This window comes from Lynx canadensis, chromosome A2 (assembly GCF_007474595.2).
Source record: "Lynx canadensis isolate LIC74 chromosome A2, mLynCan4.pri.v2, whole genome shotgun sequence".
Lineage (NCBI taxonomy): Eukaryota > Metazoa > Chordata > Mammalia > Carnivora > Felidae > Lynx > Lynx canadensis.
In genome coordinates, this window is record NC_044304.2 from 99,164,615 (window position 1) to 99,236,703 (window position 72,089).

A 72,089-nucleotide genomic window follows, 5' to 3' on the forward strand; every position below is an offset into this window, starting at 1 on the left:
TATAGTTGTTCCAGAGAAAAGACTTTGTATAAGAAAGAAATGCTTTAAATGTTAAGCCACTATGATTTGGGGGCTGCTTGTTACCACAGCTTAAACCTTGCCCATCCTGAGTAATATACACCATTTACACCCAACCCCACCCTAAATCTACTTCCTACATCCTTGACCTCCACCTCCCCACCCATCTGTCTGACAGGTTTCTTGTCAATCTTCAGATCATGACTCATCTGTTCCTCAGAGTAGCCTAATAGTCATCCCTTCTTAAGTAGGTGTCACCCTTGCTACCCTCTGTTATTGAGCCCTGTTTTTTCTTTAAAATGATTCCCTCTCATAATTTATAATTACATATTTACAAATATGTCCATTTGGTTTTTTCCTTGTCTCCACCACTTGTCTGTAACACACAAGGAATCTATAAGATCATCTAAGTTTCACTTACCAAAAAAAAAAAAAAAAAAAAAAAAAAAGATAAACCAGGGCTTAGAACATCACTAGGTCTTAAAATAGCGTATTATTTCTTTAATGAACGAACATTGATCCATCAAAAGAACTACATATAAGTAGAAGGAAGTTTATTGTTCCATAATATAGACAATAGCATTAGGAGAAAGACAAATTCCACTGGACTAATTGCTAGGCTAGAAATCTGCACAGACTTGACTACAAAAGTTTTGTACACAGAAGAAACTCAAGGGCATAAAAAATTCACATCTAAGGAAAATCAGCAAAGTCTTGGACAAGAACTGAAAACCAGAATTACTATTATACTCTGCCATTCTGGTAATCCTGTCCAGAAGCACCAGTGGTCCTTCACAGCAGGAAGGAGTGGGGACAGGGTCATGTAGAAGGCTCTTGATCTGATAGGAGCTAGGACTAGACAATACATTAAGTAAAAACAGCAAATATAAATACCTAAGTCCTATACCAGACATTTAACATTTTCTATTTATCCTGCACCCAACTGTCTACACACACACCTTCCTCATAGCATCTCCCCTTGGAGATTCAAGTGGTGTGTAGTCTTAGTGGGAGGGTATCAAGTGCCACCTCTCACTACCATTTCCAACTTCAGAAGGGGGAGCATTTTCCTTCCTTTATTCCTTCCTTCACTAGCTCCCTGGTATACCCTAACACCAGGCAAGCAAACAGCACCCCTAGGACTGCAAATCCCAGTGGGTGAGGAATACAAAGGAAGAGGGCACAAGCAGAGGCCAAACTCACTGCAGCAGCACTCAAGGCCCAAGAACCAGGCAGCTCCTGAGTTGAAACCTTGGTTAACTAAGGTCCTGATGCCGGAGATGCCCCACATCTTGTCATTTTCTCATATTCTTACAGCCCCAGATATCCTGCCAGTGAATTCTTCTTTGGCTTAAGATATTTAGGGTTGGTCTTTGTTGCAGACAACCAAGAACTCAGACCAAGGCAGCTATATGCAGTTGAGTTGTACATTGTAAAAGAGAACCCAGCAAAAGAAACTATGGTGGCTGAAATCTAGCCTGTGCTTCACTTGTCAAACTTGTGGGGCTACACTCTGCTGAAGAAAGGGGTGGCATTTTCCAATTTCCATAGTGACATTTATAGGTGGGCAGTGGCCCTGCCCCTGACTAATAAACCCCCATTTTTCAGTTGTAAAACAGAGGCCTAGAGATTAAGTCATTGACATATACACTATGATTACAATAATGCACTGATACTACATTGGGCTATTCTGCCTTTCTCTCTACCTATAGATTGTATCACGTATTTATTCCTTCAGGAAAAAATGTGAAAGAACAAGGAATGTTAGTGTACAGTCCATCCTTCTATAATTGCACCAACCTATTTGCATTCAAATATTAAAAGGTTGGAATTTTAACTTAAAATATATTTAGGGGTGCCTGGGTTACTCATTTGGTTGAATGTCCAACTCTTGATTTCAGCTCAGGTCATAATTGCAGGGTCATGAAAGAGTGGAGCCTGCTTAAGATTCTCTCTCTCCCTCTTCCTCTGCCCCTCCCTCCCACATGTGCGCTCTCTCTAATATGTAAATTAATTAATTTACAAATATCTAACATTCTGTGCAATAATTTTTAAATTAACCCTTCATATTCACCACTGGCAGAAGATCTCAAAGAAGTCAAGAACTTTCCAAGTATCTTTAATTTCCTATAAACTAAATATTCCCAACTTGATAGACAGATATTATGGAAAGGGAAAAATCTCAAATTGCACTGTCCAAAGCTCTAATTCTAATCTCTTCAATTTTCCCATGATAGTTTTTACATTTCCCACATGTCTTTTTCCCCCAACTTAGATTACAAATCTATCTGGAGGGTATGTGGGCTAGTATGTATACTGGGCCTGGTATGTAAATGGAATTTATTGTTAACAAGGAAATCAGAGCATCACCAGTTCTTCCATTAGGAACCTAACAGTTATGTGTCCTTTCCTTTTACCATCTTAAATCCTGCAGTCTTCTTTTCATGTTACTTTAAGATGCTGATCAAACCTTTTGGTCTTACTTCTCCTCCCCATAAAAGAAAATTAGATTTGTTTTCAGTTTTAATCCTGATAAGAGAAAGTGAATGAGCTCTGTTTTCATTACTGTATAGTCATTTCATCAACCACTGAAAGGAATCACTAAAAGTAATCAGCGAGTAAAGTCACTAGCACTCCACAGAGGGCCAGTGCAATGGTACTTCAGCAGATCAAAATGAAGACTGGGAAAAAGATGGCAGTGCTTCACAGTTCTAAGAGGTCCAGCGTGGCTTCTTAGGAAGTTGCCTCTAAGCAAGAAGGGAGAAGATGATCGAAGGAAGGAAATTATCTTTATTATGTAACAGGTCTCCTGACACCAAGCTTGTTAAAAGAGCTAAAAGTTTTGTTTGGGCGTTAGGGTCACATTCTCTCAGTGAAGTGACTCATGTTTTGGACTTTGAGACAAAGAGACTAAACTTTCATGGGTCCTGTTCTTCTCTAGCAATTTGTGTTGTCATATCCAATAAAGAATTGCAGAATCTTTCAAAGACATAGATACCAGTTGGGATTAACTGGTTGTAAATGACAGAAACCAACTTTGCTTAAGTGAAAAGGGACTTTAATGGAAGTAAGTTAAGAGAATCCAAGATGATGCTTAAGAGCCAAGCTTGAAAAAGAATCCAAGATGCTCTGGGAGGGGAGATGGTCTCAGAAGCAGAAATGAATTCTGACAGTTTTCCCCATCTTTTTATCTTTCTGCTTGAGACAGCAAGTCCCAGAGAAAACAGTTTAATTGACTTAAAATTGGCCATATGCCTTCATCCTTTTGGTTAGGGCTGAACAGGGAACCTTAACTTTTGGCCTCATGAAGACTGCAGAAAAATGAAAGTGGATGGGGGTGGTGCAGAGGTGGTGGTGTTCATTACCCATAAGGATATCTGGATATTGTTATCAACATAAGGGGCAATGTATTGTGGGTGGCTGAGTTGCAACCAATGTCCACTATGGCGATAAAACAGAAATTGTTTTAATCCTAAAGGCCAGGAACCATCTATTCAACTTACATTAACACTGTATAGGGCACATATAGATTTTGTATGTAAGCTAACAGCTTACTTTCAATAAATATACAGTACCTGATATATGGTGGCTGCTCAATGTTTTTTAGAATAAATGAATTTCTTCTTCAATGTTATTTGTTCTTATCCTTTCCTTTATGCCATTTATATTTCCTACTATTTAACAAATATTCCTTGTTCTAGATTGATGAAGTAGAACCCCCAAAAGAGAAAGTTAAAAGCAGCAGAAAGAGTACTGGAGTAGAATCTTCTTGCTTTTGCCCTATGTGACCTTGGGGACAGGTCATAACTGCTTTGGGTTTATTTTTTCAACTGCAAAATGAGGTGGTAGAGGTAGATGCTCTTTAAGAATATATCCACTTCTATAAATCTAACATCATGATCACAAATATATAGATGACAAAGACTCAGCAAATTTAGAAAAAAAAAATGTTTATAATTTTCACAGTATGTAGTGGTTTTACCCTGAATCTGGACAAAAAGCAAAACCTAACTTACCTGGTAGTACTTAGGAGAAATTGCCAATATCATAGAAAATCTAGATCACTGTTATCAAACTTTAAAGAAAGGCAGCCACATCGATTTTTTCAAATGAAATCTTACATTGAATCCCAATTTCTAACACAAATAAAGGTCAAAAAGCTTCAAATAAGGCAAAGAGGGATGTGTGGACCCCATCTTTGCACATTCATCCACAAGCTCCCTAGGAATACTATTAGACATTACTCATCAAATTCCCAAATATTTTGACTTTTCTGTACCTTGAGATTACCAATTTCATTCAGACAAGAAAAATTAAGGAATAAACTTTACATAGAAAAGTACATAAGCTCTCTTTCGATGGCTTTAAAAAAAGAGACAATTTTTAGTCTATCAACAATTTTAACTTGAAAAACAAAATAAAATCTAACAGCAGTCAATCCCCTATGCTACCATCAATTAGTAATATATAGACTGAGACTATTGTATCAGTGAAAACTTAGCCACCAAAAGTTTTACTAAGCTTATTTAACAAACTAAACTGAAAGTATGAAGAAACCTCTCATATATAAATCAATAGCACTTAAAACTTAGCTTATAATTTTTACACATTTTAGCAAGACACCTTTGTAAGATTTTTTTTCCTGCAGTCCTGCTTCAGAGGAAAGATACATGTCTCCAAAGCCAAATTAATGTATCTATATGCTCTGTTCTTAATCACCAAAGGGGAAATTACTGAAAAATATTAAATGACATAAACACAAATTGTCAACTTTGTGGTTATTGATAGTGACCTTCTTAGCCCTAGCAAAAAGAAGCTATTGCTCTTCTCATAAAATCTGTCCATTCCTCTACTTGGAGATATCACCGTCAAAATCATGAAGACCTATCCTATTAACTTGGACCACACGTTTCTATACATACAATACCATGAGTCTTTGAGTGTGAGATGTGCAAAGTTCAAACATCCTAATTTATCTTTACTTATTTATACTAATGTATACAAAAGCAAATCATTTTACCTTAAGGATTACTCTTGAAAATACAAACAAGATTCATGTGATTGGTTTATTGAATAGCTATTAAACAATGGTGTCATATTTTGGTCAAATCAAGAGTTATGAAGATTTTTTTTGCAAGACATTCACTGCAGGCAACAACAAAAAAAAGTGTATTTCACAATCACTGGTGACCCTACTGACCTCTTCTGGCAGGATACAAGGTTTGAATTGTCCAGGTACAACCAATGAGATGACATGACTTATTACATGGATTTGTGCCTTATCACCAAGAAGGCAGAAGTCCTCATTGGTTTTTGTTTTTTTGTTTGCTTTAAAAAAACAAACAAACAAAAACAGTCTCTACTCTATTTCCTGGTCTATACTGGCTCTGCCAATCCTTCTGAAGTCCAGACCTGTGAGATGAGGGCAAGCATTCCAGGGACCAACCTGTGGAAAGACCACTGGTGTCTTCAAGCATTTGAGTATAATGCTTTCTGCTTAGTGATTTAGCTTTAATTTACTCTTCAGAAGTCACCAAAATAAGACATTACTGAAAACCAAGTGATGTACCTGAAATAGGCAGAAGCCAATCATACTGGGCTTTATAAGCAGTTTTAGGCTGCCTTAAGGAGCACCCGAGAGCAGCATTTCAAGAAAGGGGTGACGTGACCTAAACTTTAACAAGATCCCTGTTTTTTACAGAAAAAAAACTGTAGGGTAGAAGAAAATAAAAGTAGGAAACTAGTTAGGTGACCACTGCAGTAAATCCTAGTGCATGATGGCGATGGTTTAGATTAAGATGCTAGTAAGTAGTAGTAGATAGATTCTGAATTTATCAGTTGTTTCTGGATACAAGTAACCAAATACCCAACCTAAGATTTCTGACATACGGACAATTGTACGCTTATTTTACAGGAAGCTTAGGGCCAGAGCAGCCTCAATGATATTATCAAAGAAGTGTATTCTTCCAGACTTTCCAATCATCTTAAGCCTTAGAGTGGAATAGTTGTTAGATGACTGCTACTAACAATTAAGACTATATGCTCCTTATTTATACCTAGAGGGAGACGCTTACTTTATGTGGCTATTTGAAAAGCCAGGATTCGTCCTTGCCAGATGCCCCTAGCCCTGTTCAATGACCCATATTTCTTTAAGCCTACCCATCCCTCATCCACTCATTTGTATGAGAGATGGAGTTAAAACTGACTAAAGATCAAGCAGAGCCCTCCCTAACTGGGAATGGGGTTGACTTGCCTTGAGTCACATGGCTTATGTGAAAAGAGGATGGATACTTAAGGGAAAAAATGATTATTTGTTAGAAAAGAGGAAGGGGGGAACAGATGCTGGGTAAACAACAAGCAGTGATATCAACGACATGGGATATGCTTTGAAGGTGGAGTTGACAAGGCTTGCCAATAAATTAAATACTAAGAAGATCCAAGAGCAGTTCTTATAGTGTTGGATTCAGCAACTGGGAAGGAGGTGGGGTATTTACTGAGATGGGAGAGACTGGAGGAAAGATCACGTTTGAGAATAAGTCTTCTGTTTTCACTCACTGAACTTTAAGATATCCATTGGATACTGGGGAGGTGATCAAGTTGTTAGTGGATATAAAAGTTTGCAATTTCAAGGAGAGGGGAAGACTGAAAATAGAGAATGAAATCACACATATAGAGCTTTTTTTTTTTTTATGCAACTGAGACTGAATGAAATTACTAAAGAGATTGTAGTACGGATAGAGCAAGAAGTAGATGCAGGACAGAATCTAGATGCATGCCAAGATTTAGAGGTGGAATACAACCAGAGTCACTAAGGCAGCTAGACAACTCAAGTCTAACTCCCCAGCACAATATGTGTGGGTAGCCAGAGAATAGTGCAAATTTTGGCTCTCTGCCAAAAGGTACAGGGCAGATCACAGTATTTCATAAAAAGGCATTATTAACACCTTACAGTCTTTCAAAAGACTGTTGTTGGCTCACTATCATCGTTCTCTTAAACATTTAGTGGAAAATAGGCTAAAGAGACATGGCATCCAATGGCAACAATTCTGATCCAAGGCCTGATGAAAAATGCTGACCATTATTATTACATCTACAGTTTGAATTCAAAACTATCTCAAATGGAATTAAGTGATTATGGAACATGAGGAAGGAAAAATGAAAACACTGGATTCTCGTATTTATCTGACACCTATTCACTTCCTTATTTTCTCTGAGGCTGTTTTCTATTTGACAAAATGTTTACAATAGGCTCTTCCTGCCTGCTTTGGCAGGGCTATTGTGACTACTGTGAAGACCAAAAGTTCAAGAAGTCTATTAACTGTAAAATCCCATAAAAACAATTTTATTCAGCTGCTTGACTAGTCTCACTTTTTGCATTGATGGCTTCATCATCCTGATGCCAAACACCAATTTCCAGGCACTCAATCCTTAACAGAAGAAAACGCCTGAATTTTGAAATTTCATTAAGGACAAAATACTACATAACTAGTGATAACCCATTAAAGCCTCTCCCCAATTCCTGTAAGTTTTCAAAATCGTACCCTGCACCAATTTAAAGTCATGAGGTGGTCATCCCTCGGGGTAATTATCTGACACTGTCAAGGTGACCACTGATACGGGGGTCTAAAGATAGTCACCTACTAGAGTACTGAGAATATACACATTGAAGTATTCATGCACATGCCTCAATAATAGCATGATTTCCTGTGCTACACTACAGGATTACAAAAATATAAGATGCCTTTACACTTTCCAAAGTTCTTTTTACTCTTTATCTGACCACCTGTAAGGTAGGCAACGCAGAATTATGCCTGTCTTAGGAGAAGAAAACTTACTTAGGTTCAAAATCATCTTGAGGCATATTTCAGGCACCCAACTCTATTTTGGTGTCAATACTACATCAGGTTACAGAAATTTTACACTTTAAATTACTCAACAGTTCTGAAAATTCTTCTAAATAAGTAACACATACGGGTTTGAAAATATTACTAATAAAAATTGTACATTAGCTTCATTCTAAGTCTTAACAGAATCTTTTACCAACTAAATTGTATCTCCCACTCACAAAAGTAGATGTGGCAACAACAATCATCTTGTAGAAACTTAATTATATTCAATGGATCTACTATGTAGTACCTGAGAATATGCTTGTTAACAAAGTATCTTGATCCTACTTCCCCAATTTTTAAAAAAAATTGTTTTAATGTTTTATTTATTTTTAAGACAGAGAGACAGAGCATGAGTGGGGATGGGGCAGAGAGAGAGGGAGACACAGAATCTGAAGCACGCACCAGGCTCTGAGCTGTCAGCACAGAGCCCAACGTGGGGCTCAAACTCACGAACTGTGAGATCATGACCTGAGCCGAAGTCAGATGCTCAAGTGACCGAGCCACCCAGGTGCCCCTATACTTCCCCAATTTTGACACAGGACACTGTTCTTAGAACTGTGATCAAGCCGCTTGATTTTAAGTACTAATAATACTCTATCAACTTTTAATACTATTATTAATGGCTCAGGAGCTAATTACAGCAATTGAAAATGATTAATATTTTTAAAACATAGGTTTTGAAGGGTCACCTTAGAGATGTCAGCAAATGTTTCCTAAGCTTTCAAAATACAGATGAGATTAAGGTTAAATGTAACTTAAAAGAAGTAACCTTATAAATAAGATCGACATTAAATTGATGTGGTTAAATAAAAGTACTCAATTGGGGATCAGATGAATTTACTGTCTCTCTATAATAAAGTCTTAGAAAATCATAAAGAGGATGAGAAAATTAATGACTAGAAGCAAAAGATCAAGACTTCTGAACCAAATCAAGATTAGATCAAAACATTTATTTTGTGTGTTACAAAAACAAAAATAAATCCAAGCTGCTAATGAAATAAACATATTTCTTTTTTAAGTGTCCCATCCTGGGTTCTCCATCCTAGAATTTAATAAACAGTTCAAGTTTAGGTTGCTTCAATACTTCTGGATGCTATGAAGTCTCCATCTTATAACCATGTTTCTCTAGTTCAGCTCTATAAGAAAACACAAAACAACAAAATCACTAGATATTCTTTATGATAAAGAAACAAAGCTTTTACAAATAATACAATTAATAAAAACAATGAGCTAAGCCTAGGTACCAATTTAAAATACTACCAAATAGCTTTACTTTACTCCCTTAAAAGCAATCTGTATTAAGAAAATTGAATGTGAATCAACATAATGCTAATAAAATTCTGCTTTCCCATTAGTAAACTTATATTTTAAATTCCTTAGTTTTCTGATAAGTCTATTGATAGAAAAATATGAGAGATTTGCTACTATTTTCCAAATTATCTTCAAAATACCATACAGATATCCTATCCGTAATAAATCTTTAAACAAATTTTAAGAATAATCAACCATATGGCTAACATAAGACATTTGGTACCAAACTTTTAGGAATTTTATAATCATAATAGGTATCACTGTTATTTACACCTAAAGAATAAACAGACTGCTTCCCATATTGACATGTATCCATTGTGCTAACCAAGACAAATATTATCAATCAAATTTAAAGGTACATGGGAATTTTATGCATTAACTATATGTAGGCAAAATATATATAACAAATAAGTTATAAAATATTAAGTAACACTTTACTTTTTAAATTTTAAATGTGGATAAAAACCTCAAAAATTTATATTATAAATATACATACTTCAAAAAGATACTTTTTATAATTTTAAGTAATTTATTCAATCACAAGTTTCAGTCATACTTCGAAAATATCAACTGCAAAAAAGTTCAGCCCTGTAATCAATTTCAGCTACTTAAACTACCACTCCTGGGGCGCCTGGGTGGCGCAGTCGGTTAAGCGTCCGACTTCAGCCAGGTCACGATCTCGCGGTCCGTGAGTTCGAGCCCCGCGTCAGGCTCTGGGCTGATGGCTCGGAGCCTGGAGCCTGTTTCCGATTCTGTGTCTCCCTCTCTCTCTGCCCCTCCCCCGTTCATGCTCTGTCTCTCTCTGTCCCAAAAAAAATAAATAAATGTTGAAAAAAAAAAAATTAAAAAAAAAAAACAAAAAAAAAACTACCACTCCAAATATCACCAATAATGTCTCTGCCACAATTCAATTTTATAGAAGTTCACAACAAAATTATTTCAGGGCCAAAATATGACCAAACATTGTATAAATGTACAGTTATTAACGATACAAATACTGATCTAAAGTCTATGAATAATATTAAAGCCAGAGATTACTAATATAAGACATTTTTGTCTTCTGCTCAGGTATAGAGGCTGGTGGTAAAATACCTGTTGAGGAGTCAAAAGATTAGCACAAAATGTTTCCCTTGCCCTCTGCCCCTTTTCAGGAAATTGAAGATTATGTGTTTTCTACTGAAAATGGAAATAACTTTAAAAGTTTCTTAAACAATAGTTTTCTACTGCCTTTAACAGAGTCGATGTAGATTATTCACTTTCTCTTAATTAACAACAAAACATCCCTGAAATTCAGCTTACAATTTAGTTAACAAGTATACCAAGTCTGTCCAGGTTTGTGCCTGCCTTCCTGTCAGGAGATAGTGACTAACTACACATTTATAAACTGTTTACAAACACAAAGGAGATTATGATACGTTTCTCTATTAGCTGAATTTTTAGAGAAGATGAAAAGTTTTTGCGAGAACTTAGGACATAAAAAAATGAAATGAAAGTAAGTTGAGGCCACCAAGTACAAAACACAAAATAACACAAACACACTAGCATCATCAGCCTGTTGAGTAAAAAAATCCAACAAGGAGATGAAAGAGGAAAGAAGTCCAGCACAACTGGAACATCATCACAGAACCCACATAGCGAATGTACACTATTTGATTTTTTTTTTTTTTTTTTTTTTTGAGAGAGACAGAGAGTGAACACAGCTGAGGAGGGGCAGAGAAAGGGGGAGACACAGAATCTAAAGCAGGCTCCAGGTTCTGAGCTGTCAGCACAGAGCCTGATGCGGGGCTCGAAATCGTGAACCGCAAGATCATGAGCTGAGTCGAAGTTGGACACTCAACCAACTGAGTCACCCAGGCACTCCTATGAATGTACACTATTTGAAACAAAAACGGCAGCATACCTTTTTCAACAAAACAAGAACAAGACAAGTAGCCACTGGTAGGTTTGAGAACTCCTCTTATTATCCAAGAAACGACTCTGCTATAGGAGGGTAGCTATATGTGACACAGCAAATCAAGAACGATATTGGCTTCTTGGATTTCTCATGTAACATGTGATGCAAGATTAGGAAAATCTCATAATCCTGCCTATGTCTACTAAATATGTCTCCAAGTAACTCCAAGAGGTAATTCTGTTTTGTGTTTCTGATACCTTTGTTTCTCTATAATGACTTTTGGTTACTTGGAGACACAGGTAACCTTTTTCTCTCTACTTCTACTTGTTAATTGTAATTAGACTGAAGAGAAAAACATGGAAAGTGGAAAGCTAAATCCTTGCTAAGGCATGCAGCTAACAAAAGGCAGATCTGGAGTTGAAACCCAGGGAACCAGAAGGACTCTAGAAAATGTACTGCCTCTCCAAAGTTAAAGGGATTAAGACCTATATACAATATCAGAACACAGTAAAATATTTTCTTTACCATCGTTTATAATATCACATTAAACATCTATATGTTTAACAAAGACTTGAAGACCATCTCTGCAGGAAACTTGTTAACCATGACAATTTTTTTAAAGCAAAGATAAAAATATTATCTGAGGCTCCAATGTCCAATACAGTAGTCTCATGTGGCTATGTATAAAATTAAAAACTCAGTTCACCAGCTGTGCTACATTTCATGTGCTCAATAGCCATATGTGGCTAGTGGCTTTTATATTGGATAGGGCAGCTTATAGAACATTATTACCAGTACGTAAAGTTTTATTGATACACTGGTGATGTATCAATACCCATGCAGAAAAAACTCATGACTCAAACAGAAAAATAAAAAGAAAAATCTTATTCACTAATAAAAGTATCAGGATTTATACTCTTAAGGAAATCCACAAACCTAAAGGCAGAACACAAGAGAACATAAGAGCACTGTGAAGGTGTATTATACTAACAACAAGCCACAAATAATATAGGAATAATGTTCTATTTCCAAACCAGTAAAAAGGCAAGAAGGAGTAAAGACAAAAATTCCAATTACCAATATATTTACTACTAAAAGTCTCCTGATGATTGTATTTAATAATATCTTGATTTAATTTTTAAGAGAAAAGTGCTATGGTCTGACTTTGAAAGACAAAAAAGAAAAAAAATTTGGAGAAATTTGACTTTTTTGTGAATAACAAAGGAATAAAACTCATTTAGCTTCAAACTGAAAAATTTCTAGGTAACAGAAAAGAAAAAAACTGATATATGACTAAGAACTCAGAACGGGGATCAACAGAGGTGGGAAGCCTGAAAATATTCTAACAGCATAATATGATTCTAATGAGGGAAGAAAGGAGGGAATGTGCTTTTTTTTTTTTTAAAGGTAGCAGAGTGTTCTCTGATATTGCTTAGTTTTAAAACAATATAAACCAAAAATAAATGCAAATAGAAAAGTGGCAAGAATTTGTACACACAGAATTTAATCGCAGAATGGATCAAGAGCTATACAAAGAACAAAAAGTGCCTTGAAATCCATACATGAATAAACAAGAATGAGGACAGATCCATCCAATGCTTGGAATAGATGCAATATTAACAGATTTAGAGAAAAAGCAGAATTATTGTTCAACAGCTATTGTTCCTACCTTGCTCATAAAACTGCAACAGGAAAAACATCATTAACACAAAATTGAAAACTAAGACAGGTGAGATAACTCTAAACTGCATTAAAGTAGTTTAAAATTTCTAGGCTCTGCATAATTACATCTCAGGGTACTGAAAAAACAAAAAGATATAGTCAAAAAAACAGTCAGCCATTTTGAGAAATCATGGGGAACTGTAAAAGTATCAGAATAACAGTGAAAGGTAAATTGCGCTATTTCCAAAAAGAGGAGAAAGGTGATAGATACAATTGTTATTTAGTCTCCAGCAAAATACTAAAACATCTTCAGAATGTAGGGTTTTTGAGGCCATAAAAAAGGCAGTATAGAACAAAAGGTACTGCATCATTACTAAAATTTTTAATTTATTATAAATCATCTTTCTTTTTGAACAAATATAGTAGACTAGAAAATTAGAAGACTGCAGAACTGCAAGACCTTGATTTGAGCAAAGTATGTGACAGTTCACTTAGATAACTTTGTGGCCAAGACAGATACATATGGGTTGAATCAGAATAAAATTAGGGAGGAAAGAATGGTCTCTACAACAAATGGTACTGGTATTTATTACTGGATATTCACACGCAAAAGAATTAAGTTGGACCCTTATTTCAAGCCATCTACAAAAATTAATTCAAAATGGATCTTAAACCTAAATGTAAGATCTAAAATTCTAAAACTGTTAGAAGAAAACATAGGGATAAATTTTCCTTGAATTTGGCAATAAATTCATAAAAAGTAGATAAACTGGACTTCATTAGAATTAAAAACTTTTTGGGGCACCTGGGTGGCTCAGTAGGTTAAGCACCCAACTTCGGCTCAGGTCATGATCTCATGGTTTGTGAGTTCGAGCCCTGGAGCCTGCTTCAGATTCTCTCTCTCTCTCTCTCTCTCTCTCTCTCTCTCTCTGCCCCTTCCCTGCTCATTTTTTGTCTCTGTCTCTCAATAATAAATAAATGCTAAAAAAACAAACAAACAAATTAAAAACTTTTGTGCAAAGAACATGATGAGGAAACTCAAAAGACAAATAGAATAGGAGAAAGTATCTGTAAATAATATGTCTGATAAGGGCTTAGTCCTCAGAATATATAAAGAACTCTGACAACTCAACAACAAAAAGACAACCCAACTTAAAAACGGGCAAAGGACTTGAACAGATTATTTCTCCAAAGAAGATATACAAATCGTCAACAAATATATGGAAAAAGGCTCATCATTAGTCATTAGGGAAATGCAAATCAAAACTACAAGAAAAAGCCAGTCCACACCCACTAGGATAGCTATAATAAAAAAGATAAAAAAGTCTCAATGAGGACATGGACAATTTAGAACCTTTCTGCACTGCTGGTAATAATGTAAAATTGTGCAGCTGCAGTGGAAAACAGTTTGGCAGGTCCTCAAAAAGTTAAACAGAATTATATGACCCAGAGATTCCACTTCTAGGATTACATCCCAAAAACTGAAAATAGGTATTCAAACAAAAACCTGTACATGAATGCTCGCAGTAGCAATTTACAGTAGTCAAAAGCTGGAAACCCAAATGTCCATCAACTGATGAATGGATAAACAAACTATGGCATATCCATACAATGGAACATTATTTAGCCATTAAAAGGAATAAGTACTGATACATGCTACAGCATGGATGAAATGTGAGAATATTATGCTAATTCTAAGAAGTTAGACACACAAGATCACATATTATATGATTCCATTTTTATGACGTATCTAAAATAGACACATCTGTAGGCAGAAAACAAATCAGCAGTCACCAGGAGCTGGGGGAAGAGAGGAACACAAAGTGATTGTTTAATAAGTATGGTGTTTCAGGGCACCTGAGTGGCTTAGTCGGTTGAGCATGACTCTTGATTTCATCTCAGGTCATGATCTCACGGTTCACGGGACTGACCCTCATGTTGAGCCTGCTTGGGATTCTCTCTCTCTCTCTCTCTCTCTGTCCCTCCCCTGTTCATGTGCATGCCTGCTCTCTCTCTCTCTGTCTCAAAATAAATCAACAAACTTAAAATACGTATGATGTTTTCTTTTGGGGTGATGGGAATGCTTCAGAATTACACACAGACGATGGCTGTACACACTGTGAATATGCAAAATGCCACTGAAATGTACACTTTAAAATGATTAATGATATATGAATTTTACTTCAATCAATCATATTAGGTAAATTTGTACATGAATATGAAAAAGTACACTCACATCACCCCAATCTCCACTCCAGTTTGAGAATTACCAATCTATTAGGTCCTAACACTGTGATTCTAATTTCTGCTGAGCTATTCAATATTGGTGGAATATTAACGTTGACAGAATTAAACCTACAGAAATTAAAAATAGCAAATATGCTTCTATTTAACTACCTTTGTAAAGCAACTAGAAAGAAAATTCTGCACAATTACACAAAGTATTCGTGTTTAGAAACATAGGAGATGAAGGTAATAGGTTTTCCTTTTCATAATTCAAAAACATATTTCAAAGATTATCTTTTTTTAAAGAGGTCAGCTATCATATGTAAGCTACATATTCCGTCCTTATAATTAATACTAAGTTATGTAAAAATTGGCTTAAAACTTACCGTAACTGATTGGAGAAGTCATCCTCTACATTGTCATCATCCCAATTATCCTCCCAGACATGTGCATCTTCATCCTCATCCAAACCAGCCCAGTCTAAAAACAGAAACAGACACTGTCTAAATACTTCTAATGTGTTATTTCCATAAATACAAAAACTTCAGAAAGTTGTCCACTGAAGATTCTCACAATCCAAAACATCTAATATTTATAAAAACATCTAAATATAAATATATATTCAGAAAGTCGTCCACTGAAGACTCTCACAATCCAAAACATCTAATATTTATAAAAACATCTAAATATAAATATAAAAAAATATATAAATATATAAATAATATAAATAATATATAATTATATAAATAGAAAATAAATATTTATATTTATAAAATAATGGTAATCTTCCTCTTTAAATCTCAATTTATACTTACTGTCTTGTTCTCAATTCTTATATTGGCTGATAATCTAAAACAGAAGTTAATACAATACATTCTATTTGCCATGACAATTTAATATAATTTCAGGAGGATGTTTACTTTCCTGATTTTTCCTTGGGCTGATTTTTATAAGGTCTATTTTACAATCTTTCAAAACAGCACCAACCTGCTAAAGCAAGTTGAGTAGCAGGAAGATACCAGCCTGGAATTCAAAACTGCTAAACATAAAAAAAGAATAGCTCATACATAAATGAAAAGTAAAAGAAATTGTTAAGTATCACTAACATGTAAGTATAATTAACATTTGCCTACTATTAATATAAAATATTTTTAAAGGAAGCACAAATATAAATATGCTCAAAGAGTAATGCTGTAGCTTTTAGTTTTTCTCAATTTCCTTTTTTCTTCCTTCCCTTCTGGTTACAGGGGGATGGATTAGATTTTAGCTTTTATTTAGTATACTCAGAAAACATAGAAAACATGTATGTAAACTAACATCTCCTTCCCTATTACTTCAGACCTTCCCATTATCATTTCTTACCTATACAATGGCAATATTCTTCTATCAGGTCTTCTTCCTTCTACTCTCTTGGTCCTGATAAAAATCTAGTCTCCAGGGTAATAATATCATTATATATTCTTTTTTTTTTTTAATGACATCAAACCATCCCAGAAGCAAGAGAGTTTATGCATACTCTGCTTTCTTACTTAAGATGGACCACCTACTATAATCTTGACATAGCTTTAGGTTTTATCACAAAAAATTATGATTTTATATAATATATTTGATTTAAAATATGTATTTTTAATTATCTAATTTTTTAAATTATCTAAATTTAAAACCACTGGACAATTCACTCGTGTTAGTCACATGGCTTGAAGTACTCACTCACACACCTTTCCTCAATGTGAAACTAACAGTGAAGAACAATCCACAAGCTCTTTATTTTTATTCAGCCCTAACTTTACTTCATGTTTTGAAATTGCTTAAAATTTCTATTCGTCAAACATGCTGTTCCTCATCTCTTCGTCTTTTTGCCATCTTTCAAACCTACCACTCGCACTGACTTGTACTTAGTTAAAACACCTTAATTAGTTAAAATACCATTGCCCATTAAAAGGACTGATCTCAGATCTGGAATAAGGCAATTAATAGGTTAAGTATGAGATTCCTTTTTATAATGCCTGAAAACATGTCAAAAGGTGCAAAAACTGGCTTAAAGGTGTTTCCACTGGCCAAATCTGGAATAACTTGATAATCACAAAGAATGACACACTGAATTAAATTTAAAAATGCTTGCATTCATAGCAATATGTTGGGAGATGGACACTGGGGAGGAGATCCTCTTTACAATTCTCAGGTGTATAAATGCAGAAAGAATGACAGAATTAGAAAATCACCATTTTGCAACCCTCAGCACAATTTAGGCAAGGGTCAACAATGGATACTAAAACTGTTAAGTAAAAAACAGTTGGGACTACAGGATAGATTACATACTTCTTACGAGAGGAAAATGGAGAGATCTGGTAATCACAATGTTAACCAATGATGAAACTTAACATCACCAATAAATTGTGACAACTTGACATGTATCTCTTGATGTGACGCAGTGAGAAATAAACATCACCCATTCAGTACAGTACTCTCACTAAAAATGTTGACCCTTAATCTAATCATGAGGGATAATAAAAATAAACACAATAAAATGTTAGCAACTGACAAAACTCAGGTATTTGTTGTTGTTTTAATTTCTATGTTTATTTATTTTTGAAAGAGAGAGAGACAGAACACAAGTGGGGAAGGGGCAGAGACAGAGGGAGACACAGTATCTGAAGCAGGCTCCAGGTACCAAGCCGTCAGCACAGACCCGATGCGGGGCTCGAACTCACAAACCGTTGAGATCATGACCTGAGCCAAAGTCAGACACTTAATCAACTGAGCCACCCAAGCACCCCATGTTGCTTTTTTTTTTTAATTGAAGCACAACTGGCATATTATAGCAGTTTGAGGTATCCAATATAATGATTCAATAATTGTACATTTTGTTGCAAAATGATAACCATAAGTTTAGTATACATGTATCACCATACACAGTTACAAAATCTTATCTTGTGATAAGCATTTTTAAGCTCTACTCTCTTAGCAACTTTTAAATATGCAATATAGTATTATTAACTGTAGGCACCATGCTAAACATTACATCCTATGACTTATTTATTTTATAACTGGAAGTCTGCACCTTTCACCCCTCACCCACTTTGTTCATCCCCCACCTTGTCCTCTTTTTTTTATATATTTTTTATATAATTTATATAGATATAATTTTATATAATTTATATATATTTATATATATATTTTTTAAATTTTTTTATATATTTATATTTTTATAATTAATTTTTATATAATTTTGAAAGTTTCAAAATTAAAAGGTGTGAAAGATAGTTTTTAAAAAAAATCAGTTTGGAATCATCTCTGGAAGCTTTCCCTATTCCCATTTCTCCTCCTTACCTTCAGACATTAGGTTCCCTCTTCTGTGTCTATTTCTATTATAGCACTTACATACTGTACAATCATAATTATCAATTTGTATGTCTTTGTCCATTACTAGTGTCTGAGCTCAAGATTAACAGCTTTATTTACCTTTGTATTCTTAAAAACAGTACCTAGCATTTGCACAACAAATGGCTATGAAAGATGAAACAAAACTCTAAATCAGGCCTTGTGTATTTTTGTATGACCCCCTCCCTTTCAAAAACAGTAATTATGAGTTACACTCTCTCTTAAGTATGTCCTAGCCATAAGCTTCACCATAGTAATTGCTTATTAGAAACATGGCTAAGAACATTTCAACTTGAAAAGAAAAGTAACTAAGTAACAAAAGGTATAATTTAGGCTTTCTTATATAATGTACATATAAATTTAAATCTATTCAACAATGGTTCATAATATGGGCATGGTATTATGTTGTGTCACTTGACAAAAATTTTTAAATGCAGTATATGTCATCATCATGATTTAAGAATAGAAGTACATTTATTTACCTGGTCCCCCAAACCAGAAACTTAGGCGGCATCTTAGCTACTTTCTCCTCATTATGTCCCTTCCATTTCAACTCCCAATTATCTCCAGAGTTAAGTCTCCCCTTCCCTATTCTTACTGCCACTTGTTAGTTTAGAATTATTCTCCTTGTAAATATTACTGTAGTCTTCTTTCTGTCCCGTCCTCCCCAGTCTTACATAGTTTATACCCATCCTCCACTGATGTCTAAAATACCACCACCATTCTTGTCCATTACTATTCAAAACCTTCAGGTAGGAACCACATTTTATTAAATCTGCAACTCTGATGCCCCGCACTGAGTTCTGCGGTCATAGTAGACACTCAACACCGGGTAAATGGAACTACATTTCTCAAGTGCCCTCCAAGTGGCCAATGTCAAGAAAACAGAGGCCAGTGTAGTTTCAGTGAAGCCAAAAGTATATATTTCAAGATAGAAGAGATAAATGATATCACGTATTGTGAATGGGTCATGTAGAATTCTCATTTATTATAAACTCTTTTCAGAATAGTGATCACCTCATTCAATGCTCCTCAAAAAGAGATCATGGGAAATTTAAGATCCCAGTACCTGAAAAGATGAAAAAGTTTCTCTTAGGCAATTTATTTCAGGTTGCTAGGAAGCTCAAATATATGCCAAACTTTAGGGGCACCTGGCTGGCTCAGTTGGTAGAGCATGCGATTCTTGATCTTGGAGTCATGAGTTCAAGCTCCACGTTGCACATAGAGCTTACTTAAAACACACACACACACACACACACACACACACACACACACACACACACACACACACAATGTATACCCAACTTTAATCACTGGATATAGATCAGTGAATGTATATTCATTAATAAAAACTCTCAATAATCAGAAGTATTTTTACCCACATAAATTTTCTTATATCCCTTAGCAATATTATTCTCAAACAGAGAATACTGTAATTACCTAAATTCAAATCCTACACTATTCTCTGAGGTCGTTAACAACAGTAACATTTAATAGTAGTATTAATTACATCTCAATTTTGACTGGGCTAGAGACAGCCTTACATTTTCTCCTTTCTTATAGTAACTTGAAGCTCATGTTGAAAATTTTTATTCTGTTTGTGAAACTAGCTACACTTTATAATGAGACTAGATTAAAAGAGTTAAAAAAAAATAGGGAATCACATTAAGGATTTCCCTTAGTCTACAGAAGTGCAATCAGAAAGCTACTGCAACCCATTTTTATATATCTATATACTCCCAAAGTTAAAAGAAACTGAAAGAATAACATTTTTGTACCTTCATAGACTAGACAAGTGACTTAGTTAAGTCAAGAGTTGATCATTAGCTATTTGGATAAAACAGTACTGTTAACTCTCATATTGCCATCTCAATCAATAATGAACTATTTACTATATACATTATAATGTTATGTATAAACTTTCTTTCCTTATAAGAGAAATTTCAGAAAGAATAAGCTATTCTAAGGAACAAATAAGGGGACAGAAATGGCAATGTTAAGTACATGAGAGAAACATTAAGTAAAGGTGGTACTGGGTGCAGCTAAGATCAAACTGTAAATTAAGGAGCTTCATTTCAAACAGTAGATCTATTTCTCTCAGATACTGAATGGTTTTAATGTTTAAGATTAAAGCTGAATAAAGCACTTCAAATAATCTCAAATGTAACTTTCCCAAAATGTGTATTATTGTATATTGAACTTGTATTGGGACAACTAAATCCACAATCCCTTTTATAGCAAGTAAACAATGACTATAATGCTATTTCCTCCACATTCCCTCCAGTCTTACTGTAACCTATAGCTCTGTAGCTATCTAATAGTATTAGCTATTAGAGCTGTGGACAGCTCAGGATTTTATGCTTCTTGTTTTGTGCTAATTACTAAGGCTTTCCGGTATAAAAAAAATCACATACAACTATATCATTAAACTGCAATGTAGCAAGGACAGGAAAAGGAAGGTAGAAATAAAGTCCCAAGAGAAAGAAAGGTACCCATGAGGGTGCAGTGGGACAGTACTGTGAGCAAAATTTTACAGAGAACACACAAAAAGGTTCATAATGATAACTCTGTATTTCTTTAGTAGTATTATACAGCACTTTATAATTGACACTTTTGAGTATACAAGGATAGAAAAAGTGGGAAAACTGTTTAATTTCTTCACTAATCATCATATGAATTTCAATGTATTACTCTTTAACCTTAATGCCTTATCCTGGGAGTGAGATGCCCTGAACATACTAGCCTTCTGACTATCACAGGTAAAGAATCTAAGACAATAAATAACCTCTTGAATTACAACTTATTAATAAGCATTTTAAATTATTAACAAGAGCACCATTAAGAAGTATGTGTTCATTCACATTGACAAACCAGAATCCATAATTTATTTGAGATTCTTTAAAATCTTTAAAATATTTTATTAACAAAGAATGTACTGAACATATTATATAAAAAGTTTAGGGGTGCCTTGAACTGTTCGTGAGTTCAAGTCCCACACTGGGCTTTGTGCTGATGGTGCAAAGCCTGCTTGGGATTCTCTCTCCCTCTCTCTTTCTGCCCCTCCCCTACTTGTGCATGCTCTGTAAGTGAATAAACTTAAAAAATATTATTTAAAAATTTTAAGTGATAAGGTGTAATGCACCCAAATATTATTTCCAACACTTATAAATTCCCCATACTGTACATATGTTACAATATATGTAAATTACAATATATGCAAGCTCATACTAAATGAATGCGTAAATTAAAAAGCCATGATTGTTATAATCTATGGTATTTGACATTTCGTGTAATATATCCCTGATTTGTGTTTTAATTTTCAATTATAACTCTACATTGATAACTATGCAATTTTATTCAATCACTCCTTTTTAAAGACTTAACTCCAAAACACCATTTTTGAAAAGGGCAAAATAATAAAATCAAAGGATACCTGATTCATATCTAATGCTTTCCTTCAATATGTAGATGACTTTATAAAGTATACACACTTTAGCTTCAACATGAAATGCATTTCCAGGATTGTGATTAATTGTTTAAATAACCACAGCTGTGTTTACTTCAGTGTGCAGGCCTCCAGATGTGTAATGGTAAAAAAAAAAATTACCATATTTTAAGAAGTCAGAATTGGAAATAACCAATAACAGATGCCTAATACATAAGTTTCTAGGAATTCTACATTATTTAAGACTTTGCCCCCAAATTTGGCTTTGTTCACATTTGCCAGTGAGAATTACATCTGTGACTAGCTTTAAATTTCACAAATCTGAACTATCAAAGATCCCACATACTTAATCTAAGTATCACCTTGACATGGAAAAGGGTTTTCTCTCATTTTTGAAATTACTCTCCCGACTCTTCAATAAACATTCTAAAATTTCTTAAAAGTATGAAACATACTTCCTTGAAGAAAAGTAGAGAAGAAATTACATTTACAGCAAATAGTGTTGCAAATGCCCTATTCTTCCTTTTTAAGTTTATTTATTTGTTTTGGGAGAGAAAGAGAGGGCAAGCAAGGGGGGGGGGGGAGAGAAAGAGAATCCCAAGCAGGCTCTATGCTTATAGCCCCACATGGGCTCAATTTCATGAACTGTAAGATCACGACCTGAGCCAAAACCAAGAGTCGGGAGCTCAACCTGGCTGAGCCACCCAGGGTCCCTGCAAATGCCCTATTCTATTAACGATTTTCAGGAAGATCAAATTCTCATTCATTCCTTAATAGTAAAACTCCTCTGATTATAAACAAACTAATCTTCAATAAAGTTTCTTCAAATAAAAAATGTGCATCTATATACAGAACATTACATGAAGAAAAATATTTTAAAAAACAGATGAAAGTTTGAAAAATTTTTAATTGTATACTCACCATCATAGGTTAAGTGTAAATGACAATAGCAACATCATTATGTTTATGAATATGAGAATGAAGCCACACTAAATCTAGTCATTTTGAAATACATGTGTTCCTGCTTAAACTGTATAAAATAGATTAAAACTTAAAAAATAAAGTTCTATAGGTTATCATGATACAAAAACAACTATACCCTACAGATCTAATGTCTATTCAGTGGCTAAAAAATTAGTACCTAGGAGAGAACCATAATACTACTGTATTTTCTCCAACAAGGACCAAAAATGTCAGTGAGAAACTTCAGACCAAACAGTGAAAAGCAAGTCATAAATGATGCTGCTACCAGATTACTCATGAGCTTTCAGTTATCTGTGGTCAACAGTTATTTGAGCTCAAAGAGAGGCTCAAAATAACTTACATAACCATTTATAATTTTTCTTACATTTATTTATTTATTTTTCTTAATTATTTTTGAGAGAGAGACAGTGAGACAAAGTGTGATCAGGAAAGGAACAGAGTGAGGGAGACAGAGACTCCAAAGCAGGCTCCAGGCTCTGAGCTGTCAGCACAGAGCCCGATGTGGGGCTGGAACTCACGAACCATGAGTTAATGACCTGAGCCGAAGTGGGACGCTCTACCAACTGAGCCACCCAGGCACCTCTATAATTTTTCTTACATTAAAAAAAAAAAAAAAAAAAAAAAGGAAATTCAGACACAATTCTTTTCATCAGTTAATTTAAAAATACACACCTCTGGGAGAATGATTCCACTACAAAGTCATGCTAACTCTGTTTCTTTGTTAGTGCTTAGTGTTTGTCTCTTACGTTTACACAATTCTCAAAAGCCATTATTCTCATTTTTTGCAAGCCCTCATGCCCAACACGTCTCAATTCCCTCATTCTAATCCTCCATATTATTAAGATGTGAACCCCACCACCTGTCTTCCACTAGACACACAAATGCAAAATCACAACCTCCGATTTCTTCTTATTCCCAACAGTCCTTATCAAACCAGTTGCCAAAAAGCTCACTTGCTATTCTTGCATCACTCTCTTCACTTCTTTCCTAATAACAACCTATTTCAGGCCCTTAGTCCTCAGCTAAGCTATTTTAACAACTTGCTAATCAGCTTCCTTGACTCTTTTCTATCTTTTCAAATTAATTCTGCTGGGTTGATTTTTCCTAAACTGCCTACTGCGTAAAGGAAGCTCACATACATCAAACCAAAAAAAAAAAAACCCAAAAAACAAAAAAACTGTCTTTTCATGTATCTAAGGATAAAGTCCAAACTGGCCATTTGGCTTAAAGCCTTCCAGTATTAGGCCCCAAACTACCTGCAATTGCAATCACTATTTCACAGACAAATTAAAAACACATACACATTATTTTTCTACCTCCAAGTATCTACTCTTTTCCCCTTCTTTTGGAAACCATTGTTCTACATTTCTATCTTTGGAAACCCTTTTTCTACATTTCTGTCTTTTGAAAACTCTGTTCAAATGTCGCTATCTCACGTTGTACAGAACTGGAAATAATTTTCCATTCTTTTTAGCTGCTATTACACTTTACTACCACATTGTCTAATTCCCTGCCACACCACTGGAAGGAAACTCAATAAAATCTCACCCAGAAGAAGCCCAAAAGATAATGATAGGCAAAAGTAAAGTTGCTCTGGTTTAACTGGGGACAGAGAAGGAAAAGCTTGGAGCCCCACCTCCCAGGATAAGCACCTCTACAATACTAAAAAGCTCAAGCTGACTATGAAAATCACTGTGCCCTATCTCCCTGGGCATTGATATTTCTAAGTTCAAAGACATGTATCTAACTAAGGAGTCAAATTTGCCTCAGTGCAGCCTCTAGTTAACTGTGACCTGGTAAGCTACTGAATTTTGCTGAGCCCCAAGCGTAAAACCTTCAAAAGGCTTCTATGAGTATTAAATAAGACTATGTATATACAGCACTTACCACTGATAAATGGCAGCTAACATCATTCTTTCTGCACCATTCAGTGCCAGATTTATAGGAAGCACTCAACAAGCATATATTGAATGAATAAATCATTTATTGGGTGCTAATCACTTCACATCAACTTGAGGGGTAAAGAAAGTAAGAAAAATATGTTCCATAATAAAGACAATACCCTTTCTACCAAATAGTTACATATACAACACAACACAAAACAGGAAAAAAAAATATTTGGTGAATTTTTAATACTTCAGAAAAAGAGTGTAAATATAGCTTTCAAAACTTTTATTTTCCCCTCAGTGTTTTCAACAATTCATCACATCTTTCAATGAGAAATATTTAACAACAAACCAGTAATAAGGTTAAATACCGAAGTTGCAATTGCTTATTGCTTGTTCATTCTATAAAATCAATGAAACAGCTAATCAGATAGCTTTCAAAGTAAGTTTTACTGTTTAATATCCCTGAGGCACACCTCTCACTATCCCATGAGAAACACTAGTATTTTGATTTGGGGGTTTTTCACTCCCCTGTGTTTCTTTATACGTCTTATACATCTGTATGCATCCTTAAACAATATATGCTATTGTTTTATAAATATTTTTATATTCTATATGAATAATAAAACTATTTTTAACATACTTTTGGAAAGAAAATTAGCAATATTATTTAAAAGTTTTTAATACTGAACAATAAATCAATTTTTAAATAATAAACAAGCTTGGGGCGCCTGGGTGGCACAGTCGGTTAAGCGTCCGACTTCAGCCAGGTCACGATCTCGCGCTCCGTGAGTTCGAGCCCCGCGTCAGGCTCTGGGCTGATGGCTCAGAGCCTGGAGCCTGTTTCCGATTCTGTGTCTCCCTCTCTCTCTGCCCCTCCCCCGTTCATGCTCTGTCTCTCTCTGTCCCAAAAATAAATAAACGTTGAAAAAAAAAATTTAAAAAAAAATAATAAACAAGCTCAATTTTGGATATACCTAAAATTACAAATAAAATGTCAAAAACAATTCAAATTCTAAGTAAATACCAAATATTCAATCCAATTCCCCAAGAAGATCTGAGGGAAGAAAAGAAAGAGGACTAATGTTTATTGAATAAGTACCACTTGGTGCCAAACTCTGTCCTATGCATTCTACGTTTATCACTGGTATGAACTGAATGTTTGTGTCTCCTTTCCCAATCTTCAGAATACTTATGTTGAAGCCCTAACCTCCAATGTAATGGTATTTGGAGATGGGATCTCTGGAAGGTAATTAGGGTTGTATGAGGTCACGAAGGTGTAGTCCTCATAATGTGATTAGTGCCATTACAGGGAGACACACTACAGAGCTTCCTCTCTCTCTCCACCTTGTGAGGACACAGTGAGAAGCCAGCAGTCTGCAAGCCAAAATGAAAGTCCTCACCAGTAACTGAATCAGCCATCACCTTGACCTTGGACTTCCCAGAATCCAGAACTGTGAGAAAATAGATTTCCATTGTTTAAGCCACCTAGTCTACAATATTTTGCTATGGTAGTTTGAATAGATTAACATATTCATGCAGTACTTGTATGACTCTATTATCCACAAATTACATATGAAGAAATTTAGGATTAAGATGGTAACAGTTTAAGGAAAAACATAATGGTCAATCTCACTCAAATGAATACAAATCAAAATGATGAGATTTCATTTTTCATCCATTTTTCATTTCATGTTCACAATGACTAAAACGCTTAACATGGAGCGTAGGCAACCTTACGAGGGAAAAGGGAAACTGTAGATAGAAATATTAATTGGTATATCCATTCTAAAAGGCAATGTGAAGATGTATGTCAAAATTTGAAATGCACCTCATCTCAGGTAAGGTGTCAGTGCCCAAAGGAGAGCCAAGAGGGCATTCCTATAGAGAGGCAGCACAACGTGACTGGTGTGTCAGACCTGAACAGGGTGAAGAAGTCATACAGTGCTGAAGTTAGGAGGGAAGTGGGTGGCCAGGCAAAAAATGCTGAAGCCCAAGTGACAAAAGGAAGGTATCTGTGGGCAGAGAGGGCAACAAAAATTGGCTAGGGAAGAGGATAACAAATACATGATATATTTAAGATAAGAAAGCCAGGTTTCTCACTGTTTGGGAAGGGAGTTACAAATATGGAAATCAATGAGAATGAACTCCGTAGTGTTGAAATGTAAATGGAGATACCGTGTGAACTCATGATTTTATATACACACATACATAAATGTAAAAGTGTATATATGTATACACACATTTGTGTATTTCCTAGTTCCTTCCATTCCCCAAAGCAATGACCACAACTGGAGTTAAGATCTTGCCTTCTGAATATCATTCTCCACTAAAAGAAATGAGCCTTGGAGAAATGGCTAATTCCAGGATTAGAGGAGGGGAACCTTTTTGTGTCAGAATGCTTGAAAACACACAAAGAATGATGGTGATATGTCAAAAGGTCACAGAAGACGGTATGAAGGGGTTTTCCATGTTCAAAGATAGGACAATTTGAGGATCAAAATAGACAACAGCAAAAAATCATAACCCATTAAATGAGAATCCGTGAGTTTGTACGAATATACATAACCAAGTGAATAAATTGAAAGTTTGCTAATGAATATTGTATTTCTGTAGTTTCACAAAATGTCTATTAATTACAAAGGGAAAATGAGCCATGTTGGAAAAGTCTCACAGACACTACCTTAGAAAAGTGATCAAAGTGAATATCATTAGTAATGCAACAAATGTGAATCATGTTCCACCTGATAGGATGCAATGAGAACACAGAATCACAACTATGATATCCCTGCCAAGGTGTAGAACCTGAATCTAATCAAGTGGAAACATGAGACAAACCCAAGTTGAGGAACATCCTACAAAATAACTGGCCTGTAAACTTCAAAAGTGTCAAAATCATGAAAGTCAAAGGCCAACTGAGAATGAGAACTGCTCTAGAATGAAAAATAGTATATATAATATAGTCCTCTGTATTTTTAAAATATATACAAACACACGATATATACATAATTTCTAGAAGGATACTAAAAAAAAAACATTTAACAGTGGCTACCCTGGAGCATAACAAATGTTTTGGGGGGAAGGCAGGGAGAAACAGTGCTTTTATTTTTTAATTTATGCCCTTTTATGCTATATATTATTATACTATAAAAGTATTTTAAAGACGTTAAGTAACCAGCATGAGTTGACAAGCTAAAAAAAGTTGATGAAAGACGGACTCTGAACCTAGGTCTGATCTTAGATTCATTGTGCTTTTTCCATCTCAGGATTCAAAAACTTTCTTCTTGCATATGATTACCATGAATGGACACTCAACAGGCACTCCGCCATTCATTGTATTTATCTTTTCTCTTAATTTTTAATAAAAATGATATCTCTATTTTAATTTTTTTTACTATGTTTAATTTTGAGAGACACACACACACAGAGTGAGAGTGGGGGAGGGGCAGAGAGCGAGGGAGACCCAGAATCTGAAGGAAGGCTCCAGGCTCTGAGCTGTCAGCACAGAGCCCAAGCGGCGTTTGAACCCATGAGTGTGAGATCAGGACCTGAGTCGAAGCTGGACGCTTAACCAACTGAGCCACCCAGGCGCCCCTTTTTAAAAATTTTTTTTATTATTATGTTTATTTATTTTTGAGAGAGACAGAGAGAGAGAGAGAGACAGAGACAGAGTGCGAGTCGGGGGAAGGGCAGAGAGAGAGGGAGTGATTTCTCTATTTCTTGCTATCACCATGTAAATAATTTAAATGTGTGATGGTATTATTTATAGGTCCATTATATTATATTTAATAAGTGAAAATAGCAGAGCCCCTTTGGCACTAGTTAACTGACTAGTATATTATCTGACATAGTATCAGTTCTATCTACCTTTACATTTAAGATTCTAAGGGGGCACCTGGGTGGCTCAGTCAGTTGAGCCACTTCAGCTCAGGTCATGATCCAATGGCTCATGAGGCAGCACACAGCCTGGAGCCTGCTTCGGATTCTGTGTCTCCATCTCTCTCTGCCCTTCTGGGTTCTCTCTCTCTCTCTCTCTCTTTCAAAAATAAATGAACATTAAAAAAAAATTTTAAAGATTCTAAGGAATCCTATCGCTGGTTTAGTCCAGTTGGTATCCAATGTTCATGTAAATATTTTTCAGTGGCATTATTAACATTTATTTATTTTTGACAGACAGAGCATGAGCCGGGGAGGGGTAGAGAGAGAGGGAGACAGAATCCAAAGCAGGCTCCAGGCTCTGAGCTGTCAGTGCAGAGCCTGATGCCAGGCTCAAACTCGCAAACGTCGAGATCATGACCCAGGCAGAAGTTGGACACTTAACCGACTGAGCCACCCAGGTGCCCCTCAGTGGCATTATTCATAGGACAATTCTTCTTGTGCAGGACTGGTCTATGCACAACAAGCATTTTAAAATCCTTCATCTCTACCCCTAAATTGTGGTCATGATCATGATTTCACATTTGCATCTGTCAAGTGAATGTGACATCCAAAAATATTTCCCTGGATAAGAACCACTATAAGATGTTCTACTTTGTTAGGTGAAGTACCTCAGTTATTCCAGAGGGCATCACCATCAATAACAGTCTCTTCGTCAGCAATTTCTCAAGGAGGGTAGGAAGTTAGGTAGTATACTGCTCTTGATTTTATCAAATAATAGAGCAGTTTCACTGATTGTAGAAAAATTACAGAATACTTAGAATCTAACAGAATTTTCTTGTAAATACCATTGCTTCTGGAGGCAAACTCAGTTTCCTTTTAAATATTCTAAAAAGTTATTTCCTCAAAAAAAGAAAAAAAAAAACCCTCTCAATTCTGGCACAGAAAGAAGAGAATAAAAGAACCTAAAGGCCCACTTGTTCTTCCCACTTTTACTCTCACCCACTTCAAATTGTCACAGGGAGGAGATTAATGAAAATATTTTTAATACCCTTTCAATATCTGGTATGAAAAATTGTTTGAAGTTTCAAATAAATTATAAAGTATTTCAGTTTTAGATCCTGCTCTACTACCACCAACCTAGCTGTATAAGCTTGACAAGTTTTATCTTCTCTAGACTTTAAGTTGCTTTCCAGTTCTAAAATTCTAACCATGCCAAAGCCTTCAAATTTAATTATAATCAATCACACCCAGTATGTTGAAATTCTTAATATATGCCTATTCTCAATCAGTTTAAACGGTCAAAAAGTTGCAGAATGCATTTCACAAAGATCCTAAACAAGATTAAAAAAAAAAATTTTTTTAACATTTATTTTTTGAGAAAGAGAGAGAGAGAGAGAGGGAGGGAGGGAGGGAGGGGCAGACAGAGAGGGAGTGACAGATTCCAAAGCAGGCTCCAGGCTCTGAGCTGTCAGCACAGAGCCGGATATGGGGCTCAAACTCACAAACCTTGAGATCTTGACCTGAGCAGAAGTCAGAGGCTTAACAGACCGAGCTACCAGGTGCCCCCTAAACAGGATTTTTAAACGGTTTTTGCTTAAGGACCAGATTACACACCCATCAATTAGAATAACTGTGAACTGCCAATGTAACACAGATCTACGGACAAAAAAGTAAAAAGTTAAAAAAAAAAAAGCAATTGTTTCTTTGTACCTTCAGAGAATCACCCCTACCCTCCTCCTCCCACAGCTATACCTCACATTGAAGAACTGTTCAGAAGAAACAAAGAGCCCTCCACGAAAACATATTATCTTAGTTTCCTTTTTAAAATAGAAATTCCCCTTTCTTAAAATGACTGAATGACACTCTACCAAACAAGTTCTTATCCAGGATGAGATGTAGTCAACAACACTCCCCAAAAAGACGGACAATCCATTAGTCAAACCAGTCAAACATCAGTAATGGCTTTCATGTAGCAGTCTCTGCCCTAGACAATGGTTATCATCCACTTTCTGGATCAGACAGGAAACGAGGCCCCTGAAAATCAGACCTCCTATACATAGAAAAGATGATTACAGGCCATTTTAAGTTGTATCTGTTAGTGAGTTTGTCAATGGTACATTTACTGTAAGGACAATCACAAGAAAGACAATTTCCAAAAAAGGCAGAGAACTTGAGAAGTGGACATAATAGTTGAACTGAAAACTTAAATACTAAAATATTCAAAATAGGCCATTTGGGTGTTTCTCCAACTTTAAATGCATACAAATCTTTTAGGAAGATTTAGACTGCAAAAGTCTAAACCAATTCAGTAGTTCTAGACTGAGATGCTGCACTTTTTTTTCTTTTTTTAATATTTATTTATTTTTGAGAGACAGAGAGTGAGTGGGGGAGGGGCAGAAAGAGGGGGAGACACAGAATCTGAAACAGGTTCCAGGCTCTGAGCTGTCAGCACAGAGCCAGATGCAGGGCTCCAACCCACAAGCAGTGAGATCATGACCAGAGCTGCAGTTGGACACTTAACTGACTGAGCCACCCAGGTGCCCGGAGATGCTGCATTTCTAATAAGCTGCCGGGTAATGCCAAAACTGCATGGATCACACTAAGCAGCAATGGAGATTAAACCATGGCTAAGTGCCCCCCTTCCCCCTGCCACACACACACATACTTTCAAAAGAGAAATAATTCTTTGATGATATTTCTCCAAGTTTTTCTTTCTTTTAGTTTTGTTTTTTAAAAAAATTTTTTTTCAACGTTTATTTATTTTTGGGACAGAGAGAGACAGAGCATGAACAGGGGAGGGGCAGAGAGAGAGGGAGACACAGAATCGGAAACAGGCTCCAGGCTCTGAGCCATCAGCCCAGAGCCTGACGCGGGGCTCGAACTCACGGACCGCGAGATCATGACCTGGCTGAAGTCGGACGCTTAACCGACTGCGCCACCCAGGCACCCCTAGTTTTGTTTTTTAAAGGGCAGTTTTTATTAGTAAATATTGATTGATTTCACCTAGTGGGGTAATTTTGTATCCAGCAAAATCTCAATTCAAATTAACATGAAAAGAAAACCTGTCTAAATTATAAACAAGAGAAACATAGAAAACTGAACAGAACAATGGCATTGCAATGTTATTTCTCATTCTAAATGGAAAAATTCTTAAATGAATTAGGTTCTACACATTCAAACCTGAAGACAGCAAATATTCTATAAGGTGACCAATAAATGGTGAGTTACTTAATGCTAATAAACTAGTCTGTTGTGAGAGGCCTTCCTCTTCAAAAACAAAAACATTCTCTGCTTTTCCTCTCAATGAGACTTTTTACTATGTAACTACCAAACTGAACAAATTGCTGCTTACACAACATAAACTTAGAATAAGAACTACATATTCTGCAAAATTGATGAAAGTTGCTGAGAAAAATCATGTGTATCATTAGGTACACAGTTATCTCTAGAGCTTACGATGTAGTAAATTCTCAACTTCATTCATTCAATAAATATTTATTAACCACCTACTATGTGACACGTACTTTGCTAAAGGTAAAAATAAAAGCTTGTGTTGGGGAGTCACTTAGACCTTTCAGATTCTGGCTTGGCTACTTAATGGAAACTTTTTAAATCTAAGCCACAGTTTCCTCCCAGGTATGGTGATTATTAGACTATAAAATGTAAATAAAATGCCTAACATTCTACCTTGTATGTGATAAACAATGGATAAATACTATTTGAAATATGAAGTTTGAGTAAAAAGTGGATCCTGTCCTCAATAAGTGAGTTTTTTTACTGTTTGGCTCTATGTTAGATTATGAACCAACATTAAAGTGAGGTACAGAAAACATGTCTGGACAGATAAATCCACTATCAAAACAAAAACAAAACAATCCCCTCAATATATAATGAATCCCATAATTGAAATGTGACTTGGGTTAGTTTATGTCCTATGCACACTAATGTCTTCTTCTGTAAGGAAAATAATAGAGTACATCATAAATAAAAAGAACAAATGTTCGAGCTATGCGGTTTTATGCACAATAGAATCACGATGGGGTACAATTAAACACAACTTTAGTGAAGCAGTAACTGCTTAACAGATTTGTACACCATTAACCAATTCTCTTCCCATCACCTTCAGAAAGGCTACCCAACAGTAGTCTTTTCTTACAAGCATTTATCCTATACATAACCAGCCGATAAAGCAAATAATTCTGAAAACACACCTGGTAACAACGATCTAGTAAATAAACAGAAGCAGTACATCAAAAGATTTAAGAGCGCTGGAGTCAACTGGGCCAGGTGTCCATCATTTCTAGCCAGCTATGGCATTGGCCAAGTTTCTTTAAATAGTTCCAAACTTCAATTTCTTTATCTGAAAAATGGTAGCACCAGTACCTAATAATTGCCAGAACTATGAAAATGAACTAATACAAGCAAAGCACTTAGACAAGTAACCACCCAATAAATGTTAGCTATTTGCTATTATCTACAATGAAAAACCTAGTTTCTCTTAGTAACCATTAAACTAATAAAAACGTACACTTTTTAGGGTCTTACAGATCCTTCAACTTCTGTTAGTTTGAAGTGATCCAAAATGAGGAACAAGGATAAGGCAATAACGTGTATTACCCAACACTTGATCCTCCCATCCTTCTTCACAGCCTTCATTTGTAAAGTCCTAAAAGTAAGCAAAATTGGCCTAACGGGGAACAACAATTTAATTCTGGCTTGTCTAAGGACAAAGGCAGGCTGCTACACTGCGAGAAAATAAAGAGCAAAGAGGTTTATACAGACAGGAACGAGGTGGCGGGTCACCCGACTGAAGAGCAGAAGGACCAACCATCCCAGACACGGCGCTAACCCAGGTCACCGTGGCTCCTCCCAAAGAGGAAGCAGAAGGCATTCAGCCTCACCGGTGACGCTCACCGGTGAGGCCCACCGTGACACTCCGAACCCGAAGCAGCTCTCACGGAGGGTAGCGCGTGCACAGCTTCGACAGAGCCGGCCGCAGGGGTCCAGACTTCCCGTGGGCGCCTCGAGGCCGAGCCCAAGCGCCCGGCGCGCCCAGCGCGCCGACTCTACCCGGAGGCCTGAGTCACCGTCCGCGCGGCCCAGAGGCCCAGCCAGTTACCTTCCGCAGGGAACTCCTCGAACTCGTCGTCCTCCTCCAAGAGACCCAAATCTACTGGCTGCTTTTTCTCTGACATGACAACGCTCCGCGCCAAAACCCTCCCGGGCCAAGAGCAAAGTTGGAACTCTCACTTTTCTTCACCGAAGTCGCCAACACCACTGCCGCCTCTGAGACCGGCTCTACCATAGAGACGGGATAGAAGAGTAACGGGAGCGGCGCGCGGAATGCTGGGATAGTGGAAGTCCGCCCAGCGCTACCTGCGGGTTTAGCAGTCCGTCAGGGTTAGAGGCGGATTATTTTGAGCATTTACCGTTTTATCTGGACTCTCTGAATTGACAAATTTGGCGTCCGGGTAGGTTTTCCTCACTGGAAGAGAGACTCGTGTTAAAAAATTAAACACCTTTACTTAGTTCACGTCTGAGGGATAAAGTGGCCGCTAAAATTCCTGAAGGGCCTAAAGGTCAGGCCCTTAATATGGATTAGCTCCATCCTTAAACCAATTCCCTAAGCGGTTTGATATTAAATATTTCCAGTCATAGAAAATTCAGGTTCAGAAAGAAATAGGCAAAATCAGTAAGGCAGTGCTAGACAATCCAAATACAGGTTTGTTTACCTGACTTTAATCTCCACAAACTTTTACATTACTCAGTGACTCCATCTTATAATTACGCAGTGAATACTGTGTTTAACAGTGTGTTTCTCTGTGTGTAATAACTAGTTTACAGGTTATTATAACATAATACTATGTAAAATTCGATACATGTAGCATTTTATGGTGTTCAAAATGTATCATTTTGAATTTTTCAAATATTAAAAACTTTTTAATGTAGCTGTGAACTATATAGATCTGTTACATGGGTATGTAATATTCTAGGTGGACATTATGTAATATAACATGTAATTGAGTGTTATAAATTTTGATACAATGTTTGTATATTTAAATCCTATTCCTTCATTCAACAACAATAGTTTATGTCATGCACCAGGCATTATACTGGAAATCAAAGATGTATAGACAAAGTCCTTACCCTCCAGGAGTTCAGAGACATGTAAACAGATAAATCACAGTGGAACATAGCAATACATTTGAATGTCTACCTGAAAAGGAAATTATCTGAGAAATGAACAGAGTGTATGGGTGTACAGATCAACTAAATATAGCACAAATTTGGACTAGAATTTGGGATCCTACAATTAGATATAAATTAAAGGAAAAATAAGATGAGTATTATAATACTATTTTGATTTCTATTCATTACTAAAAACATCAGCAGTCCTCAAGTTCAAAGTGTATGTAATTTGACATATTATATAAATCAATGCCATAAGAAGAGAAAGAAGAGAAAAGATGAGGAAAATCTAAAATTGGAAGTAAATTGGAAGTAAACTAAAACTGTAAGTAAATGTAGACAGTGGAAATGTAGAAAGAATGTAGTATATTTCTTCTTACTAAAATCCATACTGGGACGCCTGGGTGGCTCAGCCGGTTAAGCATTCGATTCTTGATACTGGCTCAGGTCATGATCTCACAGTTCATGGCTTTGAGCCCTGGGTCAGGCTCTGCTGACAGCATGCAGCCTGCTTGGGATTCTCTCTCTCTCTCTCTCTCTCTCTCTCTGCTCCTCCCCTGCTCGCTCACTCTCTCTCTCTCTCTCTCTCTCTCTCTCTCTGCCTCCATCTCTCTCTCTCTCTCTCTCAAAAATAAATAAATGAAATGAAATAAAATAAAATCCATACGTATGGCAGCATTTGCTAACCTTGATGAGCTATCTTAGAATTTCACACTCTCATGCCTTCTATCATATATATATTACATATGCCACTGGGAACAACATACCAAGGTAAAGCTTTGGGCAGGCAGTTTGATTTAGGCAGCAAGGAATAAAAAACAAATCACAGGTCTGAGATTGCCATTTTTGTGCAGAGATAAAAGATTTGCCTTAGGACATATTCATAGAGACAAAGATTAACAGCTACCTGGAGATGGGGAAGGGCGGAATTTGGGACAAACTGCTAATAGATATAGGGTTTGTGGGGTAATAAAATATTCTGAAACTAGATAGTGATGATGGTTGCAAAAACATAGTGAATGTACTAAAAACTACTGAGTGTACACTTCAAAATGATAAAGTTTATGGTATGTGAAGTATATCTGAATTTTTGTAAATGTTATTAAAAATTTGGGGGCGCCTGGGTGGCGCAGTCGGTTAAGCGTCCGACTTCAGCCAGGTCACGATCTCGCGCTCCGTGAGTTCGAGCCCCGCGTCAGGCTCTGGGCTGATGGCTCAGAGCCTGGAGCCTGTTTCCGATTCTGTGTCTCCCTCTCTCTCTGCCCCTCCCCCGTTCATGCTCTGTCTCTCTCTGTCCCAAAAATAAATAAACGTTGAAAAAAAAATTAAAAAAAAAAAATTTGGCCAAGAAGTCAGGGGTCCCAAATTCTAACTCCTGTGTGTATTATTTAATTTATTTGATATATAATTGATGTTTGTATGAATTCTTAGAAAAAAAATCAATAGCAATATAGTGATTTCCCCCCTAAAACTGAATATATTTAATGTAAAGGAATAATTTACAAATAACAATTTTATGTTAAATTTTCAATTTTTGATCTGTTAAGTCCAGAATGTTGGAACCACTGAAAAAACTTATTTTAATCACGTGGCACATTCCACAGTGAGCTACTTCTCATTTAAATGGTCATGGCACATGGAAAAACTCTGGAAAATGATAGCTATTAAAGTGTAAGAGACATTATTGCTTTGCTAACTTAAGTGCATAAGAATACATATTTGATGAACCAGCATATAAATCTAGGCTCATTTCCTACTAAATAGGGGGTTTAGGCAAATTGCTTATTTTCTCCAAAATATATTTTAGTGATTTGAAGAGATAACAAAGATTAAATGACTGTATCTATCTCTATGTAGATATACATGTACATTATAGATATATATAATGGGCATGGCACAATACCTGGCATGTGATAATTGATAAATACATATTAGCTCTTATTAAATAAGGGACTTCAATTTTAAATATCTCAGACCCTCTATACCAACCATAAAAGTCTTTAAATGTGGGTTCTGTTTCCTTCCCTTCCTTCCAAGGAAGAAGTCAGTTCCTCCACAAGTTAACAATAGCTAACATGTATTTAGTGTTTACTTTGTATCAGTCACCGTGCCAAGCCTTTTCTGTGTATTAAGTGAGTACAAATGAAATACATTTAATACTTGAGGGAACTGAGGCACAGAGAGGTTGTAATATGGCCAAAGTCACAGTGGTAAGAAGTGACGGAGCTATTGTATTCTAAGGGCTTTTTATTTTATTTTTTAATATAATTTACTGTCAAATTGGCTAACATATAGTGTGTAAAGTGTGCTCTTGGTTTTTGGGGTAGATTCCTATAGTTCATCGCTTACATGCAACACCCAGTGCTCATCCCACCAAGTGCCCTCCTCAAGGCCCATCACCCATTTTCCCCTCTCTCCCACCTTCCCCCATTAATCCTTAGTTTGTTCTCTGTGTTTAAGAGTCTCTTATAGTTTGCCTCCCTCCCTCCTTGCTTGTAACTTTTTTTTTTTCTCCTTCTCTTCCCCCATGGTCTTCTGTTAAGTTTCTCAAGATCCACATATGAGTGAAAACATATTATTGATAGCTGTCCTTCTCTGACTTATTTCACTCAGCGTAATACCTTCCAGTTCCATCCACATTGCTGCAAATGCATGATTTCATTCTTATTGCCAAGTAGTATTCCATTGTATATATATACCACGTCTTCTTTATCCATTCATCAGTTGGTGGACATTTAGGCTTTTTCCATAATTTGGCTATTGTTGAAAGCGCTGCTGTAAACATTGGGGTACACGTGCCCCTATGAATCAACACTCCTGTATCCTTTGGATAAATTCCTAGTAGTGCTATTGCTGGGTCATAGGGTAGTTCTATTTTTAATTTTTTGAGGAACCTCCACACGTTTTCCAGAGTGGCTGCACCACTTTGCATTCCCACCAACAGTTTGCATTTGTTTCTCCACATCCTCGCCAGCATCAGTTGTTCCCCGAGTTGTTAATTTTAGCCACCCTCACTGGTGTAAGGTGGTATCTCAGTGTGGTTTTGATTTGTATTTCCTAAGGGCTTTTAAAAGGATAAGAAAAGAAGCATCTCAGTGTGTAGAGAGGCAGACAGTTGACACAGGAACCCCTGGAATCATTTCTACACTGCTGAACATACACATATATAGGAAAATAACAAAGATGTAAATGTAGACAGAAGTGCAGAAGGCAAAGAGGTAGAATGAAGAAGAAAATAAAATCTTAATATTGACTTAGCTGTGTATGGCTAGGAAACCCTCCACAATGTGAGAGAGAAGCATTGTTTATAGTCAAAACTATGCCTTTACATATCGTATCTGTAATTGGTTGATTATATTTAACTTCAGAAGAAATCAAGCTAGCAGCAGATTTTTTAGTAGATGATTCCATTTGTCTCTGGCAAATCTTCCCCCCCTCCTTAAGTTTCATTTGGGATGTACATAGTTTTAGTTGTACCACAAATACCTGAATCCTTAAGTTTGCTATAGAGTGACCATTTAGTTAATGAGGCAGAATGGATTCTGCAAGATTGACCTTTCTGTATCTGTCTCTATCCAGGAAGAAATGGTGAGTGACTGCTAAGTGAGTGATAGCTGGAGGAAGGAATGATTTCAAATGCACCTTCATTTTTTCTTCAGGGGGTCACAGCTAATTAGCCAGCCATGAAGACTGAAGAGGCACGTCTACAGATCAAGTTTGTAAGACATCCTTTCAGGGTATGTAAAAAGCTTTGGTTCTAGAGTCACTGTACCTGACTCACACTCTGTTACTTACCAGCTGAGGGGCCCTAGAAAATTACTTTCCCTCTTGGACCTCAATTTTTTAGATTTGAAATGGGAGGAATAATTACTTTCCCTGTGAGGTTGTTACAAGGATTAAATGAACTATTTCATGTAAAACACTCAGAAGGCATGTGGTAAATAGGCAGTAAATAGTAATAGTTTGAAGTAGAAAAGAGAATGATAATGCTGATTTCTGCCCTCTAGCAATGCATAAAACTCCTCAAGAGTTTATTTCCAACAGCATCCATGCTTGTCATCAAGAAGTACTGAACTTTTCCTATGTCTTATCTATCTTTTTATCTGCCCTTTCTAACATCCAGAACACAACTATTTGTTTCAGCTTTTCTGTGTCTCCGAGGGACAGGTCCTAGATGAAATTAAATCTGTAAAGCACACTTTTAGGACCCTTCTCTACACACCAGGTCACAACATTTAGACAACTATCAACACCATCAACAGAGTTTACATAAATTTGTGGTAAATGTAAGTGTAACTCTGTTAGGAGAAAATTTGAAAGGGTGGGGTAAACTAAACCATATGTAATTTTCAGCAATGGAAATAAAGCAGGGGAAATGTAGAAAGGATGAGATTTAGAAAGTCTTTGGGATATAGTTTATAGAACATCTCTTATTTCATATAAATCTATAGCTCCATGTTCACATTTTCATTCTTTCTGGACTTTTAAATTTTATTCACTTTCCCCTGAAACAGATCTTTAAGGTCTTTAAGAAAAGTGAACTATAATTATGAAGTCAGACTCTGAACATGTGCAGCTAGCTCTATACCCTGCTGTGATCTATTTTTTTTTAAAAATTGTGGTAAGAGCACTTAATATATCTACCCTTTTACATTTTTATTATTTATTTTTGAGAGAGACAGAGTCAGAGTGTGAGTGGGGGAGGGGCAGGGAGAGAGCGAGAGACAGAATCCAAAGCAGGTTCCAGGCTTTGAGCTGTCAGCACAGAGCCTGACATAGGGCTTGAACCCACAAACCGTGAGATCCTGACCTGAGCCAAAGTCAAATGCTTAACAGAGCCACCCAGGTACCCCTACCCTCGTACATTTTTGAACACATAATACATTACTGTTAACTATAGGCATGATGCTATACAGAGGATCTCTAGAACTTACTCATTTTGTATAACTGAACTTTATAGCCATTTAGCAGCAATTCCCCCATTGCCTTCTCCTCCCAGCCCCTGGAAATCACCTTTCTATTTTCTGTTTTTACGAGTTTGACTATTTTATATACCTCATGTAAGTGGAATCATGTAAGGGCAATATTTGTCCTTCTGTGAGTGTCTTATTTTATTATTATAATGTCCTCCAGGTTCATCCATGTTGTTTAATATGTCAGAATTTCTTTCTTTTTTTAAGGCTGAGTAATATTCTATCCATTTATCTGTCAATGGGAATTTAGGTTGTTTCTGTATATTGGCTGTTGTGAATAATGCCGTAGAGTAAACATGGGAATCCAGATATCATTTTGAGATACTGATTTCAGTTCTTTTGAATAAATTCCCAGAATTGGGATTGCTGGTTCATATAGTAGTTCTACTTGTAATTTTTGGGAAATCTTCATACTGTGTTCTATAGTGGCTACACCATTTTACGTTCCCAAAAACAGTATGTAAGGGTTACGGTTTCTCCATATCCTTGCCAATATATGTTGTTGTTATTATTATTATTATTATTATTATTATTATTACTATTATTATAGCCATCCTGACAGATGTGAGGCGATATCTCATTGTGGGTTTTTTTGTTTGTTTGTTTTGTTTTGTTTTGTTTTTTGCATTTCCTTGATGATTCAGGATGTTGAGTATCTTTTCAGATACCTATTAGTTATTTGTATGTTTTCTTTGGAGAAATGTCTATTGAAATTCTTTGCCCATTTTTTAATTGGGTTGTTTGTTTGTTTGTTTGCTATTGAATTGTAGGAGTTCCATATGTATTTTGGAGATTAACCCTTTATTACCTTTATTAGTTACATTATAGTTTGCACATATTTTCTCCCATTCTGTAAGTTGCCTTTTCAGTTGATTGTTTATTTCCCTGTGCAGAATTTTTTAGTTTAATTTAGTCCCACTAGTTTATTTTTGCTTTTGTTGCTTGTGCTTTTGGTATCATGTCCAAGAAATTAGTGCCTAGACTAATGTCTTGAAGCTCTTCCCTGTGTTTTCTCCTAGGAGTTTTACAACTTCAGGTCTTACATTTCAATATTCCATTTACTTTGAGTTGATTTTTGCACATGATATATGTTTAATGGTTTGATTTGTGGGGAGTGGGTAAAAACAAAATGAAATATAAGAACATTTCCTTTTAAAAAGATAAAATTTGAAAATATGTCATTTGTGAAATAAAGGGATATTTTTTCATTCTCTTTTCTCAAAATTACTTAACGTTGTTTATGGATTTTATTCTAAACCTACATGATGGACAGATGCCACATGCAGACACAGTCCCTCCCCTCTCAGAGTTTATATCCTAGTAGCTTCCATCAGTCCAACTGGAATAAAGCAAAAATTTGTTTGGAGCAAATATTTGAGACTAGCTGTGTTTCTAAACTTTAATGTGCATTCAGACCACTGATGACCTTATTAAAATGCAGCTTTTGAATCAGTTAGTCTACCTAGGGCCTGAAATTCTACATCTTTAAAACAATTATTTTAAGTTTTATTTATGTATTTATTTTGAGAGGGAGGGAGAGAGAGAGAGAGAGAGAGAGGGCACATGAGCAGAGAGAGGGAGAGAGAGAATCCCAAGCAGGCTCCACACTGTCAGGGCAGAGCCTGAGGCAGGGCTCAAACTCATAAACCGTGAGATCATGACCTGAGCCAAAATCAAGAGTTGGATGCTTAACTGACTGAGCCACCCAGGTGCCCCTGAAATTCTACATTTTTAACAAGCTTTCAGATTGCTGTTCTGGACACTAAGTTTTAAGAAGCAAGGGTTAGATGAAATGGAAGAGAAAATATCCGAGTTTCTGAACATTGATCCAGCTAAAAACATTGCATGACTAGTCTATAACTTGTGGCTCCTTTAACAGTGTAAGGGAGAAAAGACTTTCACTCTTCTACTAGGTTCAATAGCTGAGTCTATAAAATGAATTGACAACAGGTAGATTAACAGGAGAAATGGTAATTTATTAATTTTTAATATTATGTTTATTAGGACATCACAGAGGGAAAAAAAGTGAAAACTCAAAAAAGTGGTGAGATTTGAGAACTTATATGCCATCTTTAACAGAGGAAGGAGACAATATAGGCAACTTGGGGGACAGTAAATTATTTTTAGGGAAAATGAATGGGCAGTTAGAAGAATAGATGGGAGATATAATAGTTTGTGACAAAGTTTGTCTGGCTGTGGTGTTGACTTCTGGTCTCCTCCCAATGGTAGGAGTCAATCCCAGGGAGGGAATTTATGACAATTGAATTACTTTTGAAGGCTCTTTTTTTATGAAGCTGAGGGAAGTTCAGAGAAAGCTTCTCCCTGCATTTGTTGTTTTTCAAGTGCCTTCACCTCAAAATAATCACTATACCAAAGTGTCATGTTTTGGGGTAGCATATCCAGAACTCCTTCAACAGCCATACTAAATTAAAATGCTTGCTTCTTACTATTGGAACTTTACCTCTGAAATTTTCTTGCTCCTTAAACATTAGGAAGCTTATCTCTTAGAGGGATATATATCTGTGAGCAACTCACACATCTTTATTAATATTATTATCTATACTCAATGATTGGTTCTGGACTTTGGAAAGAATTACAATCCCAATAAAAGAAGATTTCTTGGTTCTTTTAACATGACAAAATATCTAGATCTCATTGTAGAGCAATTAATAATGAATAAAGAAGTGGTTATATAAAATCCAAATACTAATAATGGTAAGTACTTAATCTACCCAAAGGAAAAGCCCAGCCAAAATACTCATCTTGCACCAAAATACATGTTCAAAAATCGATATTTGCATGCCGAAGTCTTGTTTGAAAAGGCGATTATGGTCTCACAAGTAAATCATAAGAATTTTAAAAATTTTGTAAATGCTGTATTTATATGACAGACAAGAACCACTCTGAAGGAATCATTATGGTTTGGGAAATGATATGCAATTTCAAAATCATCTAAATCATTTCAATTGCCTGTATTTACATTTATATAATGGGTATTTATAATGGTGATTATTTTAGAACTTACCTTGTTTTCCAGGATCTCACATTGGTTTCTATGGGAACAAGAATGGCTCTGAAGAGGAGCATTTTAAGAACTCTTTTCACATTCAGTGACTGCTAACTGAACTGCAAATTCTGTTTGTTAACGGTTTTTAACTCTTAAATTTTAACACAGAAATAAAAGTTGGGCATTCTAGCTTCATAAATCATTTTAAATAATAAAAACTATTTTTATGAAACATCTGGCACATTGAAACATTAGAAAATAAAATAACTAGCTTTAGGAGCTAATAATTTGTTCACTTTATTAAATTCATTAGTGATTAATCCATATTGGCCTTGTGCTTTCTCTTATGTAAAGAAAACATATCTGATATATTGTTTCAATACATTTTCTCTGCTATTGATGTGTGTATATATGCTTTCTTACTTTTGTAAAAATTCCTTTAAAAAGCAGTATAAAATGTTATGCATTTAAAGTTTTCCTCTGCCAGTGCCTCACCCATCCTGTGCTATTATTTCTCCTAGTACCATGTTATACCTTTACCTTGTTTTCACACCAGCTGGAACTTATTTTTAGTGTTTTTTGAAACAAGCTCATAAGTCTTCAAGTTTCATTTTTTCTTTTTCTTGGAATAGATTTTTAGATCATAAAAAGCCCAATGTGTAACTTATGTTACATTTGTGCAGTTTACTATATTTAATATTTCCTTACATTTCATGTTTTCCCATAAACTTTATTTTTTTAATTCCCTGGAGAAATGATATTTCAGTATATTTTTATTTAATTCCCTCTCAAAGTAATTAAAACCCACTAAAAATAAGAGAAGCCTATTTCAGAAAAGAGTGCTAAAACTAAATTTTTGTTATGCCCAAACTATAAAAGATGCCGGTTGAAAGCACATGGCATCTTATAACCAGCTTATGTAATAGCTACTCCAGTTATTGGTGACATATAATCTGCGTCTTAAATCCAAAAAGTGCAGGTTGATGGCAGAGTGCCAGACAAAGTGGAATAAGTGAGATTGTTTTTTTCCTTCTTGGACTGGTGGTTTTCTGCTGTCAACAGTGTTGCCCTGGCCGTGGTCAGGATTGCTAGAGACTAGTGACAGTTTGAGCAGTGAAGCAACTGGCATTGTGTGACCAAGAGACTATCCTATAAGATGCTGACTTGGTGTAAACTCCAAGAGATGTATTTTTCTTTCATAAACATATTTTTCATTCAGATTTGATTTTATGAAATAAATTAGGGATTATTACACTTCAAAAAAAGTGAAGATAAATAAATGGGAAACATGTAACCAAATATTTTGGGGAAATGATTAATTGGCTCTTTTTTCTAAAAGTTGATTTTCTTTTTTTTTTTTTTTTTTTCAACGTTTATTTATTTTTGGGACAGAGAGAGACAGAGCATGAATGGGGGAGGGGCAGAGAGAGAGGGAGATACAGAATCGGAAACAGGCTCCAGGCTCTGAGCCATCAGCCCAGAGCCCGACGGGGGCTCGAACTCACGGAGCGCGAGATCGTGACCTGGCTGAAGTCGGACGCTTAACCGACTGCGCCACCCAGGCGCCCCAAAAGTTGATTTTCAAGTGAAGCAGAAAACAAGCTGAAAGGTAAAAGCAAGTACTATGTTAATCTTCATAAGAGAAATATTTATAAAGTATACGAATCTGAAAGTGAGGACAATGATGGTTAGGGCTACTAAAAGTAGGGTCCATGAACCATTGCCCATTTGGGAAAAGATAAATATAAAAACTGACTCTTCCTATTTCATCGAACCCTGTGATTTTGTATTTTGAAAAAATCAGTCCATGGCATTTGAAAATTTTTGAAAGCTGCCCTTTACTACAATTAGTTTGAGCTGCATTGATCTAGCATAAATTACTATAAACCAGAAAAAAAGAGTGCCATTTGAACTTCATAGTATTGACAATAATTTATTCCATGTGATTCTGAAAGCTAGGAAGTGAAAGGTTTTTATCTCTGAAAGATCTCTCTTTAGCCCTAATGTAACATCTTTATTTTCATAAGATTACAGCAAAGCAGGCTGAAGCCAATATTCTCTCCTTTTGCAGATGGAAAAACAAAAGTACAAAGAGCTTAAGTGAGATGTCTGATATTACACAATTATCATCAAAATTTTAAAGTCAAGGGAAGAGCATTGCATAGAACTTGTTTAATAGTCTGATGAATAAAATAAAAACACCCTAGGTTGATTATGGCAGCAAATTGAATATATTTGCAATTCCTTATGGTAGATGGCAGTGCTTTGTCTTAAGGTTTCAGAAGGAAAAGCATTATGTTACAGTCATTCAATGGATGACTAGTAAAACTACACATACTAAATAAAAAGGTAAGGAGTTTGAAAGAATTCACTAAGCAAAACCAAAATTGAAGAGAATGAAGGTAGGAATGCATGCATAGTTGGCTAAAGAACTGATATAGCAGAAATATAAGTCCACACTTCTTTGAAAGATATAAAATCCCACAAGGGAAAAGGCTTGACATCTCGGACACATAGAAATAAAATGAAAATAGAAAGGGAGAGTTTAGACATACACTAGGAATTTTTGTTAGTTGTTGAGAGTATTAGGTTAGTTGAGTGGGTGCCCAAAGGAATCTCTGAGGACATTTAAAACCTCATTGAACAAAGCCGTGGACATTGTATTGTGCAGAGCAAGACTTCAATGGCAAGGGGGATGGACTGGATCAACCATGAGGTCTTTTTCAGCTCTAATTTCTAGTATTCCATAGCTCTGTGAAGAATAGTTGCTAAATTGCTTGATCAACCCAGAGAAACAAAACTCAACACAAGAATAAAACTCCAGACAAAACAATAAAGTTAGCCAAAATTGAAACACGCCCCTCCAAAAAGAAAAACAAAAACCCTAAATCTTGCATCATACACCAAAGACGACAAATTCAGGCTCCTGGCAACCTGCCCAGAGAAATGAATTCCAGAGACAGGACCCTTCAGGGAGCAAGCCCAACTAGAAGGCTGGGAGAGTTCAGCTTCACAGTTAGGCTTGCAAAACCTTCCAGCTGATCTTAATACTAGAGCAGGCTAAAAAAGTGAAAAGGAAAAGAAATCTGTTAAAGAATCTGGTCTATGAGTGAACTATTCATTCAACAAAGATTTGTGGAGTGCCTGCTGTAAGCCAACCACTACTCTAGGGTAGGGTACATCAGTGAACAAAACAGACAAGATCTCTGTTCTTGTGAAACTTACATTCTAGCACAATGAACAATAAACAACACAGGATGGTGTATCATAAGGAGTAATGAGTGCTAAGTGGGGTAAAAAGATGAGGGACAGGGGGTGGAATCCCAGCAGGTGACTGTATTTAATAATGCAACTGGGGTAGAACTCATGGAGGAGAGACATCTGAGCAAGACTGGAAGTGAAAGGAGGTAGCCAGGTGAATTTGGGGGGAAGAACATTAAGTATAGGAGGAAAGTCAGAGCAAACCTGGTGTGTCTGAGGAACGGGAAGGAGGCTAGTGTGGCTGGAGGGGAGTGAGCATAAAGAAAACCATAGAGTGAGTCAAGGAAGCCTAGGTTGTTAACAGGACCTTGTCTTTTACTCCATCTGAGTTAACCACCCACAATATCTTGCTTCTAGGATTCTAGGAACTCAGTAAGAAACTAATTCATTCCAGGTATCAAATTTCCTAGGAAACCATTCCACCCATATATCAATAGTGTTTCTTCAGGTTACTTAAGTCTGTAAGTTTTACTAATGTCAGCATTATCCAGGGATGTGGGCCCTTAATGTAAAAGTATGTCCTATAATTACTGCTACTGAGAATGAGGAAGACTCATCAATATTGAAACTCTGGATATTTGCTTCCATTTATTCTTAGACCAGCAATAAAAAAATCCAAACAAAATTGCATTTGTGATCTTTGTACGATATTTGCACATATATGAACTATGTCTTCTGTCACAGAAAATAAACCCTTAATATTGGCAATTCTGTTACAGGCTCATGTTCTTGAAATCTAATCTTTACTAGGGACTTGATAAATATTTAAACATAAGGAAAAGCATAAATCAATTTAGAAGACAAAAAGTGGATTTTGCTTTTGAGAAGTAAAGACAATATGAAAGGAATTACTAGATGTTTTCAGATATTTGAAAAAAATTGTAATAAAATTAAAAGTTAAGTTAGAAAATCACTCTCAATGTTCATTCATTAATTGAAAAAAGTGTGCTGAGTGCCTGCAATGTGCCTAGCAAGTTTTCTAGATTCTATGGATATAAGAATGAACAAGAACAAACAATACGCAAAGGCCTGCAGTCTACTATGTTATTCCAGTAAGATTCTCCTCAAGGAGGACAAGGAGTGGATCCCCATTACCAAGCTGGGCTACCTGGTCAAGGACATGAAGATCAATTCCCTGGAGGAAATCTCTGTCTTCTCCCTGCCCATCAATCATTGACTTTTTCCTGGGGGCATCCCTCAAGGATGAGGTATTGAAGATTATACCTGTGCAAAAGCAGACCCATGCTGGCCAGCCGATCAGGTTCAGGGCATTTGTTGCTATCAGAGATTACAATGGACACATCGGTCTGGGTGTTAACTGCTCCAAGGAGGTAGCCACTGCCATCTGTGGGGCCATCATCGTGGCCAAGCTTTTCCATTGTCCTTGTGCAAGGAGGCTACTCAGGGAACAAGATCAGCAAGCCCCACACTGTCCCATGACCACTGTGGGTCTCTGCTGGTGTGCCTCATCCTTGCCCCCCGAGGCACTGGCATTGTCTCAGCCCCTGTGCCAAAGAAGCTACTGATGATGGCCGGTATGGACAACTGCTATACCTCAGCTAGGGGCTGCACTGCCTGGGCAACCTTGCCAAGGCCACTTTTGATGCCATTTCCAAGACCTACCCCTGACCTCTGGAAAGAGACTGTGTTCACCAAGTCTCCTTATGAGGAATTTACTGACCATCTTGTAAAGATCCACACCAGAGTCTCCATGCAGAGGACCCAGACTTCAGCTGTAAGAAAAATAAAGTGAATTAAAGCTTAAAAAAAAATCTCCTCAGGCAGTTCACCAGATAATTCCTGTGTAATAATATGCAATTGAGGACATGGATTCAAAGCTCATCTGCAACCCAACATCACCTTTTAAGATGGAATATGTTAGTAAAGGATGCTCTGTGCTTGTCCCCACCTCATCATTCCACTCTTTGAATATCCTCAAAGACTACATGCTGAATTTTTTTTAGGAACTTTAGGTAAGGAAAAGAGCATAGCATTTGAGTAAGAGCTGTGTTGTCCAGTACACCAGCCACCAGCCACAGGTAACTACTGAGCAACTGAAATGTGGCTAGTTCAGATTGAGACGTGCTCTAAGTATAAAACACACTGGATTTTGATGGCTCAGTTTCAAAAAGAAAGTGTAAGCTATCCAAAAACTTTGTGTTGAGTACATATTGAAATGCTAATATTTTTAACACATTGAGTTAAATAAAATATGTTATTAGTTTATCATTTCTTTTTACTTTTTTTATGTGGCTACTAGAAAACTTATATCTGTGACTCAGTTTCCCCAAGTGAGGGGATCTACATTTGTTTCCTATATCAGCTCAGTACTGTTACATAACAGAAGCTGATTCTTATTGAGTACTCAGCTCATTGAGTGGCAAACTCTCTTCCAAGCAAGTTACTTGTGTTTAAACATTTATCCTCATAATAACCCTGTGAAGAACGATTTCTCTGGATGAATAATTTGAGGCACTGAAAGGTCAAGAAACTTGCCAAAGGCTATACATCTAGTGACCAGGAGAGCAATATGGCTTTAAAGCTATAACTAACCCAGTGACTCTCAATCCTGAGTGTCATCAGAATTACCTGCAGAGCTTGTTAAAACGCAGATTGCTGAGCTCCTCCTCCGAAAGTTCTGACTCGTTTGACCTGGGGAGTAACCTGAGAATGTGCATTGCTAACAAGCTTCCAGGTGATTTTGATGCTGCTGATTGGCAAACCACATTTTGAGAACCATTAGTCTAATAAAGTCCTCAGCATTTTTGAACCATTGTTTCTTTACCTTAAAGTGTGGATATTTCATATACCTACCTCACAAACCATGAAATTCACCATTTTAAAGGGTGCAACTCCAGGGTTTTGGTATATTCAGTTTTGCAACTATCATTGCTATCCAGTTCCAAAATGTTTCCATCACTCCAAAAAGAAACCCAATATCCATTAGCAGTCTCCATTACCCCTTCCCCGAGGTCCTGGTAACCACTAATCACCTTCTTTATGGATTTGCCTATTATGGACATTTCATGCAAATTGAAAATATAGTATGTGGTCTTTTGTGTCTGGCTTCTTTCACTTAGCATAAGGTTTTCAAGGTTCATCCATGTTATAACATGTATGGATACTTAATTCCATTTTATGGTCAAATAATATAAAATTATATGGGCATACCACATTTTGTTTATACATTTATCAGTTGATGCACATTTTGGTTGTTTCCACTTTTTGGTTATTTATGAACTTGTGTGGATTTGTTTTCATTTTTTCATGGGATATAACTGGGAATGAGTTCAGTAGGAGTGGAATTGCTGACTCCTATAGTGTCTCTATATTTAACATTTTGAAGAACTATCAAACTATTTCCAAAGCATTGTACCATTTTACATTACCATTGGCAATGTATGAGGGCTCCAGTTTTTCCATAACCTTGACAACACTTGTCATTGTCTGTCATTTTGATTATAGCCATCCCAATGGGTGGGAAGTAGTGTCTCATTAGGGTTTTGATTTGCATTGCTGTATGACTAATGATGTTTAGTTTTTCAAGTGCTATTGGACATTTATATATCTTCTTTGGAGAAATGCCTATCCAAATCTTTGCCCATGTTTAAATTGGGTTGTCTTTTTATTGTTGAGGTATAAGAATTCTTTATGTATTCTGGGTACAAGTCCCTTATTGGATATATGACTTGCAATTTCTCCCATTCTGTGGGTTGCCTTTTCACTTTCTCAACAGTGTCCATTGAAGCAAAAAGCTTTTAATCTTGTAATTTATATATTTTAAACTGTATATATTTAAGTGTACAATATGATGATTTGGTATACATATAGACTGTGAAATGATTACTGCAATTAAGCTAATTGACATATCATCTCACATAGTTACAATTAAAAAGTTTTTAAGCTTGGGGTGCCTGGGCAGCTCAGTCCATTAAGCATCTGACTGTTGGTTTCGGCTCAGGTCATGATCTCATGGTTTCTTGATTTCCAGCCCGACGTTGAACTCTGTGCTGGTAGTGCAGAGCTTGCTTGGGATTCTCCCTCTCTCCATCTCTCTCTGCCCCTCCCCTATTCACGTTGTCTCTGTCTCTCTCAAATAAATAAACTTAAATTTTTTTTTTGATGAAATCCAATTTATCTGTTTTTCCTTTTATCACTTGTGCTTTTAGGTTATGTCTAGAAACAATTGCATAATCCAAGGTCATGAAGATTCAGGTCAGTAATCCATTTTGAGTTAATTTTTATACATGGTGTGAAATAAGGATCCAATTTTATTCTTTTTCATATCCAGTTATCCCAATCACAGGATCCTTTCAAAATTTAGGTAAAAATACTTCAGAGGCTATATTAATTATAGTGTGTTTATTAATAATAATTACAATACGATTTCCCCACTCTGGGTGCTTCTCTGCTATTCTGTCAAAGATTTGTAAACACTCCTATTTAGAACGAAACAAATGTCCATTGAATTAAAATCTCAAGTCAGTAGGGCGCCTGGGTGGCTCAGTGGCTTGAGTGGCTGACTTTGGCTCAGGTCATGATCTCATGGTTCATGAACCACATCAGGCTCACTGCTGTCAGCACAGAGCCTGCCTTGGATCCTCTGTTCCCCTCTCTCTGCTCCTCCCCTACCACATTCTCTCCTTCAAACATGAATAAACATTTAAAAATAAAACCTCAAGTCAGTAATGACTGAACACAAGATTGGCAATTGTTCAATTACACTCCTTCATTTACTGTTATGTATTAAAGTGCCAAGATCCCTACCATTATGTCAACCTATATTAATTCCCCCATTCACATATATAGGATGAGGAAAAAAGGAATGTATATCCTATATGATTCTCCTTTGTGATTTTATAATACCATTTTTGCTCTTGTTTGTGCTTATGGTACCTAGTCAACTGATGATATAACTACAAATTTGAAATGTGGTGAGTTAATTGTTGTATGCAATTGTAATAATTGGATATACAAAACAGACCAAAATAAGATGAATGCTAGAACATTTTTTTTAAAAAAAGAGAGAAAAAAAGGCAAGCCCTACTGTGGGACTGACAGCAATTAATATACATAGGTACTTTTTTCCCATAAGAAGTCAGCTAAATGGAACGTAGAAGACATTGTTCAAAGGTTGTAAGAGGGTTGCATTGAGGGTGAAGATACAGAAAGTGTGGGTACATATGGCATCCAGAAAGATGGGAATTATAAAGTAAGAATTTGTGGGCATGTCTCTAAACTAAGGGCCCCCAGACTAGTGACAGGAATATTTAGGCTCCTGGGCAGATATAAGTCTGTAGTGCCATAATTGTAAGGGGAAGTTTCCTCAAGCTGTTTCAGCTTAAAAAACGTTCTCTTTGCTTTATTCCCTACCTCCATAGTCATTAGGCCTGTGTCTGTCCTTGGTTCATTTCTGAGGTCAGTATCTAGAGAAAAAAAATTAATGTTCTTAGTGTTATAAATTAATAAAGTTTTCTAGTGACTTTATCGAACATAAGCCTAAACTCTGTCAGATGAAGCTCTGGATCTAAATGAGGAAAAAAACCCTAGACTAGCATTGAGTCCAAGCAACATTGCTGAGTAGAGAGATGATAATGAAATTAGAAACCAAGCCACAGAGCCTTCTGCATTTGTTTCAGAATCACATATATATTCAATAAAATTCTGGTTAGTTACCCTCATGAGTCAAATGATAGAAGTAAAATTTGAAGTCAAGTTCTTCTTTTTGAGTATATTGACTGAATAACTCCTTAGCATTCAAAGAATTTTGGATAGGGATGTAAGTATCTCAGTATGTTTAAGGAGGTGGTAATTCCTTAAATACCCATTCCTGTGAAAATGCCCACTACATTTGGTAACATTTATTTGAAAGTTTCTGAAAAATAAACATTACCCCTAGATAGGAAATATAAGTTTATTTCTCTCAAACTTCACCCTTATGAACAAGAACTGAATACCAATGGGTGTTATCCCACAACTTCAGACTAGGGATTATGACTGGAAGACTTTTATATAATTTATTGTTTTGTTTTTGTTTTGGTTTTGGTTTTACAACTTCCCCCATGCTTACTACATTCTTTCCTTTTCTGGTGTCAGCATTCCTATAGTACTTTGGTCTAAACTTCTAAAGCAGAAATGGTGTGCATGTCCATACTGTTAACAACTAAGTACTAGAGAGTACATGATCCACTCACAGCCAGTCTTGGAGATGAGAAAAAAGAGGAATCTCTAGGGATAGATGCAGTAGGCACAGCAATAAAGAGAAAAGAAATGCAGGCTATGAAATTCAGTCTTACAACTTTAAAGTCATGTGGTGAATTTATGTTCCATAAAATTCTTGTTAGTAACTACCATGAGTCATAAGTCTAATTACATGAGTTCAATGGGCCTACTTGAGGGAATAAAAGGAGCAGTTGGAAATAACCTTAGGTCAGAGACTGGATCCCACAGAAGAGTAGCCTGTCTATCTCCTGTTGGTCCCACCAGGTGAGATTCTCTTGAATTAAGCAATGATAGCATAAACCATAACAACAACAGACACCACAGAAGTGGTGACCATACCCCACTCTAGCTACCTAGATTCTGGTATAGACCTAATCATGTCTCCTTTCAAAACCTGCAGTTGCCTTTGCTGTCTTGTGACTTCCTTTGATTACATGTGAGGTTGTTTCTACACTCACACCTGTGACTGAATTGAATGGCTGATTGCCTCACTCCAGTTCACATTACCTGACTAGATCAAGCAATGGTGTGTCAACTCCAAGGGCTCAGGGATGGTGAGCAGAGCAAAGCAAGCACAGATATGAAAACCAGCACATAGGGTCTTATGAAAAGCATGAATTTTTAGGATATTAGAGAAGCAAGCTATAGTTAGCTTACTTCTGAATTCTGGGGCTGATTCCAAGCAAAGCAAAATTCCCCATATCCTGGGCAGAGCAAGTCTGTACATGTGGTGGCCTTGATGTCTTCTCCCTAGGCAATCACTTCTCTTACCTTAGAACAGCACAGTCAGGTTGCCAAGGACTTTCCCCCTCACATCGAGGGGCTGATTCATGAAACAGTGACTTGCTGGGTTATACTGTGTCTTGGATTTTAAAAACTGAGCAGGAGCCAGGGTGTGGACTGTCTATGCAATTCTGTCCTCAACTTGTGTCAGCATGTTTTGGTATTTAACCCAAGTTTAAGTGCATCTGATTTGTGTGAAGAAAATTCAACAAAGGAATAAAATCATTATAGTCATATTCATTGATAGGAAAGTCAAATATTCTGGTCAGTGGGTGAAATGGATCATTGATTATTTTTAAAAAGCTCTGATATTATAACTTTAGCCCTAAAGTAATTCTCTTTTAGGCACTATTTATTTCATTTCACTAAACTATATAAGCCTCCCATAAAGTAGAATTTTATCTATTTTACAAATGGAAAAATGACTTTTTAAAGATCATAATTAATCAATGATAAGCTAAAGAAAAATAGCCCTGAGTTTCTTAATCTCTGTTCATGATAGCAAGGGAAAAGTAATTTTTTACACTTCCATGATAAACACATTTACTGTGAACTTAAAAAATGCTATTTTTCCTGTGTGCTTGCAATTAAAAAAAAAATAACCATGAGGGGCACCTGGTTGGCTTAGTCAGTTGAGCATTCGACTTCGGCTCAGGTCATGATCTGGTGGTTCATGAGTTTGAGCCCCACATCAGGCTCACTGATGTCAGCCTGTCAGAGCAGAGCCCAGTTTGGGTCCTCTGCCCCCTCTCTCTGCCCCTCCTCCACTTGCGCTCTCCTAAAAATAAATATTTATTTATTTAGAATATTCTAAAATATTAGAAAAAATTTAACAAAATAACAAAACCATGAGAATGGGAGGAGAATATATATTTTAAGGAATTTATTCAAAGCAAAATTCTATTTACATAATCTTTCATTTTAGCTATTTTTCTAATAAACTTTATTTTCTAGAACAGTTTTAGAGTTATAGAAAAATTATGAGGATAGTATGGAGAATCCCATATAACCCACAACTAGTTTCCTCTGTCATTAACATCTTACCTTAGTATGGTATATTTGTCACAATTAATGAACCGATATCAATATATTGTTTTTAATTAAACTCTGTACTCAGATTTTTTTAGTTTTACCCAGTGTCCTTTTTTCTGTTCCAGGATATCATCCAGGATATCATATTACATTTAATCATTTCTCCTTAAGCCTCTATTGACAGTGACAATTTTTTAGACTTTCTTGGTTTTTGATGACCTTGACAGGTTTGAGGAGTACTTTCGGTTTTAGCTATATCTATATTAGGTATCTTGTAAAATGTCCCTCTAATGAGATCTTTCTAATTTTTTTCTCAATTGGATGGAAGTTACAATCTTTGAAAGCAAGACCACAGACATAAAGTGCCAATTTAATCCCATGATTTATCACTGTTGATAATCACCTTGACCACCTGGCTAAAGTAGTGTTTGTCAGGTTACATGCTCTTTTGATATTTTACTTAGTCATAGAAAATGTTCTCTTCATTAAAAATTACTAACTTTAATTTTAAACATAATTTACACAAGTAGCAATAAAATTAGAACTAGCTATCACTGAACAGGTTACAGTACATAAGAGATGACATTGCATATTTAGGAGAGTGACGAGAAAAGGAATTACACAACAGAAAAACTAGTTTAGTGAGTCTTAAAGTTCATCATCTACACAATTCCTATGGAGCTTGTTGATACTATCAGTTCTTCCCTGACATATTTTACTTTGCAAAACATGTTGCAATCACTCTTTGGTTATCCGCCGCCCCCCCCCCCCGCCCCCCTCACAAGATTCCTGATGAGGAAGCAAAGTAGGCTTCCTTCACTTATTTTCAACAAATGAAGGAAGAGCTTTGGAATCAGAGAGATTTGTGTTTGATTTTGAACTCAGCCACTTTCTACTTACTCTGTGCTCTTTGGAAAACTTCTAAGAGCACCTTGTCCATAAAAGGGGGCAGCGGCCATTTTGTATAAGAACACAAAAGGAATAAATGTGAAGTAGGTTGAGCAAGGAAGTATGGATTACTACAAAGTGGAGAATATGAATTCCATAGCTCTATATACATCCATAAACATGCTTGTTCTTAGTGCCCAGATGCTTTATGGCACAGCAGAAAATACAAAGCAGATATTTTGCTAAGGCCTCAGGGTGTAGTGGAGAGACTCAAGCCCACTAAGTAATAATGTAATCATCTCCGAGTCAGGTGAATAACATTTCCAGAGCTCAGGATTTGGAGTCAAAAGACGTGGATTTATATCCTGAGTCTTTCACTTTCTACTGTATGGTATCATAAATGTTACTTAACATCTCTTAGCTGTAGTGTACTGTCTATGAGTATAATGTGGGGGTTAAATGAAAGTATCTAGTACATCAGCGAATATTAATCACAACTGAATTTTAATCAACTTTGGAGAAGCTAAAAGTCAACTTGCCTATGGAATAACTAGCAGAAAGCGGCAGCGCATTCTTAGCTACACTTTCAGTAGAGGAATTGGGCTCTCAGTGTCCTCAAAGCCCATTATTTTGACATTTTGTTTAAGGCTAGTTCTTAATTTGACTCAGTTATTTTAGGCAGGAATGTTTTCAAAAGACCTAAGTGATGTTATTAACAAATGGGTTACATCTTCTCTTCGCAGAGTTAAGCCTCTAATTATACCTTGAGCTGATTTATTAGTACTACAGGCTTAAACATTTCCTAACTATTAAGACTGACTAGAGACTCAGGATGACTATCCACATGCAAGGGATCTAAATGGCAAAAACACCACAGAGGAAGAGGTGATACAGGGTGGGTGAGTCACAAGGAAAAGCTCAGAGAAAGGTATTAATTAGAGTAATAGGAAATTATAACAAGTAAAATATGGGTTAAGTATCAGTGAATTTCCCTTAAGGACATACTTCCTATGATAGGAGGGAAGAGTCTTCTAAAGAAGGTGATTAAAACCTCCAAGCGTAAGACCTTTAAAACGAGACTGAACAGAGTCCTTATGAACATACCAAAGAGAAGAATCCTGTGCTGGTGGGGGTATGGAATAGGGGTTGGTAAGTGATCTAACAGCCTTTTGCACTGCTAAAAGCCTTGAGTCGCTGATCTACCCAGTAATTGAACGCATTGTAAACCATCAAGCACACAGTCCCCTCCCTTGAGTGTATAGCTGTCATTCCTATGGATGCTATTTTCTTTTGGGGCAACATTCCGATATCACTGATATTAACATAAAAACTCCATGTCTGTCTTTGTTTTTAAGATCCAATATGTATATTTTGACCATTCTTCCAGCAAAGGAAATTTTATTTCTCCAGATGTAAATGATTATTAATTTCATTTTCCTTAAAAGGAATATAAATTTTTATTGAATCTAAAACTGACTTTTTGGAGTTAATTCTTTCATTTTTTGTTTGGTAGAACACTATTAGTGTAGCAACATCAAATGAGTAAGGTTGAGCTGCAAGTCTCAGGAACACTATCACTGGATATGTATTTAAGGAATGAGGAATTGTTAACTATCAGTGTTCTAAGTCAAGTAACGAGAAAGTACACATAGACCCATAGTCTTACCTTCAGCAACTTTGTACCCCACCCCTGGTATCCACAACTGGGCTGATCTGGATCTCAGGCAACTTTGGGCCATAGCACTCCTCCTAGGCCCATTCCAACTTGAACTTACTTCCACTCACCAGCAGGACACTTATAAGTGTTCACCTATGTGGAGCGATTCAGAGGTGCTAGGAAGGACCTCCTTATCTGCCTACTTGATGATATCTACAACAAACATCATTCTTTAATTAGCATCAAGGTGTGGCGTGCACCCCCCCCCCCTTTATTGTCCACGTCTGCATCCTGCTCTGCACTACTTTCCGCTTCTCCATATCTCCTCTTTTCCCTCTCTGGCTCCCCAAACTAGTGGCACTGCTCTTTGCCTTGTACCCTCATTTCATTTTAGTAGCCAAGACCTGTTAAATCCACTTCTAGGTATCTCTGAAATAATCTACTCTCTCCGCTACTATAGTTTGATCCACACTCATCTCTCACCTGGATTATTACAACAACCTCCTGAACTGGACTTAGTTCTCTTCTCTTTTTTTTTTTTTTCTGATTTTATTTAAATTGCAATTAGTTAACATACAGTGCTATATTGATTTCAGGAGTAGAATTCAATGATTCATCACTTACATACAATATCCAGCAGTCATCACAACAGGTGCCCTCCTTAGAACTCATCACCCATATAGCCCATTCTCCCACCACCTCCCTCCATTAACCCTCCATTTTGTCTCTACTGTTAAGAATCTCTTATGGTTTGTTTCCTCTCTCTTTTCCCCCCTCCCATATACGTTCATCTGTTTTGTTTCTTAAATTCCACGTATGAGTGTTGCTTCTCTTCTTATCTCCCTTTAATCCATGGTCCACAAAGCAGCCAAAGTGATCTTTTTAACACACTAATTAATCTGTGTTAAAAAATTTAAAACAGGGGAGGATATGGAGAAAAAAGAACACTTGTGTACTTGTGTGTACGATCCAGCAATTTCACTTTTGGAATTCTGTATCCAAAGGAAACAAATACACTAACTCAAAAAGATACCTGCACCCACATACTCATTGAAACATTATTTACAATGGCCAAGACATAAAAACAAACTAAATGTCCATCAGTGGATGAATGGATAAAGAAAATGATATAGGCATATTACATATTATTATTATATTAGGTCATATTATACTATATTATTATATATATTCTATATATTATATTTATAACATTTATAAATAATTTATAAGTATCATAAAATTTATAATATATAATATAAATACTGTTATATATGTAATCATAATATATAGATGTATAATATATTAAAATGGAATGCAGGCATAAAAAAGGAAATCTTGCCATTTGCAATAGCATGGATGGACCTTGAGGTCATTATAAGTGAAATAAGTCAAAGAAAGACAAATACCATATGATCACACTTATATGTGGAATTAAAAAATGAAGTCACAAATATCAATAACAGATTGGTGTTTGCCAGCAGTAAGTGGGTGGTTGTGAGACATGAAATGGGTGAAAGGGGTCAAAAGGTACCAACTGCCAAATAGAAAATAAACAGGACATAGAGATGTGATGTACAGAATGGTGACTATAGTTAATAACGCCATATTGTGTATTTAAAAATTACTGACAGTGGATGTTGAAAGTTCTCATCATAAGAAAAAAATTGCAACTATGTATGGTGATGGATGTTAAGTAGATTCGTGGTGATGATTCCATAATATATACAAATATTGAATCATTATGTTGTACACCTAAAACTACTGTGTTATATTTCAATTATATCTCAAATGAAACAAAACAAAACAAAAAAACTAAACACTAATCTGATTATGTCATGTCCCTGCTTAAGCATGCTACGTACTTCCTTGCTGACTTCAGTCAGTTTCGTATTCCTTACACATGGCTTTCCTCTCTAGCCTTATTTCCTTCCTCTCTCTGTCTCACATTCAATGCCACAGCCATGCAGGATTGTGGGCAGCACTTCAAATATGCTGGGTCTTTCTTCCTTTCTTAGTTCCTTCTACTGTTAATGCTTTCTACTAATCCCTTTTCAGCTGAATAACTCTCACTTACCACATAGACTTAACTCTAGAGAACTTGTCCTCCAAGTCTTTCCATAGTCTCCCAAGATAGGAATTAAATGCTCCTCACATGCATTTCTGTGTCCTCTGTGTTCACCTCTCTACAGCTCTATCACCTTACTATTTCCTAAGAGATTGTCAACCAGCATGTTGGACAGGGACTAGGAAATTTTTTTTTTACCTAATATATTTATTGAGTTTTATTTATATTTATTTCATTATTCTTTTATTTAAGTACAATAGACATACAGTATCCTATTAGTTTCAGATGTATATCATAGTGATTCAATTTTTATACATTATGAAATGATCTTCACAATAAGTCTAGTAACTCTCACTATTCAAAATTATATTATTAACTATATTCCCTATGTTGTACATTATTATATCACATGACTTACTTATTTTATAATGGCAGATTTGTCCCTATTAATCTCTTTCACCTACTTTGTCCTCTCCCCAGCCCCTGCTCCAACTGGTAACCAAGAATTTGTTTCCTGTATCTATAAGTCTGTTTTTTTTTCATTTGTTTTGTTTTTTAGATTCTACATGTAAGTGAAATCATGTATTTGTCTTTCTCTGACTGACTTATTTCACTTAACATAATACCCTTTAGATTCATTCATGTTGTTGCAAATAGCAAGATTTTATTCTTTTTTATAGCTGAGTGGTACTCCATTGTGTTGGGTGCATGTATGTATATATATATATCCATTCATTTGTTGAGGGAAACTTAATTTCCTTCCATATCTTGACTATTGTAGTGATGCTACAATGTGCGTATATCTCTTCAAATGAGTGTTTTTGTTTTCTTTGGATAAATATCCAAAAGTGGAATGGCTGGATTATATGGTAGTTCTAGTTTTAGTTTTTTTGAGGAAACTCTATACTGTTTTCCATAGTGGCTGCACCAATGTACATTTCTACCAACAGTGTGTGTACAAGGGTTCTATTTTCTTCACCTCCTTGCCAACACTTGCTATTTTTTGTCTTTTTGATAATAGCCCTTCTAACAAATGTAAGGCTGTATCTCATTGTGCTTTTGATTTGCATTTCCGTCATTATTATGGATGTTGAGCATCTTTTCATGTGTCTGTTGGCCATCAGGTCTTCTTTGGAAACAATGTCTGTTCAGGTCTTCTGCCCATTGTTTAGTTAAGTTGTGTGATATTAAGTTGTGTAAGTTCTTTACATATTTTGTTATATTAAGCCATTACAGATGTATGATTTGCAAATATTTTAGTTTTTTAGCCTTTTAGTTTTGTTGATGGTTTCCTTCACTATACAAAATATTTTTAATTTTACATAGTCTCATTTATTTTTGCTTTTATTGGCCTTGCCTTAAGGAGACTGGACTAAAAATAAATTGCTAATATGTTTAAGAGCTTAAATATATCTTTTCCTCTAGGAGTTTTATGGTTTCAGGTCCTACATTCAAGTCTTTAACTAATTTTGAATTTGTTTTTGTTTATGGTGTAAGATGGTGATTCAGTTTTATTCTTTTGCATGTAGCTGTCCACTATTCTCAGCACCATTTATTGAAGAGAATGTCTTTTCCCCCATTTGTCATAGATTAATTGACCATATATGTGTGGGTTTACTTCTGTGCTCTCTATTCTATTTTACTGATCTTTATATTTGCTTTTGGGCTACTACCATAGTGTTTTGATTACTATAGCTTCATAATATAGTTTGAAATCAGGGAGTCTGGTATATCTCCAGCTTTGTTCTTTTTTATCAAGATTGCTTTGGCTCTTCAGGGTCTTTTGTGGTTTCATATAAATTTTAGGATTCTTTGTTCTAGTTCTGTGAAAAATATGTCATTGGTATTTTCATGGGGATGGCACTGAATCTGTAGATTGCTTTGGGTAATATGGATATTTTAACAATGTGAATTCTTCCATTCTGTGAGCATAGAATAGTATTCTATTTGTATTGGCTTCAGTTTCTTTCATTGATGTCTTATAGTTTCAGTGTATGGGTCTTTCATCTCCTTGGTTAAATTTATTCCTTGGTATTTTATTCTTTTTGATGCAATTGTAAATGAGATTGTTTTCCTAAATTGTCTTTCTAACAGTATATTATTAGTGTATAGAAATGCAACTGATTTCTCTATGTTAGTTTTGTGTCCTGTGACTTTACTGGATTAATTTATTAGTTCTAATAACTTTTTGGTGGAGTTCTTTGGATTTTCTCTGTATAATATTATGTCATCTACAAAGACAGTTTTACTTCTTCCTTTTCAATCTGGGTGACTTTGTTTATTTTTCTTGCCTAATTGCTATGGTTAAGACATCTTATCTAAGTTGAATAGAAGTGGTGAGAATGGGCATCCTTGTCTTGTTCCTCACCTTAGAGGAAAAGTTTTCAGCTTTTCATTGTTGAGCATGATGTTCGTTGTGGATTTGTCATAATGATCTTTATTATGTTGAAGTACATTCCTTCTGTATCCACTTTGTTGAGAGTTTTTATCATAAATCAATGTTGAATTTTGTCACATGCTCTTTCTGCATCTATTGATGTAATCGTATATGGTTTTTATGCTTTGTTTTGTTAATGTGATGTAGAATGTTGATTGATGTGCATATGTTGAACCATTCTTGCATCCATAGAATAAATCCCACTCGATATATTTGTTTTACTAATGTTTTGTTGAGAATTTTTGTATCTACATTCATCAAGGATATTGGCCTATAATTTTCTTTTTGTGGTGTCTTTATCTGCTTTTTATATCACAGTAATGCTGGCCTCAAAGTATTCCTTCCTCTTCAATTTTTTGGAATAATTCAAAAAAGATGGGTACTAACTCTTTATGTTTGGTAAAATTCATCTATGAAGTGGATGGTCTGGTTCTGGGCTTTTGTTTCTTAGGAATTTTTAAATTACTGATTCAGTTTTATCACTTGTAATCAGTCTATTCAGGTTTTCTATTTCTTTGTGATTCAGTCTTGGAAGGTTGGGTGTTTCTATGACTTTATCCATTTCTTCTAGGTTATCCAATTTATTATCATATAGGGACTGGGTGTTTTTCCCTATGGTATCTCCAGCACTTACTATAATGCCAGGCAATGTTTGGTAAAAGGGATATAAATTGGGGAAAATTACCTAGGAAACTTTGTGGATAAGATGAAATTAGGACTGGGGAAAACAAGGTGGCATTTGTGGTGGGAGGAACTGTATGAACAAAAGTACCTAGATGAGGATGTTCATAATATATTGGAGAGCCTAGCTTTATCAGAGTGGAGGATATGTGTTGAGGAAATGGAGAATAGCCAAATCATGAAGGGTTTTGAAAGACAGGAAGAAGACTTTAGACAAAGTACAGCTGGAAATTGAGATCCATTCATGATTTTAGAAGAGATGAATGACATGATATAAGTGCTGTTTAAGGAAGACTAATCTGGAAAATATACATAGTAGGCATTGGACAAGGGTGATTCTACAATCATCAAGAGTGGCTAAGAGGTTGATATATCAAAATATGTAAATAAGGGGATAAGGTAAGTTAAATTACAATTCCAAATATTCACTTCCTCTCTCTTCCACCGTACCACTCTCACCCCTTGACTCTGGACTTGATGTTGTGACCTGTTTTGGCTGCTAGAATGTTAGTATGACTCAAGAAGCACTTGTGTGATTGGACTTAATTCTGCTGTCATTAAAGAGAAGAACATGTCTTGGCTAGTCTATACAGACTATAGAGAGATTGTTAGGAAGCATTTGAGCCCCAAATAACCCCTGTCAGCCTACAAACACATGATAAATACTAAATAATTGTTTTAAGCCATTGAGTTTTGGCATGTTTGTTATGCAGCAATAGTAACTGAAACAGAGGATAAGGACAGGGGATAAGGATGTGATAGTGGTATAGAAAGAAGGAAGGGAATGATTATGACATACTTTTGAAGGATAAATTAATTGGCTGAAATAGGTTCTGGTCACAATGAAATAAATTTAGATGTTAAAGAATGCAGAAGAATAGCCTCATAAACCTTCTTTCTTTATTGAATAAATTGAGACTATCTGAATAAGAAATTCTGAAGTAAATGAATAACATTATTATTCTTAAGAAGGAGTTACTTAGGTATATTCTTCCTCCTCTCTTTCTCTTATTTTTCTATTCATCGAGTGTTCACTTTGTGCATTTGCATTTGCAACAGTCCTTATTTGGTAAAAGCCTTCTTTTGGAAAGTGTACCAGTCAGTTAATTATCTACTTAGGAGGGAAGATGATGTCATAGGAAACCATTTATTCTTGTGAATTTACATAAACATAGAATACAAATAAAATAACATTTTTTGAATAGTCCTTTGCACATTTTTACTTTGGGAGAAAATAAAAATTGTCGATTTCTGGTAATATTTTTCTTTTGTAGACTATAGATATTTTGGAATGATTAATCCAGCTGTCTTTACTCAATTGTCTGACTTGCTTCTGGCAAGAAGCATGTTAATGGAAGAAATCAGAGGGGACATTACAATTAGAAGAGCAAAGAACCATATAATGCTTTGCTTATAAGAATCACCTATTGTTGTTGGGGAAATTGCATTGCAGTATTTTAATTTGGAAGTCAAATCAGGCATCCTCCTCTAGACATAATCCTCTGACTACAGAGGAAAGTGCTTCTCTGTCCCTCCACCAAACTTCCTGCTGCAAATCCGCTTTTACCTGCACCCCACTGTGTGGATTCCTATTGCTGTGGGCAAGCAGCGTCTGATCATTTCACATGCAGAAAAAGAGGTTAGTCAGGAATGAGGGAAAGAGGAGTGGGGAGAGGAGAGGAAAAAAAGAGGAAAATGAATGATAAATTCTCCACAGGGTTACTGGAGGTTAATAATATGACTGAGGTATATGTAGTTATCAAGGCCTGTCATACTGTCTTACCCTGGCTATGTTCTTTCTAAAAGCTACATACCTTCGCACAAAACTGCCACCTCAAGTCTGTGAAATACCTTCTTCTATCATTGTAAAGCTACAACTTTCTGGGTGAAAACTCAGCCTTAATATATTTCTGGGCTGACATGTTTTCTTAGACACATTTTATAAGTGAGGACTAGGATACCAGACAATACTTGGCTGGTCCTGTCAAGAGAGAAAGGGAAAAAAGAGAACCTCAACCTCTTTCTTAAAGGAGAAAGAAATTTTTTTTTTTCAACGTTTATTTATTTTTGGGACAGAGAGAGACAGAGCATGAACGGGGGAGGGGCAGAGAGAGAGGGAGACACAGAATCGGAAACAGGCTCCAGGCTCTGAGCCATCAGCCCAGAGCCCGACGCGGGGCTCGAACTCACGGACCGCGAGATCGTGACCTGGCTGAAGTCAGACGCTTAACCGACTGCGCCACCCAGGCGCCCCAATTTTTTTTTTTTAACGTTTATTTATTTTTGGGACAGACAGAGACAGAGCATGAACGGGGGAGGGGCAGAGAGAGGGGGAGACACAGAATCGGAAACAGGCTCCAGGCTCTGAGCCATCAGCCCAGAGCCTGACGCGGGGCTCGAACTCACGGACCGCGAGATCGTGACCTGAGCCGAAGTCGGACGCTTAACCGACTTAAAAAAAAAAAAAAAAAAAAAAAAAAGAGAGAGAGAAAGAAAAAAGTTTGAGGGATCCTAGAAGCTGACATTGAAGATCCTGGGAGACAGAAAGAGGTTAGGTCCAGGTATGAGGTGCATGACAGTTCAAAGCAAGGGGCCATCCTGTGCTCTGGATCAATCGATGGGGAAGAGCTCTCTAGCTTGGGTGAAGAGTGATAAAAACAAAGCAAGCAAGCAAACAAACAAACAAAACCCATACATGTAGAAGGCTAACCCTTAAGCATTTATTGCACTCTCTTCCCTTTTCCTTTCAATACCGTGTGAAATAGGTGATTGTAGTTCCAGAGGTAGTTTTTGATAAATAGTAGGCCAAGGTATAGGAAGGTTTCAAAGCCAGCTGCCTAGTTGGTGGGGAGGAAAACAAGTGGAGTGAGTGATAGACAGTGAATTATAACATCAGAGACCTTGTTCTACAAGGAGAATCCCCTCCCCAATACCAAAAACATTCTGATGGTGCTAGACAGGGCCTAGGCTTTTTGCTGCTTCAGTTTGGAAACATTACCAGCCAAAGTAGACGTTTTCTGAGGTGTAAGCACTGTAAAAAAAGACAAACTGAACAACCTGTACTAGATGAAGCACCTTTAATGTACCAGATAGAAGAAAAAAATTTTTAAGCATAATAAAGATTTTTCAAAGAAATAAGAGAGATTATTAGGAACACAAAACAGACACAAATCATTGTAAGAATGAATATAACAGTAAAAGAAACTGGGCATCAAAACATGAGACTTGAAATAAAGAAAGAACTCAACACAACTGAAAATAAATTAGTAAGCTGGAAGATCAGCTGGAGAACTCTCCTAGAAAGGAACAGGCAAGAAAATATAAAAGGAAAGGTAAGAGGGAACAAATAGAGGAAGGAAGTCTTGCCGTTTGTAACAATATGGATGTACCTTTAGATTATAATGCTCAGTGAAATAAATCTGACAGAGAAAGTGAAATACTGTATGATATCACTTATATGTGGAATCTAAAAAAGCCAAATTCATAGAAACAGTAAAAGGGTGGTTGCCAAGACCTGAAAGTGACAGAAAGGAGGAAATATTGGTCAAAGGGTATAAACTTCCAGTTATAAGATGAATAAGTTCTGGGATGTAATATACAACATGGTGACTACAGTTAACAGTACCTTATCATATACTTAAGTTACTGAGAGTAGATCTAAAATGTCTTCAGCACACACAAAAAAGGTAGTTATGTGAGGTGATGGATATGTTACCTAACCTTACTGTGGTAATCATTTCATAATATATCAATGTATCAAATCATCATGTCCATCTTTTTTTTTTTTTACTTTTTATTTAAATTTTAGTTAGTTAACAAACAGTGCAATACTGGTTTCAGGAGTAAAATTCAGTGATTCATCACTTACATACACACCCCAGTGCTCATTATAACAAGTCCCCTCCTTAGTACCCATCACCCATCTAACCCATCCCCCACCTCCATTAACCCTCAGTTTGTTTTCTGTTGTTAAGAGCCTCTTGTGATTTGTTTCCTTCTCTCCTCTTCCCCCCCCCCCCCGCTGTTCCCATATGTTCATCTGTTTTGTTTCTTAAATTCCATATGTGAAGTGTCCATCTTAAACTTATACAATGTTATACGTCAATTATATCTCAATAAAGCTAGAAAATATAACCCACAAAACCAATCCAAGTAAGTGGAGGAAAGGAAATATTCGAGGATATAATAAACAAGAATTTTTCAGAACTAAAGATATATATAAGACCTTAGATTTAAAAACGCCATGACCAGAGGATGTGGAGAAACGGGAACCCTCTTGCACTGTTGGTGGGCATGCAAACTGGTGCAGCCACTCTGGAAAACAGTGTGGAGGTTCCTCAAAAAAATTAAAAATACCTACCCTATGACCCAGCAATAGCACTGCTAGGAATTTACCCAAGGGACACAGGAGTACTGATGCATAGGGGCACTTGTACCCCAATGTTTATAGCAGCACTCTCAACAATAGCCAAATTATGGAAAGAGCCTAAATGTCCATCAACTGACGAATGGATAAAGAAATTGTGGTTTATATACACAATGGAGTACTATGTGGCAATGAGAAAGAATGAAATATGGCCCTTTGTAGCAACACGGATGGAACTGGAGAGTGTGATGCTAAGTGAAATAAGCCATACAGAGAAAGACAGATACCATATGGTTTCACTCTTATGTGGATCCTGAGAAACTTAACAGAAACCCATGGGGGAGGGGAAGGAAAAAAAAAAACAAAAAACAAGAGGTTAGAGTGGAAGAGAACCAAAGCATAAGAGACTCTTAAAAACTGAGAACAAACTGAGGGTTGATGGGGGGTGGGAGGGAGAGGAGGGTGGGGGATGGGTATTGAGGAGGGCACCTTTTGGGATGAGCACTGGGTGTTGTATGGAAACCACTTTGACAATAAACTTCATATATTGAAAAATAAATAAAAACAAAAAGGCCATGACCTGGTAAGTAAAGTGGATGAAAAAAAAATCATACCCAGGCATAATATACTATGATTTAAGAGCATCAACCAAAACAGAAAAAATGTACAAGCTTCCAAAATGGAAGTGGAGTGTGGGGACAGGGTATTATATCTATAAAGAAACAAGAATGATATTGCTATTATCAACATTAAATGAGTTAATGTATGTAAATTGCTCTGAACACTTTTGCACATAGTAAGCATTCTGTCAGTTTTAACTATTGCTATTATCAAACTTTTCCCAGATGGAAGACAATAGAGTAATATTTGTGTTACTGTTTAACACAAGTGTTAAAGGAAAAATCTTTGAACTTAGGGTTTTATGATATTCTCAGTGATGTAAGGCTGAGAAAATGATAACATAAGATTCCCATAAAATGTGCTATTGGACAAATTTTTCCAGTAGGAAAAAAATAGACCATTCTGTTCCCACATACAACCCTTGTGGCCCTCCATGGTGTGTGGTGTCCTCCTCTCCTGGATTGTAGGTATATTACTAACACAACTGCCAGTCTTATATGTTTCACGTCAGGTGTCTTATGTTTGGCCATTTCATACTGTTTCGGGTGGGAAAATCCCTCCCTCACCAAAGGGAGTTACCAGAGGGCAATCAAATGTAGCTAATGTGGAATATAGATTTTAAATATATTTATCAGAAAACAAGAAAGTCTGAAAACACATGAGCTAAGAATTCAATCAAAGGAGTAAAAGAAAAAAACAAAGCAGTGAAATAGAGAATAGCAACAATAAAACTTGGATAAAATATACAAATTTTGAGAAAAAACATAAAATGAATAATTGGCCCAAAAAGAAATAGAAAAGCTTAATAGACTAATACAATTACATTTCTTTATGGTAATCAAGCATTTTTACAATTTTACAGCTGAGTTTCACTAAATTATTAAAGAACTGTTAAACTTTATATGAGTAATTCCAGAAAATATAAAAAGAGGGAAAGCTGTTTAAGTAATTTTAGAAAGCTAATAAAACCTTGATTTCAAACCCAGGTGAAAACAGTGTAAGAAAAAAAATATATCTACTTTACTTATGAATGTAGATTAAAAAATTATAAATAAAATTATTAGCTAATGGGATCAAGCGGCCTTGTTTTAAAAAACAATAGCATCATGATCAGTAAGTTTTTCTCTTGAGAATACAAAGGTCATTTAGCATAAGAATCTACACATTAAGGTACTAAAAGAAAAAAAATCTGTTATTCCAATAGCTGGGGGAAAATTTGATAAAGATTATTTTTAATAAATGTTACCTAAAGGAATTTTTTTCCCTAAATAAAGCTTATTTACTAAAAATCTACAGCCAACATTGTACTGAATAGAGAAGTTGGGTTTTTTTTTAAGTTTATTTTTATTTTTCAGAGAAAGAGGCAGAGCATGAGTGGGGGAGCGGCAGAGAGAGAGGGAGACACAGAATCTGAAGCAGGCTCCAGGCTCTGAGCTATGAACACAGAGCCCGATGCAGGACTTAAACTCAGGAACTGTGAGATCATGACCTGAGCTAAAGTCAGACGCTTAACCGACTGAGCCACCCAGGCGCCCCCTGAATAGAGAAGTTTTGAAGGTTGGCTGCAGTGCTTACCATTATTTGGTGTAATACTAGAAATGCTGGCCGAATAATAATATTAGAAACAAAATAAGAGGTATAAGATTAAAATGGAACAACAACTATTATTTTTCGTATCTGTATAAAAAACTCAAAGGGATTAGCAGACAAAATATAAAAGTATTGGGAATTTTGACAGAGTTTGACAAATCTGCCAAAATTAGTTTAAAAATTTCAACTTTCAATTTTGGCAATAATTAGCCAAAAAACATTAATAGGAAGGAGATACCATTTATAGTAACATTCAAAACTGTAGAGCCTAAGAACTAAAATCTATAATGAACAAATCTTCAAGGAAAATTTTAGAGCTGTATTAAGAATTTAAAAAGAGGGACACCTAGGGGTGCCTGGGTGGCTCAGTCAGTTGAGTGACCAACTTCAGCTCAGGTCATGATCTCATGGTTTGTGAGTTCGACCCCTGCATCGGGCTCTGTGCTGACAGCTGGGAGCCTGGAGCCTGCTTCAGATTCTGTGTCTCCCTCTCTCTCTGCCCCTTCCCCACTCATGCTCTGTCTTTCTCTGTCTCAGAAATAGATAAATAAAAATATTTTAAAAAATTAAAAAGAGGGACACCTGGGTGGCTCAGTTGGTTGAGCGTCCGACTTCGGCTCAGGTCATTCATGGTCTCACGGTTTGTGAATTCGAGCCCCACATCAGGCTCTGTGCAGATGGCTCAGAGCCTGGAGCCTGCTTTGAATTCTGTGTCCTCCTCTGTGCCCCTCCCTCATTCGTGCTCTGTCTCTCTCTCTCAAAAATTAAAAAAAAAAATTAAAAAAAAAAAGAACGTAAAAAGAAAGTCTGAGTAAATAAAATGGCAACATTTTTTTCTTTCAACGTTGGCCTGAAAATATTAATAAAATTATAGCAGTATGTTTTTAGGAATTTAACCAACTGGTAATAAAATGTGTGAAAGAATAAAAGTCCCCACATCACTCTGACAATTTTTAAATGGAAGAGCAAAGCAGGATGATTCACCTCAGACAGTAAGATATACCTCTGACTCTTAGCAATAGAAACAATGTGGTATTGGCAAAGAATAAATAAGAGACCAGTGTGATCAAACAGAGAGCTTATAAATAGACCATAAACATATAAAAACTAGAATATGGTTGAGGAAGCATTACAAAGCAGTAGAGAAAAACAGATTTTTAACGTATGACTCTGACTGTGCTGGTTTACCATATAAAGAAGAATAAAGTAGCTCTCCTTCACACCATAAAGTATAAAGCTTATATATTAAACCATGAAGCTAATAAATAGGATGTAAAGGAATGTTTTCTAACTTCATCCTGAGGAATGGCTTCTTAATCAAGGAAGTACACACAATACTGCCCAAAATTGATGGCTACAACTATGTAAAATTTAAGAATTACTATGCAATGAAGGGCACCATAGACAAGGCTAATAGAGAGGTCATTGGGGAAAATGTTTACTGGCTCTAAAGAGAGTGCCTAGTAACTAAAAAAATGAAAATACAGAGAAAAGGAACCATGGCTATAGAAGTGATACACAAAATGGAAGATAGCCAATGAATGTGCAAAGAAATGCTCAACCTCACTGATAATCAAGAGGAAAAAAAAATAATATTAAAACAATGAAATGTCATGTTTTACTGATCAGAGATGCAAAAACTAGAAATAGGATAATATTAAGTATTGGTGAGATGTACTTGGAAACAGGAAAACCAGAACACTGCTGGTAGGAATGGAAACAGGAATAGCCATTCTGGAGAGTAGTCTGTCACTACTTATATTTAAATACATGTACATATATACACATATGTATACATATATATAAAAACATGTATTATATTATTTTTATATATACATATATATATTCTCTATTTACTGACCTATCAGTCCCATTCCTGAGTCTATACCTCAGAAGATATTCTTGGAGATCCCTAGTAGTTACATATGAGGATGTTCATATTAAATGGTATGTGATAAGAGTGACTTGGGGCAACCTAGGTGCAATCACTAGGAAAATGTATAAATAAAATGTAGCAAATGAATATTTGGAATATCATACAGCAAATAGAAGCATATTCTTGGTGTACATACAGCAACATGGATAGATCTTTAAAAAATAGTGTTAAATGACAAAAACAATGCACATATTGACAGTTTTCAAAGGTATGTGCATATCCAGGGACATATTAAGCAAATCAGAGTGCCTCTCTATTGGTGAAGGAATGGGCATTGGGGTTGAAAGGGAAAAGAAAAAAGAAATAAAACAAGAGAAAAGATCTGCATAGAGCTATGCAGATCTATGTATATGTGCATAGATGCACATATACATTCATCAAGAGTGTAATGAACACAACTGTGTTTTGGAGTCCAAAAGAAAAAAAGTGCCAATGCCTTATCCCATTGACACAGATTCTCCCATAATCCCCAAATATAGGGTGTAAACACACACACACACACACACACACACACACACACACCCTCTGAAGGAGCCAAGCCAGACAAAAATGTTTTTAAAGCCTTTACTGGAAGGGTTTATTTTTGTGTTTTTTTTTTGGGTTTTTTTTTTTGGTTTTTTTTTTTTAATTTTTTTCCCAACGTTTTTTTTATTTATTTTTGGGACAGAGAGAAACAGAGCATGAACGGGGGAGGGGCAGAGAGAGAGGGAGACACAGAATCGGAAGCAGGCTCCAGGCTCTGAGCCATCAGCCCAGAGCCTGATGTGGGGCTCGAACTCACCAACCATGAGATCGTGACCTGAGCCGAAGTGGGACGCTTAACCGACTGCGCCACCCAGGCGCCCCTATTTTTGTGTTTAACAACTAGCCAAATCAATTAAGGCAGTTAAGCTGGTTTGTGCTTTTATTTTCATCTTCTCCTTACACAGATTTCTGTGCCCAATCAGCACCACATCCACATCAGTTACTACCTACAGTCTTAGTGAATCAATAATATTAAATGCTGAAAAGGAACTTGTAAAGATAAAATAGAATTCAAATTAATTTAGTCAAAATGTACCCACTCCATGTAGTGAACCTTCTTTGTGCAGGTTAATTGAAGAATCGGGTAATTAAACAGCAATTTTGATTAGTAGATTACCAACATGAAATTAAACCCCAAACTTCTCTTGCTCAGTGGTAAAATTCTTGTCTAAAATGTCAAGAAGATGTTTCATCAAAAATATTGAAAGAGAAAGCTCAATTTTCATGCAGAGTTTATTAACTACCCAAGAAACTGAATTTATATAATAGTTAGCTGGAGTATTGCTACTCTCCAAAACAATGCCATTAAAATATTCAAATGTTAATAGTTAATATTTATTAAGAACTTTCAATAGCTGAGCATCCTGCAAGCACTTTATGAGGTGGCTGCCATTATTGTCATCTTTTTTACGAATGAGGAAACTGAGACTTAGAAATGGTATTTAGCTGAAGATTACATAGCTACTAGATGGCCAAAATAATTAAAAACAACAACAACCAGGTTTAAGAGATGTTTCCATTTCCTCACAGGAAATCCTTTGTATATGTCTGTAATGGCAGAGGAGCTGATTCTGAATTGCAGTGTTAATACTAGGTGAGACAGGTCTTTTCCTGGTAGGCACGAAGTTCTGCTCCCCTGCTGCCAAATAGTTTACCTGATCAAAATTTTGACTTCCATTCTACATGCATTCCCTGCCCTCTGGAACTCATGATATGAAACCCCAGATCATTAGATCTATTCAAGCCGGACTTCTATGTATAGTCAGCCCTGTGGACCTGTTG

At 36.1% G+C, this 72,089-nt stretch overlaps 2 long non-coding RNA genes and 1 pseudogene across 2 annotated transcripts; 2 read left to right on the plus strand and 1 right to left on the minus strand.

Moving 5' to 3' along the window:
* Window positions 1-8,933: 8,933 nt before the first annotated feature.
* LOC115508928 lies at window positions 8,934-33,861 on the minus strand. Its single transcript, XR_003967166.1, has 3 exons — window positions 33,695-33,861; window positions 15,387-15,480; window positions 8,934-9,043 (listed from the first exon to the last, which is right to left on the minus strand). It is a non-coding gene; the product is annotated as an uncharacterized LOC115508928 (long non-coding RNA).
* A 50-nt stretch (window positions 33,862-33,911) lies between these two features.
* LOC115508929 lies at window positions 33,912-43,228 on the plus strand. Its single transcript, XR_003967167.1, has 3 exons — window positions 33,912-34,046; window positions 38,424-38,501; window positions 42,775-43,228. It is a non-coding gene; the product is annotated as an uncharacterized LOC115508929 (long non-coding RNA).
* Window positions 43,229-46,939: 3,711 nt separating this feature from the next.
* Window positions 46,940-48,084, plus strand: LOC115508927 (annotated as a pseudogene).
* The last annotated feature ends 24,005 nt before the right edge of the window (window positions 48,085-72,089 follow it).